Source organism: Netta rufina (genome assembly GCF_964035555.1).
Source record: "Netta rufina genome assembly, chromosome: 16".
Lineage (NCBI taxonomy): Eukaryota > Metazoa > Chordata > Aves > Anseriformes > Anatidae > Netta > Netta rufina.
This window is the reverse complement of record NC_140140.1, coordinates 2,303,594-2,367,309: the sequence shown is the minus strand read 5'-3', so window position 1 is coordinate 2,367,309 and position 63,716 is coordinate 2,303,594. Positions and strand designations below refer to the sequence as shown.

The 63,716-nt window shown below is 49.7% G+C and overlaps 4 protein-coding genes across 4 annotated transcripts in view; all 4 read right to left on the bottom strand.

The window, feature by feature from the left end:
* Window positions 1-7,595: 7,595 nt before the first annotated feature.
* LOC311215403 (thyrotropin-releasing hormone receptor-like) lies at window positions 7,596-15,432 on the bottom strand (the record flags this gene model as incomplete). The annotated part of the gene is made up of 2 exons (XM_084296531.1): window positions 7,596-7,973; window positions 14,647-15,432. The coding sequence occupies 2 exons, from the start codon at window positions 15,430-15,432 to the stop codon at window positions 7,596-7,598; spliced, it is 1,164 nt and encodes a 387-aa protein (XP_084152657.1).
* An 8,651-nt stretch (window positions 15,433-24,083) lies between these two features.
* On the bottom strand, window positions 24,084-27,223 carry OCSTAMP (osteoclast stimulatory transmembrane protein; the record flags this gene model as incomplete). Its single annotated transcript, XM_084296900.1, has 3 exons — window positions 24,084-24,425; window positions 25,246-26,290; window positions 27,180-27,223. The coding sequence occupies 3 exons, from the start codon at window positions 27,221-27,223 to the stop codon at window positions 24,084-24,086; spliced, it is 1,431 nt and encodes a 476-aa protein (XP_084153026.1).
* A 4,563-nt stretch (window positions 27,224-31,786) lies between these two features.
* On the bottom strand, window positions 31,787-57,031 carry SLC13A3 (solute carrier family 13 member 3; the record flags this gene model as incomplete). The annotated part of the gene is made up of 13 exons (XM_084296428.1): window positions 31,787-31,972; window positions 32,521-32,658; window positions 32,972-33,133; window positions 33,459-33,571; window positions 34,453-34,550; window positions 35,604-35,708; window positions 37,551-37,646; window positions 40,945-41,070; window positions 41,940-42,125; window positions 42,818-42,884; window positions 46,580-46,743; window positions 46,916-47,181; window positions 56,921-57,031. The coding sequence occupies 13 exons, from the start codon at window positions 57,029-57,031 to the stop codon at window positions 31,787-31,789; spliced, it is 1,818 nt and encodes a 605-aa protein (XP_084152554.1).
* A 6,553-nt stretch (window positions 57,032-63,584) lies between these two features.
* Window positions 63,585-63,716, bottom strand: part of TP53RK (TP53 regulating kinase) — a gene marked incomplete at its 5' end in the record, with an annotated part of 1,123 nt that continues 991 nt past the window's right edge. Inside the window, one exon of the mRNA XM_084296898.1 lies at window positions 63,585-63,716. This exon is cut by the window's right edge and continues 479 nt beyond it.

Genomic DNA, 63,716 nt, shown 5'->3' with positions numbered 1-63,716 from the left:
CTTGATGGGAGGAGGCACGGGGCCGGAGGAAACGCGCCTCGCTGGCCCAAAGCCTGGCGGGGCGATGTGGGCAGCCGGTGACAGGTCCCTTCGCTGCCTGCCTCTGCCCAGGGCGGCTGCCAAGTTCCTTCCCAGCCACGTATTGCAGCCTGCTCCCCTGGCGCCACGGTTCTGTGTTTGGAGAGGAACAATTCTCACTTTCTTTCTAGCCCACTGGCTTCAGTTCTCTTGTGTTGATTTAAAGACCCACAGATGTGATCGGGATGCCCTGTTGGTGCAAAATCTCACGTGCTCTTAGGCAGCATTGAAGTCACAGCAGACCCATGAGCTCACGGCCACCTCCAGCCCCTGAATATTTTAGTGAACAGCCGAAGTGATAGGAAAGCCAGGATGGGGAAATGGTAGTGGGGAGAAGAGCAGTTTAGGGGAAGGATGGGAGAACAGAGCCCAGCACCAGGCGGGGGCACAGGGGCCCAAGGAATGCAGGATAGCCAAAACCTTCTATTCCTTTTCTATTTCTGGAGCTTCTCACATGAGTGAAGCCAGGCTGTGCAGAGGGGCTGGCAAGACGCAGGCTCAGCCTCCACAGGCAGCAGGGGCTCCCCAAATCCTCTGCAGGGTGCAGGAGGCCTTGTGGTGGAAGATTTCTGTGCCCTGATAAGGAACTAAGGAGACAAATTTGGTGAGACGATGGCTTTGCTCTCCTCTGGGCTTGTTTTGCTGCTGGTGTTGGAGGAGCCAGCAGCATCTCATTCAGCCAGTCACGGGGGGGAGGCGAGGGGCAGCAGGGTAACCGGAGCCCTTCGCTCCTCATAAATCTCCGGCTGGTGAATGGAGCAGATCCTTGGCCCATGCGGAGGCAGCAGGCAGGGAGGCGGGTCTCTTGCTGAAGCCATGATGTAGTGCTTCAAAAATCTGAAAAATACCAAAAAGAGGAGCACACCCCTTCCCTGGGGTGGGGGCACCAGCGCTGAGACTCTACCTCAGGAGCCGCTGCTTTTGGGGTGATGTCCCCAGCACCGTCCCCGGGTGCAGGGAGAGGAGTCGGACATGTGAGAGCCAGGAGAGAGGCCCTGGCCTGATCCGGTGACAGAAGGGCACACGTTGGGTAGCTTGCACCAGTGGGAGGGAAGGTGCAACCCGAGCCCCGGTGTCCTTTGAGAGTGACTTGCCCAGCCCGGGGACAGGATGGTGGCACTGCCCTGCCTGCAGAGAGCAGGAGCATCCCCCACTCCTGGCCCTGGTCTCAGGGCTAAGGTGGTCCTGGCTGCGAGCTGGTCCTGGGGAGCACAGAGGGGTGACCCTGCTCCTCTGCACAGGGCAGGGGAACTAGTAGCTTTCCCAAAAGCAGCCTGGGACAAGTTGCTTTCATTGCTTATTTCCTCCAAGCAGCCACCCAGGTCGTGCTGGCTGGGGCAGCCAGGCTCGCTTTCACCTGTGGCCATGCTGCCCACAAGCCGACTGCCAAGCAGCCAGGAGGACACCAGCCCTTTGCTGACCCTCTGAAAATCCCATCAGCGCGGGGACCACCCTAGGACCTTCTCCCCAAGAGGGAAAAGCTGCTGCCCCCAGTCCCAACCTCTGGCACCAGGTGTTCCCACTCAGAGCAGCACCGAGCAGCCCCCAGCGCACTCACAGCATCCTCGGTCTCTATAGAAACAGCACGCAGAGCACCAGTCACCGGGCTGAAACTAAAGAATTCAGCAACTAGAAAACATCCTTAATACTTCTGCCCCATCACCATACTTTGCAGTTCTGTTTCCACCCCCATGTAGCAGCTGGGAAAGTGCCCCTGGTTTGGGGTCTGCAGATAAGCCAGGGCAGGGCTGCCCGCAGGGGTAAGAGCCCCCGCTGCGGGGGGTGCTTGCACCACGTAGTGCTCATCCTATAGGGCTGGTGCTTGCAAAAATTGGCAAACTGGGGATATTTGAGTAAATAGAATCAACTAGAATCACTCCTGGGGGACTGGCAGGCTTTGATCAGCAGTGAATCACAGCACGCTCCCCGAAATGGGTGCTTTGCTTTAAGGAGCGCGGAACAGCATCCTGTGAGCGAGCGGAGAGGAGACAGCTCCGAGAGCTAAAGAGCCCTCCAGAGGCCTTGTGAAATACACATTGCAAAACAAGCAAATAACTTCGAAGTGATTACACCAATATTGCTGTAGGACTATCCCCCCAAGCCTTATTAGCAGCTCCTTAATTGGAGCTTGCTTGAACTAATTAGTTCAAAGAAGCAGCCAGGGGCCAGAACAGATTGAAAAGGGGCCGCCTTTAATTCATTCCCTGATGTGTGGTCCACCCTCACTTGTGCCTCTAAAAAATGTAAGCAGTTGCTCAGCATGTTCTGTGGTGAGCTGTCACTGGTTTAAAGGTACTGCTATTTTGGTTTTACTCATGTGCTCTTTACTCCTTCCTTGCAGGCTTGTACCAAAAAGCAGAGCCGGGCTCTTGTAACCAGCTCTGGTTGCAGCGTGGTGCTGGGTCCTCTTCTGCTCCTTTTTTCCTCCCTTTTTGTAGGGAGCCACTGGTGCTCTGTGGGCTGCTCCCCAGCACGGCCTGGGGCTGGCTCCCGAGGTGCTGGCAGAAACCAGGAGGCAGAGGCTGTCCCAAAGAGCCCCCAGCAAGGCCACTTCTGATACCAGCTGCTGTGGATGCCCAATTACCTTCCTGAAAGCACCCCTCCCACCAGGCAAACCTAGAGATGATGTAAGAAGGCAACCTGGCTGGTGCTTATTTCAGCAACTCATTTAAGTTCTGGTGTTTTGCAGCAAAGAGTCCTTGCTGCAGACCCTGCTGCTAACCCTCTGGAGGTGGCTGCTCTGCCCACAAGCACTGCGCTGGGGTCAACCAGAGCCAGGTAAGCATGCTGGATGTGGTGTCTCTGATGAAAGCCTTGAGCTTCAGCCACCATGGGGTTTTCTAGCCCATAAACCTCCCACCAGTGCTTCCCCTGAGCCACTTCACTCCTGTGCCCCCCTTGGCACACACACACCCACGCTCCCACCCAGTGGCTCTGCAGCACCTGTGAGCGTGGCAGAGCTGAGCACCCCTCTCCTGCCACCAGACCCCTCTGCTGCATAACCAAAGCAAGCTGCTGGCATTTTACCAGGTCAGTAAGCACTGCAAGGGCAGGATTTAGAAAAAGCAAGCTTTAATTAAGAAGCTAACAGGTTAGATCAAATTGAGGAGCAGCTTCAATGTGGTAAATTATTTAGGAGTGATTTTTAGGATCTGTTTGGGGACATTTGTAGGCTTACAGCCTGCTCTCATGCTAGTGGCAGTGACTAAGTGCTGAGGGCAGCATGCAGCTTTGGGCTTTGCGAGCAGGCTTGAGGGATTCAGGGTGCAAGGTATGCTCAAGTTTGAAAGGGGCTGGTGGATTTCTTATAAGGAATTGAAGCTTTGCTCAGACCACGGATACCCAGAGGAGGAAAGTCAGAGTGACTGGGAGCCTGTGGAGAATATTGGGCCCCTGAAGTGTCAGTGCATCCTTCTCTCTGCTGCCCCAGAGCTTGCTGTGCTGTGCTCCCAGCTGCTCCTCGTGCAGTTCCAGCCAAGCTCTGTGCAGCTGCACAGACCCAGCACCACCAAAAGTGGCACCATGGCCACAGTTCCTGGAGACAACTGGCTTGTCTGCTGAGACCTTGCCCTGAGAAATGGCACGCACTGAGGAACGGAGAGCTCTTCAGGGAACCGCGAGCTGCTGCTGGAATGCGAGCTCCCAAAGGTCCCTGCAGGGCTGGCACTGATGAAGAAATAACATCTATTTCTCTCTTCTCACCACCGTGCCCAGGAGGAGCTCCCTGCCCTGTTGCACACCAAGGGTTGCTTTCCACGGGCACTCCCAGCAGCTTTGCCCCCTGGTCTGGCCCAGGGGGTTGCTGTGGTCTCCGTGGGGTGGGTCTGCTCAGCCCCACTCTGCCAGAGGGGACAGAACACCATGGGGATGCCCAGGCTGGGGCTCTGGCAGTGATTGTGGAAAGGCTGAGCTTCAGAACCTTTGTGATCTCTTTGTTTCACCTAAACTAGGATTTTTTTTTTAGAGAGAAAGCATTGAAGTCTGTCCTCCTCCAACCAGATAAAGGCCAGGTCAGATTTCCACCCTCCTGTTTTCACTTTGCTTATTAGATACTACTTGCACAAAGGAAAAAATGCTTGTGAGTCCTCACCCTGCTGTGACTGGGATTTGGCTCCTGTCTCACTTCAGAGCTGGCTGCAGGGCTGTTCTGGGTGAGCAGCAGGCAGGTGGCAGAGGGAGCAGAAGGAGCAAGTAGGCAGAGGCATAAAGGTGACTGAGTGCCTTTTGGAGAAAGGAGAAGGACAGGGAGGTTGGCTCTTTCCAAATCAGAGCCCATCTCTAGGGTTTCCAAGTTCAGGGTACTACGCAATGATAGCCAGAGGAGCAGGCTGTCCCGGTGACTTTGGCTGCCTGTGGGAACAACCCAGTCCAACCATCAACAGAACCTCGGTCCCAGCAGGAGCTGCCCCAGCTCCCTCAGCTCTGAACCACCTCTGCAGGTCTGTGGCTTTGCTGCTGGTGGTACAAAACTACTTCAGCTGCCTGCTCCAAGCTCCCTCCAGCCTAATCCCTCTGGGAGCCATCAGCCGAAGCCTCTAGCAGCAGTTACTCCTTGTAATTCCTTTCTGCTGGCAACTCCTTTCCTAACAGCATGCATCTGCCTGTCTTCTCAAGCAGCATCTCCTTAGCAAGTTGAGTGCTGACCTTCTTCCTTCACCTAAAGCCCTCCCAACGTTTCAGCATAAGTGCAGGGAAAAGGAGCAGGAGCTCATTCCTCCTCTACTGAGTTTAATGCTCCAGTGCCTTTACTGGAGATCTCGTGGTGCTGAGAGAATTTATCTGCCAATTACTCCTCAAGAAATAACAAAGGATCATGCACTACTTGGCAGATAAGGGCAGAAAGGGGAGAAGAGGACAGGTCTTTTTTTTTAATTGAATCTCAAGTATGTTGAACAAAAACTTCAGAACCATCAATTAGCTGTTGGCCTGGGGCTAAAATTTAATTAGGAGAATAGTGCTTTTAAACTGTCACTGTCTGGGAAGGAAGAAAAAAAAAAGCATTAAAGGGAACAGCAAAAAAATGGAAATGTGATGGGGAAGACAGAAAAGAGTTTGTTGGGATGCTTTAGTATTGAGCTGTTCCCTGTACTGGCAGAGATCCAGACTGCCAAAGTGCATGTCCATCACCTCAGAAGTGCCCTAATCCTAATTTTAATCCTAAATCTCCATCCTGTGTGGCTGGGGGGCAGGAATCAGGCAGAGGGGGCTGCTCTCTGAAACCAAAGGTGCTGGCGTGCTCAGGGCCCCGTGCCCCTGCTGCTGCAAGCTATGTTTGGCTGCAAAGATGAAGAAAATTAATTCCTGTGCAGGCTAGGTAGGGCACAGGTTTAAGCAGAAGAAGCTATTAGGTTTTGAGGAGGTAATTCTGGAGCAAGGACTCACTAGAGCAAGAGACCAGCGTAGCTCTGGTCTGTGCGATGCGTGGTTCCCACCTTGGGGCTGGGTAAGAGCTGACACATCCAGAGCTCACTCCTGGGTTTCACCATGCCCAGGGGACCAGGAGTTGTTACCTGGGTGTTGCATCGAGGTGCTCTTGTGCTTACTGATCTGTTTCTTTGTCTGCAGATGTTTTTTTTTTTGTTGTTTTTTTTTTGGTTTTTGTTTTTGTTTTTTTCCTCTGAGCTGCTATGGAAGAACTCTTTCTAATGGGGAAAAAAATCCATCTACCAGAGAAAAGATTTTACAGCAAATTCTTTCACTTCTTAGTTTCTTTTGCTAAATAGAATGCTTCTCTTGTGCTGTAGGAAAAGTATGTCTTTTTTTGAAGAAGCAGCTCCCAGATTTCTTTGCAGAATTTTCTTAGGAATAACAAAGAGGAACTTTGCTCTTGAATTCCCAATATATGCAAAAGAGCACAAAACAATGACATGAATCCACAAATTCCAAACATTTCATAATATTTCATAAATATCTGCCAAATCAGTGTTCCCTCTCCTTATCCTTTAGGTATTCTGGAGCAAAGCAGGCAGTTTAATAATCCACAACATAACAACCATACATGCAAAGCCACCCTACACCAAAATGAAATAGATCCTGAATGCTTCCGTGCACATTGGTGGGAAGTGAGGTCTTGTTCTGGCTCGCCCAGGGAAGTTATTTTCCATAGACACAGAACAACTACCTGAAGTCTTGTGCTCTTAAAAATATCTCACGGATCTTTTCCCAAGTAAGATGTAAGCCTCTGATTTAACGCTCTGGGTTGCTGTAAAGCAGTGTTGGGTGCTGAGGCTGAATTGGCTGCTCAGAGAAGAACTGTTTACAGTCACTTCAGGGTTACTGGTGGCTGACTCTTATTTTATTTGGCAAGAGCCTTGGTATTTGGCTCATCTGTAATCTCTTATGTTTTACTCCCAGTCCAGATAGTCTCTTGTGAGTCTGGGGCAAACGTTCTTAGACTGGTTTCTTGAATGTGTCAGGTTATGAATATCCACTTTGCTTACTAGATGACAGCAGCAGTGAGCATTGTTAATGCCTTATAGGCAGTGCCACTTATCACAAAACACTTTACGGACTTTTATGAATTATTCTTAGGAAATAAGAGAACTGTTTCACCTGCCATTGAAACGCAGCTGTAGCTGGGACAACGTGCTGCTTGATGGTATGCAGCTGCACCATGCCAGGGCTTACAGGACAGGGCTACCAAAGGCTATCCAGCCAAAGCAGCTGCAGGAATGTAGACCAAAAAAAAGGCAAGATTATTCAAAAGAAATTCAGGCCACAGTGTTGGAAGTATTATTATTATCTTAAGGAACACAGATTATTAATTTGATCATTTTTTTTCTGTAACAAATCCAAGTGGTCTGGACCTTGGGTTTGCACGCTACCAGCACAGCAATATCTCCGGGAGCACAGGGTATGGTTCCTGATGCCCAGCTTCAGCCATGCATAATGCACAAATCTCCATCTGAGAGAGTCAGACTGGTCTCTTCAGGGTCATGGACAGAAAGGGTCACACCTAGGGAGACATTCGTCTCCTCTCCTTCCTCAGACTGCTACTCTGAGATGAGAGGAGCTGCTTCTTGTGCCCAGCTGTCCCCATTACCTCTGACAGTGCTCCAGAGGAGCAGCTCACATGGGTGCCTACATTATAGGCACCTGCCTTTGGGAAGGGGATCCTCACCCCCTAAGAAACCTGGTCCAGTGTGTTTTTTTTTTTTTTTTTTTTTTTTTCCCCTCCCTTGACTGCCCTTCTCTTCCTGGATTTTCTTCCAGTTCTCTGGCCCAACTCAACAAACAGCAGCACTTGCACGTAACACAGAATGGCATTGCGCTGCTATATTTAACTACAGATTCTTTAAAGATGCTAAGCATTGACCTGCGCCTAACACGTCAACAAACAAGAATAAATTAGCATTAAGGAAAAGCAAATTAATTCGCGTCTAAGAATCTGTTTTGTTAAATGCCCTGGAGAGGTATTAACTCAAGCTTGCCGCAATGCCAAAGCAATTTCTGTTGGCGTTTTCCCAGCACGGTGCATGCAGCCACATAGCTCCTGCATTGTTTCAGGGTCCTGGTATTTATTTGGCAGGCCTGCTTTTCCTTGCAGGTGCCGGGAGGCTGTTCAGCTCTTCTTGTTCGGTGAGGAGATCCGAGCTGCCGTGAGAGCAGTCCTTTGTGATGCTGTAGTACACCGGGGCGCTGTGCAGCGTGGGGTTCTCGGTGCTCTTCTGCTCGCACTCCCAGAGCTTCCTGAAGGCAGCCCTGAATTTCTGGGACATGAGGTTGTAGATGATGGGGTTGATGGCGCTGTTCAGGTAGATGCACGTCCGGCAGAAGAGCAGGAACCAGATGTTCAGGTACGGCGGGTCCATGAAGGAGTTTACCACCACCAGCGTGCGGTAAGGCATCCACAGGAGGGCGAAGAGCACCACCACCACTGCCAGCATTTTGGTCACCTTGTTAGAGGGGATAGGCAAAAAGAGAAATAGGCAGATGGTGCTGAAGCTCCAGCAGAGCCTTCCCACCTCTAACTGTGCAGGTAATTTATAGCATCGCACATATCTCTCTTCAAGGATTTAAAATAGGGTCACAAACCATGGGACTGTCTATTCCTCACTGAATCCATTTTTGTTCATGAAATAATATTGCATAAATACAACCTTTAAATGACAGATTTTCACCTACCACTCGATAGACTTTGAAATGTCAGCACAAGCATCCATCAGCCTGGAAATGAGTTGGAAATAACCATGGGAATTCCTGTACCAGAAAACAGGTATGAAAATTGCTCATAATGTTAAATCAGTGAGGAAATTAACTTGTGTCAAAGTGGGATCCTAAGTTTTTTAGGTGCCAGGGGTGAATCTCAACTCCCTGTCTGGGATCTCCTGTTTTGCTATGCCTGCTGTGCTCCCAGGGACAGGCTCCTGGTACAGAGCAGCACTGGGAGCAGACGAGACTGCCTGGAGTCCTACACAAATTCCTGACTTGCCCTGATAGGGGAGCTGCTCAGCTAATCAGTATGGGTTATTTTAATTTGCAGCACACTAGGGAAGAACTACATTAATGTATTAGGAACAAGAAGATATTGAGAATGCAGGAGCGAGCAGTAATTGCCCTCAGCTCAACTCAGGCTTGCTTAAGAAAATGTGTTTTTGTACTGAAACTCCAACGATCCTAATAATTTTGACAGCTACATGTATTTTGGGTAGGTGACAATCATCCTTCTGCAAGTGCTTACAGAATACATGCGTCCCCAAGGAGGAAAGTATGAGTAAACACCGATGCTGCCCACATATTAAGGTGGCCGTGTTTCAAATGTCAAAAAGGGGGTTGTGCACTGACTCCTCTTCTCTATAAGGAAGCAAGCACTTGGATCACACTTGGTCTTTCAGCTTTTCTTGGATTTTTTTTTTTCTTTTTTAACTTAGTTACAAGCAGTGATTCCTTCCTGTAATGCTTTGTGTAGAAAGAAGGGGTGGTTGGCTGTGGCAACAAAACTTTTCCTACAAGAAAGGATCCATTGTCAAGCCGAGGCCAAAATAGAAGTGTTTTGCTGTGTGTGGTTTAACGGGAATGTGAGGACACTGCCCAGAATCAGATCTCGCCGTGATGCCGTGAGTGCCTGGGCTGTTGCTAAGACTGCAGCATGTTTGCTGTTGCCTTGGGGGAAGACAGAAGGGATTCTGAAGAGAAAAGCTTCAGAGCTTTCTAGTGCCTTTCACAAGGGTGGCTGGATCCATCCCACAGGCTTTTGGTTTCATGCTGCTAGGATGAGGCTGCTGGGTGACGATGTGCTTGGTAGCAATGGTCCTGAACACAGAGTCACTGTCTGCCCTGAGCCTGGCAGGGCAATAAAGGCTTGACCTTTCCTCACCAGGGGAAGGAGCATCCTCCTATGGGCTGTGAGACTGCATTGCTGTGGGACAGAGCTCCAGGTACCACGGGAGCCCAGGAAGGAAGGATTTCTGCCTGAGGAGCCATGCATGTGAATGGGACCCGTGCTCGGTACCTCTCTTTCCAAATATCTTTACAGCAAGATAGACACAGCCACAATGGAGCGATCAGCTGCTCTGCTGCCTCCCTTGCACCACTTCTCAGGTTTGCAGAGAGAAAGGCTTTGGGTATATTTTTGATTCATCTGAGGTTAATATCCTGAGAACATGAATGAACTTGATTTGAACAAAAATGTGATAAAAGCTGAACCCTACAGCAAAATGCAAACAGCTCAACTCAAGTGATCCTAAGTACAGTTTCATTCAGGATTTAATTCTCCCCTACTGAGCAGTTTATTCAGGCTGCTCCTCCTGGGAGATGTGCTTCACCATCCCATCCCAAATGTGTCCAGGTCCTGCCTGGAAGGGGCCTTGCTAAAGGGGTGTCCCTGGGACAAGGCTGGAGGGAGCCTTTCCATCAGCTTCAGTAGTCCTACTGCAGTGGGATTTCTGCAAAATGCGTCCTGGAAAACTTAAATAGCACACCAGTGTAGGAGGAGGGCACCGAAGCGCACACACTCCTCACTCAGCACAGGGATTGTCTCCATTTCCGAGGTGCCGAAGTGTCTGCTGTAGAGAATAAACCTCCAAACTTGTGTCCGCTTAGCTCTGTTCTCTGCCAGGTGCCACTTCTGGCCGAGAGCTTTCTGCACAGTGAAACATCTCCCTTAAAAGCTAATCGATTAGACCTGGTCACATGCTTGTTTGTGAGGCTGAAGCATCTCTGACCTCTTCACTGATGTAACTGTTTGCTCAGGACACCACGATGTTTGTAAAGAGGGAGCTGGACTCTGCCTCACCGTGACAAAGCCAGAGGGATTGCATCCTAGGCTGACAAGTAAGTTGGCTGCAGTCCTTTCCAAGACCAAACAAAGTTTGTTATGGGAAAGAATTAGTGATTCATCTGCTTTTAGCCGGAGCTGCCCCTGCTTTTCGGCTGGCTGTTACGGAAGCGTTGCAGTGCCTGACAACACCTCTACCCAGACAGCAAGAGGCAACACAAGTGCTGTCACAAAAAGACCTGTGCTTCCTGCTCCACGTCCTGCAGCCCTGCAGAAAAGTTGTCATCCTGAGAGGGGATACCTGCTGAGGAACTAGCACCACAGGGATTTATTGCCTACTCCTACTAAATGCCCTCGGTGCTCACCAAGGATGCTGCATCCAGGCTGCAAGGGGAGAGGGCAGCCCTGCCCCGAGCTTGCTGCGAGATGAAATTGGCCTCATAAGCCAACTGTTCTCCTGGGGCTGAAGTTGTATATGGTGCAGGATGGCTCTTCTGCTTAAATCCCCATGGTCTATCCCAAAGTCACATCTCTGTCACAGGGAAAGCAATCTCCGACATCATCTCCATGCACAGCTGAAACCCCTCTCCCTGCCTTTCCTCACTCTGCCTTTCCTGGGAGAGTAACAGCAGCATGCGTTAGGTGCTCTGAACTTTCTTCTGGTGCCTGATGGAGAGTTTGGGAGAACGTGAGTTCACTTATCCCTATCTGGAGCAGTCTTCAGGCATGGCCCAATAAAGCAGCTGCACCCCCTAAAAAAGACAGATCCTTATTGTTGCTTCAAAGCATTCTTCAGGGAAGCACCAGCCAGGGAGAAAACTTCTCCATGAAGTCTCACAACCCCTGTGCATGCTGTGTGCACGCAGAAGCCACAAAGGGGCTGTGGCTGGAAGGAGGATGAAGCTTTCAGCCCGTGTTCCCCAGGCCACTCCCAGCCAGTGCCAGGTCTCCCTCTCCCAGCACCGCTGTCCTGAGCTGCTGCATCCTTTTTTAGGAATCCCGCTCCCTCTAGTGGTCCCTAGCGGGTGAAATCCGTGCTCGGAGGTGCACCCTCACTTTAATCTTCCCTGCTGGCAGCTCACGTACTGCTTTCACAGCCTCCTCATCGCCCTTCCAGCTTGGAGACCCGCCAGCATCTCTTGCTGGAGCACTTTCTGGTGCTGTGTCCTCACGGCTGATGCTCAGGATGAGACCCATCACCAAGGCACCCCCCTGGAAATTCCTGGTGACATTTTCAAGGGCTGTCAGCACTTCTCTGGAGAGTGTGAGAGCTGGGTGTCGTAACCCAGGCCTTTCCACCCTGGCCACGGGTAGTTCATGAGCAAAGAAACCCACTTGTGGGCTGCTCACCAGCCACAGCTATTGCAAAACAGGGTCTGGTGGGATGATTTGAGATGCTGCTGAATTTCTTCCTCCCAGAATTTCTCTCTAATTTTGAGGCAGTGTTGCAATTGCTTTCGGAAAGCCAGAGAGGACATCTTTCTTCCCGTGAAGATGACCCAGGGCACCAGTGTCCAAGTTGTACCAGCCCGTTGCATCAGGGTTTTTTTTGCTTCTGACTTCCTCAGGAGCAGGTTGTGGAGGTGAACCTTGCCCAGAGAAGGCCATTCTGGTCCCTTCTGTGCCTCTCAGCAGAAGACATTTCCCATCTTTCCTACAGTCACAAGGGCTGGCACCCACCTCTGCTAAAGCTGACCTGGGGGGCTCCCCTGGTTCCAGGCTGGGGGTGTTGTGGGGCCATAGCACCCCCAGGAATGCCCTCTTCTCTGCTCACTGCTTCTCCCATCCCGTATCTCCATCTGCCAGCTCTGCTCCAAATGCATCCAGCTGCCTCCAGCCTCACACTAGTCCCCTCTCGGTGATGTGCCGGCTCTCGCCCTGCACACTGCAGCAGCTCCTGCAAATGTCACTCGTGGTCCCTGCTGTCCCCACGCAGGACAGCTCCAAGGCAGAGTTCTGTGCTGACCCTGCGGGGCTCCCAGGAGACCTCCTTCCTCCCTGCCCGGTTGCTCAGTTGCTTTTTTCCTTGTAACTAGATGCAGAGCCGTGACTCACTGCAGCCATTGCATCAGGATGCAGTACTCCAGCTGGGCTTCAGGCAGCACTGGGGGAGATGCTCTGGGAGGAAGCGGGTTTGTTACGCTCAGAGAACTCTTCATGCTGCCCAAAGCTCTTATAAAAATGTTGGTGTGGTTTCACTTGCTTATGGTGCACAGTCATACTGGACAGTAGTATAAATTTCCTGTGCATGTATATAACATGAAGTGACCGTGTATCACAGCCACCTCTGGGGTGCAGCATGGCATCCATCCACGTGGCCAACTATCCGACAGGCAAGCGGTGGCCCAGCTGGGGTTTCTTTCTCCTTTGCTGTCTCAGCACAGGCTGCCTCGAAGTGCTGCTGGTGTGAAGTCAGAAGGAAGCTGGGAACGTGGCTGGAAGCCTCACGAAACAAAACTGCTCAGAAACAGAAGTTTGAAGTCACCTTGCCTGCCAGTATTTTAGCTGCTATTTGTGCTTCACGAATAGCTTATGAGCAGCTTGGATCCAGGATTCTTCCTTATTTCACGCTGCCATGAATGTTAGAAATATGCTCTGAACTGGGAGCATGGTCAATACCTCCCTGAAACCTCCAAAGTCCAGTGAGGGGGAAGTAAATTCCCCCAAATATGATGATAGTTACAGTCAAATGCACTGATATCCCTTATCTCTCTGCAAGGCAGGAGGTGAGGATCAAACAAATTTACAAAGTGGCTTTTGCTGTTTTCCACTACAAATAGCAGCGCTACTGCTTTCTCTCCTGGGTGAGCAGGAGATTCACAGCAGGTTCTCAGAGGCTTCAGCTGAGCTTCTGTTAAAGAGAAAAGCTGGGTGATTGCTTTCTAATTCCACAAATCATCACAGAGCTCCCTATAGAGTGAGAATATTGCCGATGATGATCACAGCACTAAACACACACCTGTATAGGGAGGTAGGTGTTGGTTGTGAGTAGCGATAGAGAGACTCCCCCTTTCAAAACAAGTTCTGACAATTTAAAACCTCGGTGACATCTTCATTCCTGATGAGCCCAGCTCTGAGATGTAAAGCTAGCCAGGGGCAGTTTTTGCTAAGATATTTCAGGAGCTAATGAACAGCTCAAGAAAACTACCGGTGTAACAGAGGAAAGAGCACAGGATGTTTCCAGGGGCTGGAGTTCCTTCATCCAGCCCCTTGGGACTGACAGCCTCGGGCACTCATCCTAATGAGGCTGGAGCATGCTGTGTGCAGTGCCCACCCCACGGCACAGCCTGTGCAGATGTGGCAGGAGAGGTTTCTGCTCCTTGCCCATGCAGCTGTGGGTGCTGCCCTGTAGTGACTGGGGAACTTGCTGCGGAAAAACCCTGCACCAGCAATTGGGAGAGCAGTCTGGTGCTGTTACAGATGTTGGTGCTTGCTTTAAACCTTTCTGGGATGGAGCAAAAGGGAGAAAAAGCTGAACTAGAAAGACTTAAAAGCTTATAAAGAAATAATACTTATTCTCTGAGCTGCTTGCTTCCCTCTGTGACTGTGAATCGTCTCTCCCGGGCAGTGGAAGTTCCTGTGCAAGTCAGGCAGCGAGTTGGATAAATGATGAAACTAATTTCAGCCTGGCTGGAAATCAGGTCCTGCTTGCTCAAACTCAGCAGGAGAGGCTTAAGCCAGACCCCAAGCTTCAGCCCTTATCTTAAAGCAGACCACGTGTTGAAGTTTGAGGCTTGAGCAGGATGCTTTCCTGCAGGAGTCCCATGCTCAGATACTGCCCCATCCCAGGAGGTGGGTGAGAGACAGTAACTGCTTGTGGACAGAGAGAGGAGGAACAAGGCGAGGAGATGGAGACAAAGCAAGCAGCTGGATGACAGAGGAGTCACCAAGAGGAACACCGTACCGCTGGGACACTGAGGTGCCTTCCCCAGCCACAGGGAGCTGGGGGCTGCAGCCAGGGCTGGCTCAGAGGATGGGTCCTGTGTTCTGCTGGCTTTCCCTTCCCTTTGCTTTCCAGATCTGAAGTCACCTGCCTGGGACCCGAGTCCATAATGTGTCCTGGCACCCCCCTCCCTGGGGAGGCAATCAGGAATTAATTATCTAGCCAAACCCCTGCACTCTTGCCTCTCCCAAGTGATGTTGGAGGCCAGCCAAAGCAGGGGGGAATCCATCTGTGCTGCCAGACCCCAGCTTGCCTTTGGGATACCCCCTATGCAGCAAGGCGACCCTCCCAGCTCCCCACACAAAAGGAAGCAAAATATTGGGGCACCCCTTTCCCTGCCAGAATCCCCCCCCCCCAAAACCCCTCAAAGCACTGAGCCCCAGCAGCCCACCCAGCAGGGGGACCCTACCTGCCTGCGGGAGCTCAGGGCCCCCCTGTTGCCCCGGCAGGAGAGCTTGAGGGAGCCTCCCTGGTGCGTGGAGCCCAGGCAGGGGTGCTGCGGGGTGGCGGGCAGGGGGCTCATGAAGAGGATGCGGGCGATGAGGCCGTAGAGGACAGTTGCCAGTCCCAAGGGGATGACGTAGAAGACAGCGAAATCCAAGAAGTAAATGGGCATGTAAAGGCTTCTGGAGACCCGGTAGCCACAGGTGACCTGCGCCCCATCCAAGAAGGTGACCTGGGTGGTGTCCACCAGGAAGAACCACATGAGGCAATAGAGGGAGGTGAAGAGCCAGAGCGAGGAGACAATGCGCTTGGCGCGGCTCACGGTGCAGAGGAGCTGCGCTTTGATGGCGTGGCAGATGGCAATGTAGCGCTCCACCGTGAAGGCGGTGATGGACCAGGCGGAGATGTTGATGCCCAGGTACTGCAGGTAGGTGATGCAGAGGCAGCCGGCGTAGCCGTACACCCAGGAAGCCACCACGTCCGAGATGTTGGGCAGCCCGGCCGCCAGCAGCACGATGAGGTCGGCCACCGCCAGGCTCACCAGGTAGCAGTTGGTGGGGGTCACCATGTGCTTGGTGCGCAGCACCACCAGCACCACCATCACGTTGCCGGCGATGCCCACGCCGCAGATGAGCAGCACCAGCAGGATGGTGACCACCTGCAGCTCCAGGGGCTGCCGGGGCATCCTGCCCAGGGTTTGGTTGCCGCTGCCGGCCGGGCTGGCTCCCGGGCTGGCCGAGCCGTTCTCCATGGGCGCTGCGCGGCTCCTGCGCGGCTCCTGCGCGCCCCGAGCGCCTTCCCCGGCGCAGCCCTGCCGCGAGTAGGGGATGGTGAGCGCCCCCCGGCCCCCCTGTCCTCCACCCCTCCTCCCCGCCCACCTCTTCTTTCCTCCTCTTTTTCTCCGGAATTCACCCCAAATCTTGCTGTCTCCCGCTCACCCACACCCCCCTCCCCGGGTCTCTGCTGGGGAGCAGCCAGGAAGCCCCCAGCCCTCGGGAACCCCCCAGCTCCCGAGACACCCCAACCCCCGGGACCTCCCAACCCCCGGGAACCCCCAATACCCGGGATCCCCCCCGAGCCCTCGGGATCCCCCCCCTGCTCCCGGGGTACCCCAGGATCCCCCAGAGCCCCCGCCCCCCGTGCACCTGATCCTGCCGGGTCCTAGCTCACCGCTGAGCCGAGGAGGAGGAGGAGGAGGAAGGAGCCCAGGTGGGGGGGGCGGTGGCAGGCTGGAGACCCCTGGGGCAGAGGCCCGGCACCTCCTGGCAGGAGGCTGCAGGACCCAGGAGTGTGGGTGCCTGGACTCGGAGCCCAGCCACAGGCACTGCCACGTCTGAGGAAGGAGAGGGGAGGATGAGGAGCCCTTCCTTCCTCCCTCATCCTCAGGAGGATGGGACCAGGGCGATGCCTTGCCTGTTTCCCTTGGGCTGGGGCAGAGGATGCCTTCCCCCTTCCCTGGGGGTCATTCAACCCAGGTAGCAACCTCCTCGAATTATTTCTCCCGCAGCCACCCCATCCCAAAGAAGCACGTCGGTTTCACTTCAGGAAAGGCTTACCCACCCCTGGGCTGGGGGATCCGGGCTCTTCCTGGCAGTTGGACTGGGATATCTGCTTTCTAGCTGGTCAGCCGGGTGGATGCAGCATTTCCCCGACAGGCAGCTAACACAGCAGCAGCCACTACTTGCTGTCAGCTCCCTGCTTGCTTCTGATGTCTCCACAGTCCCTCAGAAATACATTTTCACACTGAAAGACCAACTGTGATTAGAAAGATAAAGTGCTAACAATACCCTAACCCGTGGAGCGCAGGGAAGGGCAAGGGGAAAAGCTCGCTTTTCAATTAGATTGCATTTCGGGTAGCAGCACAGCCACCCCGTTAATTCAGACACCAAAGCACATCACCAAAACGTGAGGGATCTTTCTGATGCTGGGTGATTCAGGTCTGGGACTTCACGGGCACATTTCTAAGTCTGTGTGCTGCAGTCCTGGTGTGGATAAAACGCCACATAATGGCTTGGCCCCACACTCCTCTCCCTGCCAGCAGCAGTCTGTCCCCAAGCTCTGCCTTGCTGGGACAAGCAGTATTTTCCCCTTTCCTCTAGGAAACCTTATGCCTCCAGTTGGCTCCACGAAGTGCTATCCCTGTAGTTTTTTTTTTTCTCTTTCTCACACACACACCGACATTTCATTCAAGTTCGTCTCAGCTAGGAAGGACAAATTCTCTCTCCTTCCCTTTCTATTTCTTCCTTAGGGGTCCTGCTCCAGGACCTCACCTCTGCGCATCAGCCCCAGGCTGGGGAGGCAGCAGCAGGTCCCTGCCCTCAGAGATCTTCTCAGGATGCATTTGCTTCTACTTTTCCCCACTTGTTTGTTAACAGATGCACTGCAATTACAGCTGTTTCATGGTATTTTCTGCAGCCAGCAGTGTGTAATGCTGCGATGCCTCACTGGGAGGCAGCTCCAGCACCCCTGGGTGCTACTGACCCACTGGAGCCAGGCCGACGGCACCCAGCACCCACCACTTGGCAACTCTGTCAGGCACAAGGCACCACCACAATTATAAATCCTAATCAAAATTACCAGCAGCAGCACTGTTCTCTGGCAGGAGCGCAGCTTGGTTATTCTGGTTGCAGCATCCTGGTTGCTTTACCCCGGGTTATGTGCAGTGCCACAATACATTATCGCTTGCTCAAGTTGCCCCCTTCAGTCCCACTGTTGCTCCCATCTGCCCTGACCCTTCTCCAGTGTGAATAAATCCTCCTACCTGTGGAGCAGCATGTGTCAGGAGGTAAACGAGGAAAGGTGAGATTTAATCCTATCACATGTGTTTTTGGGAAGGAGGAGGAGTGAGGGCATGTGTGTGTGCTCACACAATCAGGGGTTTGCACACCTCAGTACTCAGGACCAGCTCTAGCACAGATGTGACAGCCTCATACAAAGTCCCTGGTGCCTGCTTTTCCTGAAGCTGCTGTTGGGCTCTGAGCTGTTATGGTGATTTTCCTGTTCCTGAAAATGATAGCTATTGCACACGGAGGGGAGGGGAAGGGTGCTGAACAGGGTGCTCCTCTTCCAAGTGTAATTTCACCACGATGAAAGCTTCTGCAGCGTTTTGGAAAGAGACACTGAAAGCGGCACAGAGAAATCCTCCCAGCATCTGTAGTCTACTCTGCATTTCCCTGCAAAACTTAAATTCACCTCTGAGGGGATGGGGACTTGCATGGTAGCCACGTCTTTGACTCTCTCTGCTTTTCTTTGGGATTTGAGTCCTTTCAAACAAGTCAGACTTCTCAGCTGACCAGCAGCAGCACTGAAAATGAAACCCAGCCTGCAACCCAGCCCTTTGTTGAAGCCCCTGGACCCTTCTCTCCCTTCCTTCCCCTTTGTCTGCAGTGTAGGGCAGAGGATGTGGTGTTCAGCAGCAGCACACAGCCTGCAGCCAGCCCAGCCCAGCCTGGCCCTTCCCCTAACCCACACAACCTTTTTTCCTGGTGCTTTATTGTCCAAACACTCGTGACAGATTTCTGACTGATGCAAGAGGAAGCATTCAGCCTTTGAACTTGGTCATTTCAGTTTCTCAGCCTGCTTCAAAGGACAAATTGCCATCAAAGCCCTGGATCTCCCCCTGTCCAAGACAATTTCTGGCTGGGCCGTGGTGGGCACACAGGGGAAGGAGGGGGCAGCGCAGCCCCTTCCTGCCCACTGCTTACTGCTTAAAGCCCTTCTCTGGCCCAGGATCTCTCACCACATTTCAAGTGTGACTTTTTGCTGGTTTAGGTGACTTTTTATTTATAATCTCTGTGGAAAATGAATTTGCAGAATTGGTTTCTCTCCCTTCTCAGACATAAAAGTGTATTTCACCAGCTATTTCAAGTGGGGTGAGGAATTGCAGGCTGGGACAGCGTATAAATAAGAAACAGTTAGTTGAAAACATTTCTGCCAGTGATTTAATTTCCTCTGTTGCTCATCTGCAAAGAAACCCAAAAGCACTTCCCTGGAAGCACTGCGAGGTACTGGGGTGCCCAAGCACAGAGGATTGCCCCGACTTAATTTCACCCCCATTTAGTCCATGAGCCACAGCACTTCGTGTTCCCTCTGAACTGAGGGGTTGTGGTACAAGAGGAACTGCTGGAATCAGCTTCTCTGAGTGCCTGAGAAGGGAGCTGGTTGTCAAACCTCCCAGCATCTTTGGAAATTGGTGATGTGTAGGGTTTGGGAAATCCAGGGGCTTTGGAAGGTGCCTGGATGATGAGCTTCTGTCCAGACACAGTGGCAGTCAGCCACCTGGGAAAACCAGCACTGCTGCTGCTGCTTCTCCTTCGGTTCTTGTGGGCTGAGGGCTTGTTACGAACCACTGATGTGGCAATGTGCAGTTGCAAAATATGAAGCATCGAGTTCAGAATGAAACTGTGACCCGATCTGCATTCAAGAGAACAATGGTGAGGAAAATGTTTCCTGTGCATTGCAAATCACTCCTGGTCTCTCTGCAGCTGTCTCACATCTCCAACTCGCTTCAACACAGTTTGGTTCCTCCTTGGAAAAAACAATTAGCCTCTAAAATAATTTGCTCAAAAGAACGAGGTTCTAAAAGCCCTCAATTTGCTTCACATCTGGCAGATACTCCCAGATAATTACCTGGTATCTTTTTAGGGGTGATGGGATGCTCTGCCTCGTGTTCAGCTATGGGTGCAGACGGTCATGCACCACATCTGCCACCCTGCACAGATGCCAGGCACCCCAGGGCATCCAGATGGCACTGGGTGTCTCTGCTGAGGCAGGTTAGTCCATGTCCATGCCCCCTGCCAGGCTAGCATATGCAGTAGGGAAGCAGCAGGGAGCACCTGCAGTTCTTCTGGGGGGGGGGGGTTATGAATTTAAGCTTTCAGCCCCAAGGCAGGAAACAGTCACTTTTTAACAGTACTGGGCATCGGTTCAGGACAGCACAGTGCTGACATCTCTTCTGCTTCAAATCAGCCTCTGGCAACCTTTGCACTTAGGTAGCGGTTTGTTTATCACCTCTTACCTCTAAAGATAACACCTCATCGCTTTTCCATCCCTCTTGTTTTGGCAGCAGCACCTTGCAGCCCAGCCAAGGCCCCAGGGCAGGCCGTTCCTTGCAGGAACGGCACAAAAACCCTGTCTGAAAGGGGCTCTCCCCATCCCCAGCTGTCTGTAGGGTTTGGAGGAATATCCTCAACACCAGCAGTGTTACTGGGATGAGTGGTACTGGTGGCACTGGGAGCAGTTCTGTCCTCCCATCACAGTGTGGCATGGTGAGCTGGGCAGAGTACGCACCATGCTGTGAAATAGCTTTTATTAGCTTTTGTGTTTATTTATATTGCCTTCTCTAAGAGCTGGTGTACGTAACCATTGCTTCTTCATTGAAGTTATGGCTATAAATAGGATAAACACACTACAAATGGACTTTGATCAAAACTCAGGACATATTTCTAGAGAGAGGTGGTTGGCTGGTTTGTTTGCTGCTCTGGTGGTTGTAGGCTTGTGGCTCTGAATGAAATCTTTCCCAGAGCATTACCTTAGCTGGACAGTTCACATTTGCTGCTATATATTAAGGCCATTCATTTCCCCAGCCAGCCAGACAGAAGCAGGAACTTAGCATATATGTTATCTACACTTGCACTTGTTTAAGGTGAAAACCCACAAAAATACACCACAAAACCCCAAGGATAACAGGGGCTTCAGGGCAGATCCTGTCCCATACCTGAGGATCTTTCCATCCCCTGGGCTGACCACACCGGTGGAGGAAAGAGCAATCCGTGGGCCTTTCTCTCATGTAATTAACGCCTTTAATTAGTTTGGTAAGAAACTGCAAACCCCTACAAGTGTAAAGGAGAAAACAGGCGAACATGCCCACATCTGGAATCAGCAAAGATCTGGGCTGGTGTTGGCATTAATGAGCAACAGGGGTGTTAAAAAGGGGATTTGGCCCCACCGCCAGCTGCCCACTGGCCCCTGCAGAGCCCCGCAGCCCTGCCTCTGTCCTCAGCACCCGCCAGTGCCTGGCCCTGAACTTTCAACTTCTCAGCTCCCCAGCTGCCAGAAGTGGTGAAATCTGGCCCTGCAGAGCCCGCGGGGGCAGTGAGGAAGCTGCAGAGTGGGTGCAGTGTTTTTTTTCTGTATTCCCTTTCCCAAAGCAGTGGCAAATCCATTTTCAATGAGGAGTAAAGCAAGCCTCAGATATGGCTCAAGCCTCAAATATAGCTGATCCTCTCCAAAAAAAAAAAAAAAGCCTGACTGAGCTTCCTAAATATTTCCTAAACATTTGCTTCCTAAATTCGAGCCTGAAGGTTCCCCATAGGACATGGCCAGCACAGGATCCAGCCCCCACCAGCTCCTGGGATGTCCCCATGGTGCTGGCACCACTCTGGGGTGATGCTGGGCAATGGGTAAGGCACAGGGAAGTCACAGCTTCTGATTTAGTTTCTCATCAGCAAAGCAAGTGGGGTAAGTGGCACAGTGATGCAGAGACAGCTTTCAACATCCCCTTTCTCCTCCAAACAGCTCCATCGGTCAGCTCCGTGTAATGTGGTTGGGTGGTGCCACCGACCCCAACAATGGCAGCCTCGGGTGCATTTGTTTTGCTATGGTGTTCAATTCCATCAGTCTTCAGCGCACACATATTTAACACCAATATGATTTCTTCTCTAAAATAACCATAAGTTATTAAAGTGACTTTTCTTCCTACATCAGAAAAAAAAAAAATAAAAAAAAATACACACTTCTGACACCAACGCGATGACAATTCACGACACTGATGGTGTAACACATCACATTTATTGCCCTCCTTTCCAGTGAACAAACTCCAGCATTGCCATGAGAAAAGCCCATTGATAGCCTCCGATGCTCCTTCCAAGCCCAAATTCTCCCCTTGCTGGTTTCTACGTCTGCTGAAGCTGAAACCTATGGGCGAAGCCACAGCTGCCTCCTGTGGCAAAGGCACAAAACAGGGCAGGAGAACTGGCCCGTGGGTGCTGCCAGGCAAGGTGGGCTCTGCTATACACAGTTCCCATCACTGAAACCAGCAAAAATGGTGTGATGTGCACCAAAAAATAAAATAAAATAAATAAAATAAAATAAAATAAAATAAAATAAAATAAAATAAAATAAAATAAAACAAAACAAAACAAAACAAAACAAATTCTCCTTAGTCCCTGCAGACACACCTGTAGAACAGAGAAGACAGCACGTCTCTGCCTCTGGATGATGTATGACGGCTGTGACTCCAGGAGCACGGGCAGAGCAGCAGTGCCTCGCTGATTATTATCCTTTCAAGCTGATGTAATTACCCTAATCAAGGCTTCTCTGATGCTGAACTTTACTGTCTGGAAGCATAAAGTTTCCAGAATTAGCCTTTAGTGGTTAAAATTTAGGGGGAAGCTGAAGGAAGCTCTGCACAGGAGAAGGGAGAACTGAGCCGAACCAGGGTCAGTTTTTCCTAGCGAAGAGGAATTTTCAGGCTGAAAATGGATGTTTCAGGAGCCCTTCACACTAGTGCAAGGCAGCACCAGTGCAAAGGATGCAGTGGAACACTCTGAGTGGCTTGTAGTCCTCAGAGTCCAGCTCTGGGGTCTTCTCTGCTCCAAACCCCCACCTGAACCTGGAGACCCATCTCTGGACCTGGACATTGCTCAGGGAGGTTTTCCAAATGCTACTGGCTGAAAAATAACGATTTCTTAAAAGGTAATGTATGTCTCTGTATGTATACATGTATGTATGTATGTATGTATACTGTATGTCTCTTGCCAAAAAGATGAGTCTTCTCAAGGAAAACTGCTTTAAAAGATGTGCTCGTTGGAAGGCCACGTGCTGCTGGCTTGCCAAATGAAGGGTTCCCCCAGTCTCCTTGCAGCTCTTTAACCCTTGGCTCCAGGTAATTTTGGCTACTCAATGGGCACGTGGAAATCTTTCTCCTTCCCTAAACAGAACATCACAGAGTGTTTGCTAGAGAAACCTCATAACAAAGCACTCTGGCAGCTGCAGAGGCAGAAAGGTGCTTAGATTAATCATTATAACAGCAGGGAATTAAGAAACCTGGGGAGATAAATACACCAGGGTTTTGTTAGATAGATGCTTAAAAAATAATCCAGACCTACTTTGTTTCAAGCATCTCAGAAGCTGAGAGAATTTTTTGTATCTGCAGCTGCCACTTCACTTCTGTAATTTAATCTCATTGAAGTGCATTATGTCAAATAATTACCCTAATGAAAACTCTAATGGGAGACGAGAGGAAAATAATAGAGATGCTTTGAAGAAATGAAGCCGCGAAGTTACTTTGTTTTTAACCCAGCACCGGTTTAGCTTCCTCTCCTGGCTGTTGCCCTTACACAGCTTCTGATCTGCCTCTCTTTCCGAAGAGATGTCTCAGATGTGGCTCCAGTGATGAATTTTGGCATATTAGATACAGCATCATCCTTCCAGAGTTTGAAGCAACCCAACATATAAAACTAGCTACTGCTTTAGGCAAGTCCAGCCTTCCACGTCCTGCCCCTTTCTGTTCCCCGCTGAGCATGGGCTCGGCTGTCAGGTTTCAGCCTCACACTTGTAAAGTTCCCCTGTACATCGGCCTGAACTGACCTTTTGTTGGCTGGTCTTGTCCTCTTCTGCTATTCTGCTTCTTCAACTATTTTATCTGTGTTATTTTGGAGAGGCCTGGTGAAGTGATTTCAGCAAGTCCTCACACACTGATTTCCACCCCCACCCATGCCCAGGAGGTGGGTCCATGCCCATCTTGTGGTCGTGTGGGTCTTCAATGCATGTCAGCAGGCTAAAAAACATTTTGTGTGACTGTGTGTGTGCGAATAAACCATCTTCTAAAGGCTAATAATTATCCCACCTACACAGATCTCTATGCATGAAACTGAAAGAAAAACTCCTCAACAATTAAATTAATCATCTCAAATGGGTTTTCCTTCTTGCTGCCTGTGGGATAATGTCAGAGAAAAAGGAAGTGTGCACTTCCTCCAGCAGGGCCGGGGGGAGGTAAAGGAGCTCTTCCCCCACCCTGACTCCCACATATTTCCCAGTTAGCCTTGCCTAATACTGCCAACATCTTCCCAGTCATCCCAGTCATATGAGCTATATCAGGTCTTTTTTCCACTGGTCCTGGAAGAGCTGACTCCAGAAAAAAAAAAAAAAAAAAAAAAAAAAAAGAAAAAAGAAAAAGATTAGTAAGTTTAGCCATTTTTTTCTTAAATTAATATTAAATATTAACATTTGGCTTTTCTCTCTCTCCCTCTCTCTCTCTCTCTTTTTTTTTTTCCCCCAAATATTTTTCCTGGATTCCAACCACTTCTCTGACTCTAAAAAAAATGAATTTGGTGATCCCTTTGCAGAAGCCTGCACCCATCCACTGCCACAAGGTGTTTCCTCGTGTTTCCCAAAAAGGCCTCAGTTTTTCGGGCAGCTTTGCTCCTCCGCATACTTCCTGGACAGCTTGCTGTAGAGGTAAAGTGCTCGCTCTTCCTCCCGGCTCTCGAAGAAGGAGGCCGCGATTTTCCTGCACAGGCGGTGAGCGTAGGTTTCCAGAAACACGGTGGCATAGATGATGCAGAAGAGCAGCACCATGACAAACAGCACAGAGGGGTTGGGGGGCAGCGGGGGGCTGATGCTGCAGCGGGCAGAGCTGAAGGTCAGGTAGTGATGGTAATTCTTCTCGAAGTCCCGCAGGGTCAATCCTTTGTCAGGGAGCCGAAACAGACTCACGAAAAAGGGCAGGGGCTGTATTTTAGCCTGGAATAAAAAGAGTAAGAGGTTAAATGGGGTATGAATGGAACAAACCCAACTGGTTACCACAGAAATATCAATCTGGAGGTGTGCAGTCACCCTTACAGCTTGTTTGGGTGCAGTGAGACAGGGGATTGAAATGTGCCTCAGGCTGAGCAGGAATAACTGCAACTGGAGTGGGCACCAAGTACATGGCACGGTGAGATCCAGTCCCATCATCTTCACCTGCTGCCACAGTGACTGTGATGGGGTGCTCCATGTGAGATTCACAGTGAAATATAGTCTAGAGGGTACCAGGAGCTGCATATTTGAATATTAGGGTGTGTTTCTCAGCCCTGATTGTTTTACTATAAGCAGGAATCTGAGCTAAAAAGCTGGGACTGGGAGCTGCTGTTTAGGTATGTGCTGCACTGGAAGGAGAAATTGAGGCTGTGCGTGGTTTTGCACCTCCCCACATACCCAAGCCTTGTGTTGCTTGTCCAGCTGGCTGCTGGGGAGGGAAGAAGGCAGCATGTAAAGCCCCACAGGTAGCTGTCTCCACCGGCACCTCCCGTGATGTGGTACAACACAGCAGGTACCCCACAGAGGGAAGCCAAGAGATGTGCCTTCCCCCGACGCACAGACATGGTGCAGGAGACATTTTGCCCACTGTGGCTGACACTGTGGCTGTGACTTTTCCTTTTCAGTAGCAGCTGTCTCGAGCCCCCTCCTCCCTCCATCCCTCCTGAACACTGAGCAGAAATGCAGCCCCAAGCAGGGCTTGGTTAGAGGGACAGAGAAGCCGATACAGAAGCATGTCCTGAGCAGAAGGGGACCTGGCACTCACGCTGTATTTGATGCTGAGCGTGATGGGCACCACGGAGAGATGAGCAACCTTCCTCACGGCTGTGTCCGCCACGCTGAAGGTGACGTGGTCCATTGCCACCACCACCAGCATCAGCATCAGGGCCACAGCGAGGCGCAGGGCCTGCACCAGGCACAGCAGCACTTCTTCCCGGGACAACTTCAGGCCCGTAGGCCGAATGAGGTTTTTGGACCAGCCCCCCAGCAGGTGAGGAGTTTTTCTGTCCACAGCTAAATGCTCCAGCTTCTTGGTGATGTAAAAATTGTCAAAGCGGAGGTTGGTGAGGTAATTTTTCAGATACCACGCAGACTCAAAGCAGAGGTAGATCATGGAAAAGCCAGCGACCAGTTTGTTGCCCACTCGTACGGAGTCTTTGACCAGTTCTTCAACAGCCAAAAAGTCCCTCCTGACCTTCTCACCAGCCAGGTGCATCTGCTGGTTAATCAGGGAGCTGTTGTGAAGCAGTGAAAACCTAAAATGCCCGTTCATAGGCCTCCAAATATTAATGGAGTTACTGGCTGCTTGGATCTCCTCCCCAAACTCCCAGGAAGCCGTCCCCAGCAGAGCAGTTGAGTTCAGCAAGCTCTCGGAGGAATTCTTGCAGATGCACTTGATGACCTGCAGAATGGTTTTAATGTTGCTCACGATGTTTGGGGTCACATTAACCGCCACGATCATAATGCAGCTCGACAAGAGGAGCTTCCGACCTTGCTTGGTGCCCAACGTGGGCATGATCATGCTGAAGACACAGCGGGCAGGGTGCACCAGGAACAGGGTCAGGAGGAGGAGCAGGCTGAAGGAGACAGCCATGGCCACAGCAAGGTGCCAGGAGTACTCCAGGGAGGCAAAGAGCCAGTTGTAGAAGAGGCCTCCGACCACAGCGGCGAGGCAGGAGCACTGCAGGAACAAGGCCCGCAGCTCTCTGCCATCTGCAGGGACCGGCTTGGAGTAAATGCACCATAGATCTGCCGCCATCCTGCTCACCCTTGGGAACAGAAAGTCTTCACAGTAGGCACAGACACTCAACCTGTGCAAAGAACAAGTGGCGGGGTGTTAGCAGAGGAAATACGGAGGCACTAATTAGGGGGCTTTGTGACCTCCCTCTCTGAGTGCCTCTGGTCTCGCTCTGCCTCTCTGCCAAGCCGAGCTGTTGACACCGAGGTCTTTCCTGCAGCCACGTGGGCCAGGAGAGTTCAAGGCATTTCTTGAATTGAAGTGCCAATTACAACGCTACAGCTCCTCCTTTAACATCAGCAGAGGAAAGCATTATATTCTATAAAAACCGTAATAAAGCCACTTGGAGGGCTGAGCTCTAGCCATGGCTAGGAGCAGCTCTGGTGGTTAGGTAGAGGATGCTGGGGGAAGAAAAGCAAAGAGGAGGTGCCTGGCTGCTGTGGAAATCATTAGTTAGCCTTGTAATTAAAAGGAGTTCAATGGATTGGAGGAGGTGGAGTAGTCTCTGCTCTCCCTGCTTCTTAATAGGAAAGCAGACAAAAGGCAGCAAGTTTAAGGGTGACAAATACTGAGCCGATCAGAGAAAACAGTTTCACACTAATGTTCAGTGCCAGAGGAAATCTCCAAGGATAAGAATTTGGCCTTTGCAGACAGGATGAAATGTCCCATAGAGCTATTTAAATGTCTAATGAAAACAAAAGTTTGGGAAGAAATACCATTTCTCAGGCCTCAGAGGAGGAATGACTCTCCAGAGACCAGAAAACCTGGTGGGGAGAAGGATTCTCCCACCACAATTTGCAACCCCCTCCCCAGGATCAGACCCCACCAGGCTGATTCCATCTCCCCTGTCCTGGCAGGAGAGATGGAGGAAGAATTTTGCCTGGCAAGCCCAGCTAATCCTTTTACTGAAGGTTTTTCAGCAGAAGAAGGGAAGCAGAGGGAGCGAGGCAAACACTACATACCAAGCAGCAGAGATGTGCCCCAGCCCTGCCGGTAAGCTCTCCATGCTCCGGTGCCTCATCACTCTCAGAAAGGATGTTGGAGGCAGCCGCTGGGTGACCCACGGTAGGAAACCAAGGCACCTTGCACCAGGGAGCAAGGACTCAAAGCCAAAACGAAGGTCAGCAAATGCTGGCAATTCCTGATGTGAGAGGGCAAAGCTGGTACAGACAGTCCAAGAGTAACCCCACTCCAGTGCTGCCCAGGCTTTGCACCTCCTTGGCTCTTACTGTTAGTGGAGAAATCCTGGTGTATTGTGCAGAAATCTTGGTGTAATGACACATGGCCAAGAAAAATGAGTCAGTACGGAGTGACCAGGATGGAAGAAGCATCACATGGGGACTGGGGTGTCACTGTCCTCTAGTGGGAAACAACTTGCCTCATCCTAGCCAGCAGTAGGGTGAGGATTGCACTGAGAGAAGATTCCACTCATACAGCAAAGGGGAGTTGAAGGCTGCAGGGAGGCTATGTTTGTCCAGCGGCTCTGGGCAGCAAAAAGTGTTTGTATCCCTCAGCAAACCCGGCCAAAAAGCTTCCACTTGGCTCCAAATCGTTCCCTGTGGGCTGGGGTCTGAGGGAGGGCTAAGATGTTATATACACCAAACCAGTAGCCAGCAAATGAGCTGGAACAATAATTGCCTAACTTTTCCCAGGGCACAATGAACAAGCTTGCTCTGCTTTATAAATAAATAAATACATACATAAACAAAATTTAAGTATAAAAAATATATATTTTTTTAAAAAGGTGTGTGGGGGGTAATAAGGGAAAAAAAGGGGGAAAAAAAGAAAAAACAAAAAAAAAAAAAAAAAAAAAAAAAAAAAAAAACGAATGCTGTGAGCACGTGTGTAGACCTCCATACAGATGTGCATGGGCTGGGGTGCAGGACATGGCCAGGACTGTGCCAGCTCCATGAAGCAACTGTGACATCTTGTGGCCAGGCTCTGCTAGAGTACTTCAAGGTCTGCGTTCATCTGAGCTCATAAACTACAGCTGTCAGTGACTGGAGACTTCTAAGGAAAACTGAGGAAGTGAAGGAGAAAATTGGGGCTGACGAGCCGGTGAGCGGGATGTGTGCGCTCTGTGTCCCTGGGGTGCTTCAAGGGGCCTCCCCTGGCCAGTCACCAGGAGTTCATGGCCCAGCACACCATGGGATGGCTGGGCTTGGCAGGCTCCAGTCTCCACAGAGCTCAGGATCTATAATTTTCTTGCTCTGATATCCCTAGTGTAGACTTCCTAGCACTTTAGCAGACGCAGAGCATCTTGCTAGGACACCTGTGAGTCCGACCTGTGGTGACAGGGCAGCCACCACGTGGTGACGGTGCTGCACGGGGCTGCAAAGGACAGCAGCAGCAGTCTGGGGTGCCCCCTGCTACGAATTTTAAGACAATGTCTGGATGATAACAGAGTTGCAGAACTGCTATGATTTAAGGCTGAAGGTACTTTCACAAATCAAGAAATTGAGGGTGTGGGAGGGACCAGCCCAACAGCAGTGACACTTTCTTTGTTAAAAACCACGTGCAAATGAAAAACTTACAGTGATACAGTCAGCTCATGTCGGTGGTTTCTACTATAGAAATATAGAAAAATACCAGCAAAACTTTGTGACTGATCTGGGATGAATATGACAAGGGAGCCAATGTTACCAGACCTGCAACAGCTTAATTTTGCCCATCATGCCCTGATTTCTGTGTCAGGACTCTCACTTTCTGTCCTGAACTCCACGCATCGCTGCTGGGTACAGCCAGGCTATGCACAGCCCTGGAGCTGCTCAGTGCTTCAAAGCCCCACAGTGCTGGTTGTCTGTGCAAACAGTTTGTAAAGACACCCAAACACTTCTGGAATAAAAGAACCTACAAAATGCTTTCCTACTGTAAATAAACCAGAACGATTTTCCTCCAAGCGTCTCAGGAGAACATGTGGACGTTCATCCCAGATTGGATGGGAAACATCAAAGGAGTAAAGCAGAGATATTCTGGATGTTGAATTTCAATGCATGAGTGGCATTTCCTGTTTAATTAAAATTCACAAGCAGGCTGCTAATGTGAGTGGCTTTTGTGGCAGTTGTTGGATTCCTGCATTCCTAGAGAACTGGTACATAGGCAGGCAAAGTTCCTCTGAAATAACAGGGTTTAAGTAATGGAAGGTTAATGCAGCATTAAAAATGCCCTTTCCAGGGATTTTTCATATCTCTAGCCACTTCACAATACCTTCAAGAATAATAGAGTTGACTTACCGTAAAAAGCTTCTTTCAGTGATTTTTAGCACTAGCAGCAGCAAGCAGAACTGTAGCTTATTTATGTAGGTTCAACCTTGAGTCCCAGAAATACTAAATCTTTAAATCTGCTTAAATAAAATAAAATAAAATAAAATAAAATAAAATAAAATAAAATAAAATAAAATAAAATAAAATAAAATAAAATAATAAAAGCCAGAACAGTCCTGCTCTCATAGATGCCTAGATACAGAAAAGCAGAATTAGTTGATAGTGCCATCCATACCCCTTAACCAGATCCTCTGGAGGCCCTGGGAAATGCACACAGCCTCCTGCTTATGAAGAGGTTAAAGCAGGCAGAAGCCAGGTCTTTGACTAAAGCAGGGGCTTAGCATCCTGGTGCTCCTTGCACCTTTCCCAGGTCTGCCAAGGCCACACTGTGGGACCACGGGGAGGTCCCCAACCCCCTCCCTGCCTCAGTTTCCCACCCCTGGTGCAGGGATGGGGACACAGCAGATGCTCCAGCAGCCGGCGGTGGCTCCCTGCAGGAGCAGCAGCCCTAGCTGGGGAACAGGATCAGGGACAGCGGGGTTCCTTCCTGCCCCCTGGCCCTGGGACAGCAGCACCACGCTGTTCGCATCCAGACAGCTGGGAAAGGGACCTGCAGGGAGCAACTTGCCCTACTTGCCCTTCCCAGTCCAGCCTGGGCTCACCACAGCATGACAAAGCCCATCGATGCAGAGAGCCCGAGCCCTGGGAGGCTGGCAGGAAGATCTCCTGTTCCTCCCAGGGAACAATGCCAAAATCACAGGGGGAAAGCTAGGGGAGGGGGTGGCTCAGGCTTTGCTTTTCTTCCCTCTGTCTACAGAGCAAACAGGACAAAGCGACGTGCTAACAAATGTGCTTTATTGTACATTTTCCATGATCATTACGGATTTTGTTAAGCTGAAGGATTTTGTTGAACATTAAGGATTGTTTTTTTCTGAACTTGATTGATCAAAGTTCCATGTTCGGCTAGTTTTGGAGGTTTCGGTTCAACCTCAAGTCCCTGCCTAAGTGTGACCTTAAGGTAATACCCAGCAGCAGCAGCAGCAAGCACTGGCCCCAAGGGCTGCATCACCCTGCCAGCTCCAGCCTGGCCCTGGGCTTTGTCAGCAGCATGGGGGCAGGAGGGATGGGCTGGATCCTCACCCCATGCCACCAGCTGTGCCACCAGCTGTGTCACCAGCCCACACCATCAGAGAAAAGACCCAGTGGAGCCCAATCCAGAGTCCAGTCACCAACCCTCCTTAAACCAAGAATCAGATTCTTTACCTTCCCTTCTATCTATTTCAATGACTGATCCTTAAAATTAAATATTTTAGATTCTTACAGAAATTTAAAAAAAAAAAAAAGGATAAAACGGTGATTAAAATCACAGTCAATTTGCAATGCTTTCATTGAAAGTACCCAAGCAATCAGAAATAAAAAGATGTTAAGAATCAAAGCCTACTTTTCAGAAATGTCAATAATATTCCAGCGCAGCTTGCCCACTGACCTGTGACTCAGCAGGTCGCTCACAAGTATCAGTCTCACAAACCTAAGACTGGCCACGTTCCCAAAGCTGAAACACCACTGATGTCCACACAATTATGTCAGAAAAAAAATTGGCCCCAAACCTCCATCTGCATTCAGTGCAAAGAGCCAGGCAGCGACTGAAATCCAGGTTTTCAAAACATTGCACAGGTTTGGAAACAAACTGGTCCTTTCCTGTTCCCAAAGCATGGGGCAATGCACTGAGTCCTACCGACACATCTCCTGAATCATCCTTTCATGCACAAGCCTGAAGAAATAGTCTGCGTCCTTACATGAGAGAATTACTCATGAGATCATACCGAGCCCCCGTCTCCACGGTCCTGCCAGGAGCACCCAGCCCATGCTGCCTCCTACCCAGCCAGGTTCTGATACACTCACTCACGTTGGGTTGCATGGAAATAATCCACTTGCCTCCACCCAGGGCTGCTCTCCAAAATGAGGAAGGGTATCAGAAGCTGGAGCAGCACGGCTCAGTAGCTTTCACGGGGGGAGAGACATCTACCCACAGATGCTCGACACTTACAGGGCTGTGCAGGTAACAACCACCTGTGAGGGACAGCTGAAATTCTCTGGGAGAATCTGTGTAAGGGGCGGGGGGGGAAGGATCTTCAGAGAAAATCAAAATCGGATGTTGTGGCACCGACTGGTATTGCTAAAAATAAAATTTAATCCGAGGGTCCCATGCAGTGTGGGCAGCCATGGGGTCTTCTTCCTGTGCACGCGCTGACGATTCCAGTGCCCAAGTCCTAAGTGAGTGAGTCCTTCCCCTGGGGTGGCTTTGTTCATATTTTATTCAGTGCACTAAAAGTGACATTTTCTACAGCTGGCAAGAGCGATGTGGCATTTTCTGCATGGATGTTAGCCCATGCAGGGAAGGTCCCCAGCTGGAAGATGCTCTTGGCCCACGTGTTCATAGCTAAGCTAAGAAGCAGAACTCCCATAAGATTCATGAGCAACCCCGTTCTTGCCTACAAAAGAAACACAAAAGCAACTGGTGAGTTTAGCCTGGACATTTACAGCATGTGAAGAATGAAGTTATTTGAATATAAATGTTATAAAAATGTAAGGTTTAATTGCCATTACTATTAACAACATTTTAAGTGGGCTTTCTTAAACCACTCTGCAAATGCTTATCAAGCTTCGATCCATCAAAAATATTAGCATCCATTTAGCCACAGGAATATGAGGTGGAACTAGGACTGAGCTTATAAACTTTATTTCACTGAGTTGCGAAACTTCTGCACCCAGAAACCTCTGAAGTTGAGCTGCTGACAGTGGCAGGAGCAGGAGCACGGGCTGAGAGGTGCTGAGGACAATTAAAATCAGTTTTGCCGTCACTTGGAGCCATGGCTCCAAATCTCACAGGCTCCTTTTATATCCCTGTGCCTTCCAACACTGCAGTATGAGATTTCTGTCTTTTCACATGTTGTACTGGTAACATGCCTGAAAGTTACTTTCTTCAACATTTCACTCAGATTGATTGTTTTCAGCATCTTGTATATCTAGAGCAACTTACCATATCCTTGACCATCAAGTGTCCAGAAGAAAATGCAATTGAGTTAGGAGGTGTTGAGACTGGCAGCATGAATGCGTAGGAGCATCCTATAGTCCCTGGTATCATTAAATAGAGGGGATTTACTTTCAGACGAATGGCCTTGAAAAACAGAAAGGAACAGAAATTGTATCTCGGGGATTAGGAGCGTAAGGCGGATATAATTAAAGGATGCAAGTAGTTAGTGCACTGTACAGAGCCATATCCCCCACTCTGTGACAGATAATAATGTATCTCACCAACAACATCTGAAGGATTATTATCCAGCAGTGTTCCCATTATGCCACAGGCCCTTGCTTTGTTGCTGCAAGGATTTCGAAGTGCCTAAAGCCCCCTCCAGGAGCAGGAGACCCGTACGGTGCCTGTCCCAGCCCAGCCACCATAAACCTGCCCTCTGAGCACTGGGCTGTCTTACCAGTTCAGCCAAGACAGGCAGGAAGATGATAATGGTGGCCGTGTTACTGGCAAACTCTGTGAATAAGGCGATGACAATCGTGATGAGGATGACTGCCACGGGCGGGGGTACGCCCTCCAAGGGGTGCAGGCGGCCTCCTATCCACACAGACAGGCCGGACTCCTGCAGAAGGGAGAGCACACAAGCTGCAGCGTGGGGCTCCTTTCCTCAGATCCTTTCATAGATCTGAAAATTGTGTACGACCTTCACCACCCACGCAACTGCAGTGTCTTCAGGGGATCTAACAGCAAACAGTCTGAAAGGAGTTGCAAGATTTGTTAACTGTTCCTTACTTATCTGCTGCGCGTTGTTGTAAGGGGGAGCTGAGAAACATGCCTCCAGCTGAGAAACACCTTTTTGGCATTGTGACACTGCAGGAGCAAAATTTCCCAGAGCCAAATGAGAGCCCCAAATGGCACCGTGACAAAATGCAGCTCTGCTGCCTCACCTCACAGCCCTTCGCCATGGCAAAGCCTCCTCCGAGCAGCAGGATAATGTTCCAGGGCACGGTCTCCTGGGCCTTCCTCCACGTCAGCAAGGGCTGCATCTCCGTGTTCGGTGCTAGACGAAGAGAAAACCCCACATCAAGCACCCACCCAAAGAGGAGCACGTCTGTCACCATCTGACATCGACATCATCAGCCTGGCATCAGCACCAAAGCTCACTAACCATGAGTTGTTGTTGATTAAAACATGCATAAAAACATTCTCTTAAGCTAGACACTTAAAAGATCATTTACCGTAATATCAGAAAACAAGATCTTAACAAAAAGGAAGAGAAAGGAAATTCTAGCATTTGAGGTTTTATTTGAGGCTTCCTTGGAGAACTTCTAACATCGGGTTAATTTCCTTTCTGTAACAGGCACAAACATTGTCCTCAACAGACGGGAGTCCATGGAAGGAGGAAATTTTCTACCATTTGAATCATGAAGATGTTCCTAATTTTCCGTTCGCCATTCAACTACCCTGGAGTTTTACAGCAAAGAACTCCCATCTCCCCTGCAGCCCATCTCTTAGTACATGATGAAGTGTGCTCTGCCATGTGGAAGGATGCACTAATGGGGCTGTAATTTTCTGTTGAACAAGGGCACAGCTATTTTACCCAGAGGAGGCCTGATTAAACATCTTCCTGCAGTCTGGACAACACAACAAATATCAGTGAGTGCCACAAGCCCGTCTGCTAGGGCAGGTCAACACTGATTTTTAACACACACAAACACACAGAGTATCATCTCTGACAGCAGCACGAGCAAGCGAGTCATTCCTGCAACAAGCAGAAGGGCAGTGACTGCTGAACCTCTGCTGGCACGTCAGACAACAGCCTCCATGTGTCCTAGCTGTGTCCCCAAGCCAGCGTGGCCCTGCAGGTGGCACAGTCCCAGGGTGGGACGTTACTGACCCCAGGCAAGGGCAGGGATCCTGCCCTGGGGGTCTCCTACTCACCTTTAAAGTCAAACCACCACCTGAAGGAAGGCTTTTGGGAAGGGAAGAAGAAGAGAATGATCACGATGGTGATTCCTGTAACTGCATCTGAGATAAACCTGTCCAAAAGCAGCAGAAACACTGGTAAGAAGCACAAGCCTGCAGAATTGCAAAGTTTAAGGGAACGGAGATTTACGAAGGAAGTTTACAAGTTTCCATCAGGTTTGAACAACACTTGTTCACAATTCTTTTCTTTTTAATTCCCTGTAGAGCTATATTTCTAAGATGGGCTGTGAAGAACCCCATGCAAAAACTGCCCCAAAGCCCTGCAAATATATATATATAAAAAAAAAGACTAAATTCCCCCCCCCCAACAGCAATGCTCCAGCAGTTCTGCCCACAGAGCCGTGATCAGTCCATGAGGGGTTGTGAGGACAAATATCCCAGCTCCTCACAGGGAGCAGGAGGTGCAGAGCCCGGACCACCTAATTTATAAGAGCTCTTTGCAAAATGCTCAGACTGTAAGCTGAAAGCCAGGCTCCACCCAACAAAGAGCTTAAGCATGTGTTTGTTTGTAAGGAGCTATTAACTGATGAGGAAAAGTCCATAACTACTTCGTTCTATTAAGGAATCATTTGTTAAGCTGGGGCATTATATACAGAAACGAACAAACAAACAAAAAACTATGAAGGTCTCTTCTGCTTAGAAATAACAACACCCTCCCTGAGATTTAGCAATCCCCAACTTCTCTATCCCTTTGTCTTCCCAAGGTATGGATGTCACAGGGGAGATGAATGTGTAAAACAGATACGATAGCACATACAGTCAGCTCCTCACTCTCCAGACCTCCAGTGAAATCAGTGGATTGCATAAAGAATTCCACATAAATATGCAAATATATGTATAGACAGCGTGTATTCCCCACACTCAAACCCCAGGGATGGCCTCAAACACACATATGGAAGAATTTGCAGTGCCAGCTTCCCAGTGGGCTTCGTATACCTCCTCCACAAGACAGAAACAATTAAGCTCACTCTGGAACTTGGGGCTCAATTTAATTTATTCCAGGAAACCTGAGTAACAGTGTTCAGCAATGCAACCAGAAACCCAAGAATCTCAGACTTGGAAATGCTGTTGAAAAATGTGGCAGTGGAATGAAAATAAGATCTTACCCTGGTGCAAACAAGCTCGCCCAGCCTGGAATGAATTTGGGGTCCCTTGAGAAAAGCATGATTGCAAACATGCAGAAGAAGAAGAAAATTGCCTGTTCTGCAAACCTAAAACGAAAGGAAATGTAGTTAAAATGTTGTGCTAATGGGGTGAGGCCAAGATAGGGCAAGTATCAAGTTCAGGCTGCAGCGGTTGGGTGACAAACTAGGCGGCTTCTCTAAAAATAACTACAGAATACTGGAATAGGTTACAAATCTATTTACAGATGTTGGTATTTGCCAGCAGTGATCTCTTACTGGAAGATATCAAGGACAGGAAATATGGGCATCAGGAATGCCCAGAGCAGATGTCACAACATGCCTGCAAAATTGACCCTGTGGATGGGGCAGAGGGGAAGGGCCAAGCAGCTTCCCAAGGTCATTCCTCTCATCACTGCCCTCTGGGATGCTCCTAAGGCACGGATTGGGCTGATACTGATCAGCTAGGGGTGGTTTTACTCCAGTTCAAGCCATGTAAAAGGACAGCTAAGATTCAAATCATATATGAGACAGCAGGAACAACATTCCCCAAGGTCAAAACCTAAACAGTATCCCTTAGACACGTTGACTAATAGCAGGGGGATCTTTAAATGGCAGTATCATACTCTAAGCTAAGGTTTGATTCTAGTGTGGTTGAGATTTATCCAAGACAATGCCTTAAAACTCTGTATAAAACCTCTCAGAGCACAAGGAAGGGCATGTAAACTTGGGAAGAAGCCACTTGCACTGATTCGAAGTTACGGGGTTGCTAATCAAATTGGTCGAGCATGGCTTAATGGGCTTTCTCGCTCCTAGACCTCAAAGTGGGACTTTGATTCTTCAGAGACATTTTGCAGGCTGCTCGATAATGTACTGAATGGAACAACTAAACCAATTTCTTTCATTTACAGCACAGGCCCAACCAATTGTCTTTGAAGAACCACTCCATTTTCCACACAGCAGCAACAATTACAATGTCGATAGCACGACACAAACATCTCTGAATTCTCCCAGCATCACCGTGAGCATAAGAATATTATTTTACAGACGGAGAACCACAGACCTTTTGAGGTTAAGACCTACAGTTTCAAAAACCTTCACCAGCCCTGGTTGCCCAGAATATCAGTGGCTGGTTGGATATACCTATGCTTTGATTCTTGGAGATACCTAGCCTTTCCTTTTTCCCCCTTTTTGGGCATTTCTCCTAAGTCTAAAACTCTTATGCTTCTTTCTGGTGGCTTCCATCTATGACCCTAATCATTGCAACTTCAATGTTTCTTCCAGAAGACAAGACTTCTGATAAACTACAAGAAGAAGCTAAGTGTCATATTCTTTCTTCACATGACTCATAACGTTGAATGAGTTATTCAGAAAAAATGACCTACTGCATAAAACGGATTTAAATTGTTTCCATAGGCTTTCTTTGAGCAGCTCTTAAGATTTCTTAAAGTATATCCACAATCTATATGATTTATATTTATTATATCATTCATCAGCCTCCTCAGCAAATACTTCCTGCCTTGCAGAACAGCTACAAACAGGAATGCACAAATCTCCAAAATTCAGCTTGTATTGGTTAGTTACATAAAGCAAACAGGATTGCTTTGGTTCCTGGAGCAGAAAAACTACAAACAGTAATTAAACAGCCCAGCATGAATCCACTCAATAATATGAACTTTGTTCTTGATAAGATTTGAGTACAAGCTGCTATTTGCTGTTATTCCTGTTAGTGAAAATGAAGAGGAGGGAGCATGCACAAAAGTAAACTTCACTGCATCATGAATTGAGTAGAAATGTGTATTTCATTTTCTGCTTAAAAAAAAAAAAAAAAAAAAAAAAAAAAAGACTTTCCCTCAGTTCACTCCCCTTCAGACAGGACATTTCCAACCCACTTGATTTCTTTTTCATTTTGGTCCCAGCTTGATGACTCACTTTGTTGGGCCCAGTTTCTGATAGTCCTCCTTTATCACTTCTCTGGCACGGGCTTCTGCGTCCACTCTTATATTTGACTTTTTTGTTCTCCAGCCCCTGCCAAGAGACACAGTTACATCGTCAAATGTGCCCAACATCACTGGCACCATCGTGAAGGCTGCGTTTACTACTGCAGCATGTGCACGCTCGGTGAACCCCTTCAGTGCCTGCTCTGCAAGCTTCAAAAAGAAACTTCTTCCCAGAGGAACTCCCCGCGGCTGCACGTCTCTCCAGCTCTGTTTGGATTATCTTCAGCTCACCGAGAGTGGGAACAACCTGGCAAACAGAGCCCCACGCCTCACAGGGTGCAGCTGGATGTGGATATTTCCTCCCAGTCATGACAAGACACAAGCATGCTGGTGGCCACGTCCATGTGCACAGATAGGGGAATTTGTACAGCCAGCAGCCCCAATGACACTGATAGTGAGCTTGGCTCATATTTTGAGGGCATGCTTTCTGATATATTAGGAGCCCAGCTCTGAATAGCAGTGGAAAAGCCCTGGTGTCACCTACGGAGCCTGTCCCCTGGCACCAGGAGCACACAGCTCAGCAGCACGCAGAAAAGTCTGCAGCAAGCTGGGCAGACAGCGGCTGGATGGGACACGGGGATGAAAATGCAGCAAAGCAAAGCACCTTAAGTACACTGACTGTTCAGCAGGACTGAGGAAGAAAGTCTGCTTTCATACAAAAGAAACCCCACAGAGGGTAGGAAGTTTTGTCTCATTTATATTCTACACTGTTTCCCCCAGCACAGGCTGTAATTGCCAAAAGAAAATCCCGGCAGTGCAGGATTTCATCATCTCTAGCAGATAACTACCCGGGCAGAACACTAGGCAGCGGGTGACACAGAAAATGAACCTGTCCCTTCACTCCTCATGCCACTTGCAATTTCCTGGGCAATCTCACGATGCTGCAGAGGCTCAACAAAAATGTGGGGAATTTCTCCATGGCCGGGAATGTTAATGTGCTCCTGGCTAAGCCTCTTAGCCTGGTATGCTGACCGCACACGCCGTTTGATCCTTTGGAGCATGTGCATACAAATGATATATTCATGTCTCACACTTCACCTCCCATCGTGTCCCATGCCTGAACTAGCCCTGCCTGTGACCTTGGTGAAACTACAAAACCCAATGTCCACACCAGCTGCATCCAACAGGCCCTGCAGTGCCTGAGCATGCTTCATTCCATCACCATTTCAATGGGAAATCATGGCCAGGTCTTCTGTACAAAAGAATTGTTGATCATCAGGAATTTCTGAACCTCAAATAGATGTACCTGTTTTTTTGAGTCTAGGAGGGTGCTACGAACAGCAGCTTCATCTTCACTCAATCAACCAACACCTCAGCCTTTTAATGTCTTTTGGATTTAAGCAAAGCCAGCCTGCTAGTGTAGCGGCGTCCCTCTGTCTGTACGTTTCTGCTCATACAGAAAGGCCAGCCACTCTTTCCAAGCTGTTGCAATCCCAGCAGCCGAGCGCCAGCAGACAGGCAGCTGTACTTGTGCAGCCTCACAGTGTCCCTCCCGAGGCACTTTGCCACTGGGGAATTCTGCTCTGTGCTGGCCACAGCTATCCCAATAAAGCCGGGCTCCATGCAGACAGAGAGGAGCCAAACAAAACAAAAAGCATCACGTTCTCCAAGCAGAAGAGACATTTCACATTTTGCCAGGGGATTCGGCCAGCAGAATTACCTTCTCTCCCCTCACCTGCTCAGTTGTGCCATGGCTGTGCCCCAGCCCTTAGCACAGGATGCATGAATCCAGGCTCATGCAAGCCCTGGGCACACAGACGCAGAGCGGCTGGGAGCCAGCGGAGCATCCCCCGGCTGTGCATGAAGCCCCCCCAGCAATTTAAGGAGCGGCGTTTTTCATTTTCTAGCTTGCAACTTTCCCATTGATTTTTTTTCCTGCCTCTGAGACAATGTAAATATTTGGACACCTGTTCTCTTTTTTTTTTTTTTTTCCCCTTGCTATTTGTGTTTGTAACTCAGAATAACAATTAAAGACTTTTCTATCTATTAGAAGTTCTGTATGGTCCCTGGAGGAAGCAGGACTAGGAGTTTGTTACTATCATGTATGAGAGTGTACAGAGGGAAAAAGGGCTCCAAAATAATCTGTGCAGCACCACTGCAAGTGTTTTAAGCTCTGTACACTCAGGGTTGCATGCGTGCAGCAAAGGTTTACCAGTAAAACACGTTACTCTCAGTTATAGATTAACGCGTTGTTGTAAAATGAAGCCCTGTTATGAAGTAATCCGTTCCAAACCCAAGTTCCAGCCCTAGGAACAAATCCTAGCTCTTACGTTCCAGGAGACTTCTGTTACTAATTCCAGGGCAACCGAGATTTCACGCTGGTCTTCAAAGTCCGATCCTGCTTTCCCTCCTGCCAAAGCAGTTCTGCCACTGACTTACCCCAGCCCAGGTAAGGCAGTGAAACAACCTCAAATAATTGTGTTTCACTGAATGCACGTGTAACACACATTCTCTACATGTATTTCAGCCAGGTATGAGATTTCTGTAACCCTGTTCCATCTCAGCAAATGTCTACTGCATGCATCGAAATGCTTGAAACTGCCTGCAACCTGAGATGGTAGAGTGGGGACTTTTTAAGAAGCATTCAGCCCTAACCCTGATGCTTCCACGGGAGCCTATTTTAACAGCCAGCATCTACCTGAATGCCAGATCTCTAGGGGCTGATCCTGAGCAGGATGACTTTGTATCACACAGCTATTTCAGTGTTATGTGGCAATGCCCATCTGCAGGGAATCTGCCTGGTCTGACTCTGGTGGGTTTATTCCAGTCTTCACCCATGTCTGCAGCCCAAAACTTTGCATGCAGTCACATTTGCAAACGGGTTTTGGTGAGAGGCGTGAAAACACTACTGTTTCATTTGGTGTTCAGAGATTTTTGCTTCTTCAGTGTTTGCTGAGCAGTTGCACAGCCGTTTCCTCCTTTAACCCCTTCCCAAATTACCCCAGCCCCTTTCTGGACAGACCACAGCCACCATCGGGGCTGCATTCAACCCTTCCCCTAGCAGTCAGCTAGCGGCAATAAGCAGGCTGGGAGCAGAAAGCAGATGCTCTGAGTAGGAAAGATAAAAGACTCTCTTGTGACAGCAGTGCTCAGAAAATGCTTACAGAACTGGGAGCATTTTGCTGAAGACAACACACACACAGCTTCTTAAAAACAGAGGATTTGTTACACCACAAGCACCCTGAAGTTAGCGATGAAACCCTCCACTGTCAAGCAGATGATTGTGGGTGATATTGTTAGACTTAGTATGAGAATCATGACGAATATGTATTTCACAATGCTGGTGTAACCAGAGCAGTGTGTATGCGCAGGGAATATAAACATACCTCAGGTTGATTCCTCCATACAGGATGGAGATCCATAGCCATCCCACGAGAAGAAAAATCAGCATTAAAGGAAATGCAAACATAAACCAAGAACCAAAGTTCACCACATCACATTCTGGAAAATAACTAAGCAAATGGGGAAAAAATCAAGTTAATGCAAGAAGGGAAAACCACCCTTCAATTTAAGGGCAAACATCTGAAACCAACAGCAAAATACCCCACAAATTCACCGGTTTAAGAACATTCCCTTGTGTGCACAGCACCCATCTGGGCTCTAGCTGATTTGGGGAGCACAGGGGCAACCCCTGGGCTACCCAGCCAGGCACAGCTCACCTAGCCCAGCTGTGCAGGGAGAGACTTGAAAACCTTTCTCTGGATGGCTGATACTCTTCTACAACAATATTCTTCAACAGTCAGGATTAAGTAGTGCAATAGCTGCTGGAGGGTCTGAACATGAACTTCACCGGGATGTTGCACAAGCCTGGGAGAGCCTTAACATACTGCTTGTGGAGACCAGAATTAAGAAGCATCTGGAGGCTCTTAGGATGGCCCAACTCTATGCTCCTAGGAACACAGGAGGCATTTTTTATGCCTAGGAAAATAGGCCAGAAGCAGTGGGTTCCTTATTTTTCCTTTCTACCACACAGCAGCAGATATAATTGCTCACAGAACACTACTCAGCCCTTTTTATGACAACCCTTACGAGCCTAATTTTAAGCAGGTGGTCAAGTCCCATTAAACGCGGTGGGGTTAAGAGCAGCAGTGAGGTGATCCACACAGGCACTGAGAACCTGTTCAGCACTGCTCAGGCTGGTGCAACCACTCTATGCCTTCATCCACTCACAAAGTTTCCTAAAACATTCTGGAAGGGCATGAATTTTCCAAGCTAGCTCTCGGCACAGAAGGGAATTTCCCACAGGGACAGAGATTACATCTCATCTGTGCAGGATTTACACTGGCAGACAGGCACGTCTCTCCAGGACAGCCTCCCATACCTCTTCAGCTGTCCCAAAAGGATGAGGTTTGGTGCGGTTCCTGTCAGCGTCGCCGTTCCCCCAATGCTGGCTGCGTAGGGGATTGAGATGAGGAAGCCCTTCCATATATTTGTTTTGTACTCTTCCTCCTTCTTTAAGTCTGAGAGCGCATCGCTGGCGACCTCCTTCTCCTCCGTCAGATCTTTGCTTTAAAACAGTCCAAAAGAGAATCCGGTGAAAGCCCTGGTTTAAACACAGCACGGCCGATACAGAGCCTGACAAGAAGGCAAACTCCCAGTTTTTAGAAAGCCAAGCTCACGCTGCCCTCTGGGACACCTGGGCAGCTCCGCATGGCAGGAGGGGGCTCGGAGAAGCACCAGGCGGGACCTGCAGGCATGCAGAGCACCCTCAGTGCCTGAACGCTGCGTGTGCCTTGGCAAGCCCCTAAGCCACTTGAAAAACTTGGCATAAAGTGCTCAAAGGAACACAAAAGGAAAATTTTGATAGCACCGAGAGGAAAGAAACTCCTATTCCTGAAGAGCTGTTTCTTTCCCATCGTTGTTATCAAAGCAGGACTGTCAGCACTGTGTAAATCCTAGTGGTTTTACACCACTGGCTTCACACTTTTGATGCTCCTGGGAAAGCCAAGGAACTGTTTTCCAGCAGAAGACACCTCTGGTACTGCTCCAGGATAACTGGAAAATCCCTGCAGTGATGCGGATGTGTGGAAGGATGCTGGACACAGAGAGGAGGGGTTCTGTGGCCAGTCTATAGCGACTGGGAGCTGTGGTGCAATCAAAACATTTCAGTGATTGAATTTCAAATTCCTACATCTGGGTCTAGCTCAGGGGATAATGCTCTGTCTCAACTCTCTAATACAAACTTAATAGTTAACTTACTCCTCAGTACTTGCCAGAAACTGCATCTCAGTTGGTACAGTGTAAAGTTTATTCTGCTGTAAAGATGCTGAAAAAGAAAGATTAGGACTTTAAAACAGTTCAAAGCATCTAGAAAATCCTCCTCGACCCAAACAGCGGAAGGCAGCAAACTGCCCTTTACCGAGGAGGGAGCACACAAACGAAGGGGGAGCTCATGCCATGGTGACGGGGTCAGGAGCACCCGGAGGGGACAAACCAGCCTGGCTGCTGCTGCCACCGCTCCGGGCCTGCTGCAGCACCCCGCTTCTCCTCCAGCACCCAGAGGTGCTCCCTCCTGATGCTACTTCTGCCGCTGCTCAGACCCTGGGGTATTCCAGTGTGGGCAGGGGCGCCGGGGTGCCACATATCCACGTATGGGCTTGGGTTAGTTTTTTTGGGGGGGAGTTAACCATAGCTTGTTAGTAGGAAGAAGAGCTGGGCCTGGTGTATCCCCAGGGCACATTTCCCGAGGCTGAGCAGGAGCGTTCAGTGCCTCGGAGTTCCTCCTTCCCCCTGGGAAGCTTGCGAAGTCACCATGCAGCTGTTTTTCCCTCTTTAATGGACAGTGTGGGACATATTTGGGAATTAGGCTTTGTACCGGGTCCCCCGACACCCAGCTCAAGAGCAGAGAACCCTTCCCAAGCCCACGACCCCCTCCACAACTGGCCAGGCAGCTCCTCCCAAACCCCAACCTCAACACAAGTTTGGAGCTGCCACGGGGGGACTTGATGGTGCACACAGTCCTCAGGGACCCTCCTGCATATCTCATGGGCTTTGCCCCAGTATCCTTGTCACCAGCCACAGGGAAGGCAGCCAGGACTCAGCATCACTTGGGGAAAGGGTAAATCTTGACCAGAAGGACCCACATGCTCTTCAGCAGTAAATTGGGAGGTGTACATCACACTGCCACACACATATGGGTGTGTGCTCCAGAGAGAACTCAGAAAGAGAAACCATAAGATAAACCAGAAATGCAATACAATCACTTTTTTCTTTTTTTTTTTTTTTTTTTAACCTTATCTCATCTTAAACCTCGTAGCAGTTGTAGCTCTGGCTCATGGCATGACCACCTGAGGTTGGGAGCAGGGATATGCTACTAAACCCTATTTTCCATATCCTCTGTAGAACAGGAATGTTCAGGAGTTTCATCCACTGTTAGTCCAGGTCACTATGGGCTCTGTACCTGTCCTCAGGCTTTGCCTGTTTTTGGTGCATCCCTGCACCTCCCTGGGCCAGCCAACCACTGTCACCCACCACAGCCACCCTATCAGTTCCCAAACTTCCCTGCGCCCCTCCTCAGGCCAAAACCCAACCATCTGTGCCTGTCTGTGCCCCTGACACGGAAAGCAGTGCGCGGAGAGCAGCCACTGGTCAAAGTCTCCAGACTCGCACACGTGAGTGCCGAGGACAGCCCCCTCATTGTGGCTCAGTGAGCCAGGCCATTTTGCACTGTCATGTTTTACACATGGCTAATTTACCGAATCAGAGTTAATTGGCTTGGACGCACACATGCTGAGCTTTCATTCCAAGGGTGCTGCGTTAGAGGGTTGTAATTAGAAGAACATTAACCTGTGGCTGACTGTTGATCCCCCATCAGATTTAGCCCAAGGCCTCTCATCGCTGATGTCCCATTTAAGCCATAGACACATACATGTATTTCATTCCACTTTTTAACATTTTTCCAGTTTTCCCCTGTTAAGCCCAAACTCCTATCCCATCTGGTCAGGATCACCTGTGAGTTACCTCTCAAGGAAGGTCTACGAAAGGCAACCATGAGAAGGAAAGGCAGACTTTCTGCAGAACAATCATTTCCTATGAAACTCGTAAAAAGGGGCTGAAAATTTGTACAGGTCCATAAGTCAGAAGAGGAAAAAACAAACAAACAAAAAAAGAACACTGAGCTGGGACCTGGCCTTGCATGGAGCAGCATGAGACAGATTCAGTGGCCATTTCACTCAAATACTTTGTATATCTTAGAGGCAGAAAGATTTATCCTAGAGCAGTTTGGCTTTAATTATATTTCTATTGCTCCTAAAAAAAATAAAAGACCCCCTCAAAATATTTCCACCCACTGGAGTAAAAAAAAAAAAAAAAAAAGCCTGCTTGCTGGTGATCAGTTCGTAATCCCACCTTCACCTTGAATAACCAGAACCAGCTGAAATTTCAAATGCCAAAGCTCATCTGAATTCTTGTATCAGTAGCTAGTAATGTAAAAACGAGGAACAGATCTACTCCAAAGCTTAGCTGTCATGAACTCAAGCATGCAGATCTACTCATCTACAAAAATTTGTCCACATGATTGAACGTGAGCATGGCTGATTGCAACCTGGAGGATCTCACCAGCAGAGAAATATTTGATCAGAGACATCACTGTATGTGTGCATGTGTATGGTTCCTCTGTATTTATTACAAGTCTCTACCTCAAAAGAAAAATACATCATCACACAATCACATCATAGTTGCAAAGCATCATTTTATTCATTCTTCTACTTGCATCCCTCTCCCTTTGCTGGCTTCTCTCAGCACCCTAAGCATTTTGAGCCAGGGACATTAACTCTGTGCTTGCCAGTGTCTAGGAAAATGGGGGTCTTGTTTTTATATGTTCCTAGACTGCCCTCACAACTACACACTCAAATCAGGTCAGAGAATGGGGTCAAGAAGGTTAAAAGCAGGCTCACAGAACACAGTGCTTCCTCACAATAAGAAAACATAGCAAGAAGGTCAGTGGGGTTGATTTTACTACACGTGCATGGTCAAAAATTCATAAAGCAAATGTGATAAAGCAGCCTAGAATGCAAACACCTCATGATTGCTAGACATTAATGATGAATTATTAGATCTTTAGCATTAGAGTATGCATATTTCAGTCCTCTTCTGAGGACTCATTTTCCTGCGTTAGGTCTCAGTGGAAACTCAAAAGCCATTGTTTTTAAATTGCAGAGACAGAAGAACATCTAATTAGTGTGAAAAAGAGAAGCCATGACTACTGATCGTACTATCAGCAATAACTGCAAAGGGGACTTCACTGCTTCGTTTCCTTTTTTCTGTTTTTCGTCCCTGTCTGCCAGAATCCCAAACTCCTGAGAGGTGGTTGGAGGAAGGCTTGCTCTGACCGCATAGCCCTGACCAAGCCTGTCCAGCACCTGCTCACTCTCAACACCAAGTGACACCGAGCTGGATCAGGGGACATCATGGAGCACTTTATAAATATGTGTTCAGCCTGCTAGCCCTGCCTTTCATCCTCCCCTTCTCTCCCAGCTCAAGCTCCAGTTTCACAAGGGAGGAAATAGGAAAACAGAAGAAATGACCTGTGCAGAAGCACGGGAAAGCCGTGTGTGCTGCCACGGAGGGGCTGCAACCTTTGCCCATCCCTGCAGCACGGCAGCATTACACAGTACACAGCTGTAGGGGTAACTACAGCACCCCTCAGCCCTGGCCACCCTACAGCAAGGCACCTTACAAACCCCATCATCACCACATCCCAGTGGGCACGCAGAGCTGAACTTCAACTTGTGCCAGTCACAGGTCTGGGGACCACCATTTCTCATTTTTCCAGACATTTCCAACTCATAAGCATTGCCTCTGGCATGGCATACGGAAGGAGCAGGATAAGAGCGAGCTTTATGTCAATACCCTTCCACCACAGTAATTAAATAAATATTAAAATGGGACCAGCACTGGGGCATATTTGATGGCAGCAGGGCAGACCTCAGCTGGCTTATACTACTGCCCTGTCTCAATTACCTTGGATTTCTTCATGTTCCCTGTTCATATTCTTAGAGGTGTCCTTCTCCCCAAAGAGGCTTTTCAAAATTGCATTTGCAATCGGAAGCATCATAGCTGTGGAGGCAGTGTTACTTAACCACATGGACAGGAAGGACGTTGTCAACATCATCCCTAAAATTAACCTGGAAGAGAGAATAAAGAAAAAGCTGAATGTCTTGAGTTTGGCAAGTGTTAACACATTCTAGCTACAGGAAGAAAAGCTCATGTGTGGGGATATCATAAAATTAATAGGAAAAAGCAGTGTGTGATCAGGGCTGTGTCCCCCCATGGACACCCCCTGGTCCCCACAGTCACCTGGCTGGCTGCACTCCCACCAGCATCAGGACCCGGAGGGCGATCCTGCGGTGCAAATTCCACTCCTCAATGGCTGAAGCCATGATTAAACCACTGAGAAAGAGGAAATTGGTGTCTAAAAAATACTGCGGGCAGACTTTGTTAGACGGGAGGATGCCCAGGAAGGGGAAGAGGACAATGGGCAGCAGGGCTGTCACAGCCAGGGGCAGCGCCTCTGTGCACCAGTACAGGGCCATCAGTAGGATCACGTAGAGGCATCGTCCTTCCTGCAAGAGAAACAGAGAGGAAAAGCAAGATGTGGTGTTAGAGAAATCTTCTCAGTTGGAGACACTGAGACAAGCAATACGCACCAGTCATTCCTTCAGGGATACTGTATTTCCCCCACATTGTTCCTATTAGGGGAACATGTTCCTCCCTAGATTGTGTAAGGGGTTACACATTCTCTGAAAGCACAGCAAAACCCAAACCCTCCTCAATTTCCTGAGCTTCCTATGTGCTGCAGTGTGGATGCAAGGAAGCTCTGGAGAGAAGGAGCTGCTCCTTCACATTGACTTGGGGTGCTAAAGCTCAGCATGCACTGCTGCTAGGGCAAGAGCTGCTAATATCTTTAGGTGTCCCCATACCTGACAGCTGCTATTCTCAATGTTTGTGCTTTCCCTCCAACTTCCACAGATCAGGCTTTGCATGGCTATGAGAAAACAGCTTTCAGAAACAGATGCATTGAGTCCCCCTGTTTGTAACAGGAGGCACACAGAAAAGCTTCTTTGACTGGATCAGGGTCTCCAGAGAGATCCGTTAGAAACCCTTCCAAGGCAACCCATCCCAATCCCTCAGGAAATCAATAAATCAAGCTCTCTGGTGCCATGCCACATCCTGAGCGTGGAGAGCTTGCCCCAGCCTGGTACCTCCCATGCCAAGGCTGGCGGACACCCAGCGCTCCCGATTCATTCATACACCCGGAGGCACAACCGGAGCAGAGCCACTTCTCCTGACATCCACAGCTTAAACCAGGAGCTATGGAAAGGAGTCAAGACAAGGAAAGGAGTCAGGACAACGGCCCCAACCTGAGGAGCAGAGCCCGGGGCAGCACCTGGGGGGTGGATGGAGCCTGATGCAAGGCGAGAAGCCGGAGCCATTGGCCGCAGTGGGGCTGAAGGGGCTTATTGTCAGTTGTGAGGCAGGGTGCCCACAGCGCTATAAATAACTGCCCAGAGCCGTTTGGAAGCCACAGAGCTATTTATTTCCCCGCTCTCTTCCAGCTTGTCGAACAGGTTGAATTGTTTCTCAAAGGCACCTCTGTGCCTCCTCCGCCCGGACCTTCCTCCCCTGCCCAAAGGGCTGAGGCTCTGCCGGGGGAGTCCAGCGCTGCTCCCAGGCTCTGTGTGAAGACTTTTGGGGAGAGCAGGGCCCAGATGAAGCTGCTGAGAGCACAGCAAGGTGTGAGCAGGTAGGGCTGAGCCAAAAGGCATCAGGCCACCTGCAAAATGCTCCCTTCAGCCCACTGGCACATACTGAGACACAACTGGGATTTGTCATCAAACACGTCTGAAAACTGGCAAGTGACAGAAGTTGTCGTTCGCCTCTAGCCTTCCAACTTCGTGTCTGACAAGTAATTTAGCTTGTAAAATTCAGGTGCCTCCATGCGTGTGGAAAAGACAATACCAAAGAGCCAAGAACAATTTGCTTCAATTACTGAATAGCTATCAAATACGTTAATCACAGGAGAGCTACCACATCACATCAGGTTCCTAAGCCCTGTATTCAAAGACCACTTATAGTCCCAATTTTAGATCATGGTGCGCTGAAGTACTACACATAGTGAAGTAAAACCTCTCTGTTCCCAGAGCTCGGATCTGGCAGCCGGTGGCTCCCGTGAGCTCCTGACAGCTTTACTTCCCCAGAACTTTGCTGTGCAACCCAAAAAAAGCCAATACCACTAATTTCTGCAGAAGCAAAAATTCACACTTCAAATGTTTGCACACTAGATGAGTGATTTCATTCCCATGGCAACTAATAATTCCTCTTTGCTCTGGCTCTTTCTGTATACCAAAGAAATAGTTTTGCTCTCATTGAGTCATTTTCCATTCAGTCTCTAAAGGCCATAAAAATTATTTTTTTTCTCCCAATGGCAAAATGTTCTTCAGTTTTCTGCAAGGAAAATTGCACCAGCAAACTTCAGAACAAACAGTTTGCCTCTTACAGTGGTAGAGCGACTGCAAGTATTTAACAACACCTTGGTATAAGAGCAGATCAGTGAAGATTTCAATTGACTTCATCAAGCAGATGAAGTATGAATTAGAAAGGTAATTATGAACTAAGGGATATTTATTTTCTAGTGTATGGAAAATGTTCTGGGAAACATTGCAATGAAATACAGCATGAATCTAAAAACTAATCTTCATTGTAAGATGAAAAGCCAAGGGGTAAAACCGAAACTGGGCAGAGAACTGCTGTATGGAGAGCTTTACTGAAATTATGAAACCCATCAACATGACTAACCTATCATCAGCAAACCTCTTTAAACATAAAGCTGCAGTAATGTTTGTCAATCCTATTCTACCCCAAAAGAAGACAAACCGCACCTACGTTAAATAACTTTTCATTTAAAATAGGACAATCATTGAAAAAGAAAGGAACAAGACCACTTCAGAATAACTCAGCTTTGGAGTAAGTGTTCCAAAGATTGAAAACGTAAAGTCATTCTTAAAATTGAACCAAACCCTGTTTGTTTGTTTGTTTTTCCCCAAAATATCTTACAAATGTTAATTACTGCCCCAGTACCCTGCAAGTTGCATTAGTATACCGCCAGCAAATGCTAACTGATGTCGGAAGAATGGTCTTTCATGGGGATGGTCACAGCTGCCCCCAGGAGCGATCCCACCATCATCTCCTATCCCTCATCCTTCGACCACTCTGCTGTGTCACTCCTTTCTACTCCTCTCACCTCCAGGCAACTTTGTTTTGTGCTTTGTTTGTTTGTTTATTTGTTCGCTTCAAAATAAATCTATCAAAGGTCAGGGGGAAAAATGGTAGCAAATACAAACTTTTAAATGGGTCTTGTGATCGGGTTAATTTTATAACCATTTAATGATTTCCAAGAAAGTGCTCCGTGGCTCTGGACTAGAGCAGCTCTCCTTGCTGTTGCACAAGACCCTCAGGAGTGACCTCTGCCCCTCCAGACACAGATGCTGTCTTCGCTGCACTGAAGGCACCGGGGATTTTCCACGCTGGGAACCTGCTGAGCTCCAGCAGGGGCAATCTCCCACGGGCAGGCGGGCTCCTGGAGGGGAGACGGGGAGGTGAGGTGCCCTGGGGAAGAGAGGTTCTGGCAGGGTATGTGGGTCAGATGAGGAGAACCAGCTTGCCCAGGCATGGCACCAAGGCATAGGCATGCATGAGCCATCAGTCCCCACTACCAAGCTGAAGGGGACACGAGGAGCTTCTGCCAGACCTCGCTCTCTAGCAGGCCCAGTAAGATCCCAGACAGTCCAGTGCTCACAGAACCCTGCCAGATGGGCCCGGTGCTTGAAGAAGCCCTACCCTAAGGGTCAGACAAGCTTTGGGTTTGCTCCACCAACCTCTGCATGTGCATCCTCACAGCCTTATTGCCTCTTGTGGGCTCTCCCCAGCACCCGTCCTATGACCAGACAAATGAGGGGCCTACAGGTCCCTCCAGAACCCAATACCAACAGATATTTTGGCCAAAATCAGAGCTTTTCAAGCCCTATTATCCCACTATCCTCACAAAGAAATATCCTATCAACGATACTCAGAAGTACGCAGTGCAAAAAAGTACTGGTGGCTTTTAGCATCTTGCTGACAAACTGCCCTCAGTTTGCAACCCTGACAGCGTTACTGGCCATCTTGGCCACAGACTGTTCTCCAAGGGGATGGGTATTTGAATCTGATTTCTACTAATACAGCTCCTGCAAACATTATGTAATCTGGACATAAAACAAGCCCTGTTTACCAGCATTCCTGCCAGTGGAGCTGTTTGGCTCTGGGTATTTGCAGAGTGGCTAGAAAGGGGCCATTAGCACAGGGGCATAAGGTCTTACAGCTAAAGTGAATGCTTGTGAAGATATTTTGCTCTGGAGTTACACCAAAAAGACAAAGCTTATAAAGCACTTAAACTTTTTGAAGTGTTTTGTAATTCTCATCTTTTTCTCTGCTTCACAAACAAGACAGCTGGAGCTCAAAGTGGGCAAATTGACCATGACCATGGGAATTCATGGCACAGGCATCTTCCAGAGAATCTTCCTTGCCTTAGAGGTCTGAGCCTCACACTTCCTCTTGGAGGCAGCAATAGGTCCTACAACTTCAAACACTGATGGACGTCAAAGCTAAAACAGCACCATATGAAGTAATCTCCATTTCAGCCTAATTTTAAAGATAGATCCAACACGTTTTCATAGAAAAAAAAAAAAAAAGAAGAAGAAACATTTTCTGTGATGGTGAAACCACCGCAAGTTTAGTGAGCTGTTCCTACAGTTAATTAACCTCACTGTTAAAATTCTGTTGTGGTAACCTGAACATCATTCTCTGCATCTGGTTTTATGCTTTACCTTTATCCCTCAACCTAGACCTCCCTTCCCCAAACTCTGCTCACCGTGGATGTGCTCTCATACCTGTGGGTTGTTTTTGTTTTGTTTGGTTTGGTTTGGTTTGTTTTTTTTTTTTTTGAAAGAACTTGGCCAAGCTGCTGAGGTCTTTCACCATGTGGTGTGTTCTCCTGTCCTTTGCTCATGCTGATGCTTCTCCAGTTTGTCAAAGTTGCTTTGGAACTGTGGAAGCAGACTGGGAGGGCATTCTGGCAAAAGCCACGAGCTCAGCAAATAGCAGCCTGGTAGATTCTCACTGCACTTGCTTAACTTTCATGTCTCTGTGTACAAACACCGCATTAATCCTCTCCTCCAAGCTGTGGGTACCCAGTCGTGTTCAACTAATTACGTGGTGTCATCTCAAGCAAATATTTTCATTTCCCTTTAGTCACTGTCATGATAGAAATATTTAATATGCTATGGTATTGTATTACAAGTCCAGAACAGAAATACTGTACTGAATACAGCTTTTTTCTGCATTATCCATCTGGCAACAGAGTATCCTGATTCAGATTTCTTTTGTGTCACACACTTGAAATACTGCTCATCATCTGCAACACCCTGCCCAGGGATTTCTTTGTCAATTCTTTCACATCCCTTTTCATGTCCTCTATGGTTCTTAGCTTCCAGTTAATATTAATTCCTGTCATCTGTCCTTTTCCCACCACGAGCATTGCTGCTTTCAGTTCCTCTGTGCCAGCTTGCTCTGAGCCAGGCTCGCCTTATCTCCATGCTGGTAAATGGTAGTCACCCAGCTGCCAGTTATCCCTCTTCTTCCCTCATTGAAGGTCTTCCTCTTACCTCTTTTAACTGATCATTACATTCATGAAATTGGCCTTTCTAAATCACCAAGTGTATACATAAAACAAAGACTGACTTTGTGCATGAAACATAAGCAGGCTGCAGTCACTATTTCACCTACCAGGCTGATCTCCTCAGCGCTGCCCCTGCCTACCTGTGCTCCTGCAGCACGGCACGCAGTGGGCATCGCTCCAGCCCGGAGTCCAGCTCCCTCTACCTCCCCACACACCATGCCCCACCACATCGCCTCCTTTAGCATCATCCATTCCTCCCCAGTGCCTTCCTTTGGAGATGGCTTTGTTCCTTGCTTTTGAGCGCAAGCAAAGCCATTTTTCTTCTGGAAGTTCCTAAAGTCTCCTTGTTCTCATCAGGAAGACTCATTACATCCAAGTCAATGTTAAATGGCTCTATGTCCACTGAGGAAGTCAAGCCTGTTTTCTGAAGGCACTGGGACCCATTCGCCTGCTCAGAGCTCCTTTTAGCAGATTTGGCTGCCTCAGCTGTTACCAAGCCAAGAGGCTGTAGACATTGAGTTCATTAGGAGCTGTTGGAACAAGCTCTTTGCACAGCTCATTAAAAGTGCCCCCCATGCCCCTTCCAGCAGAACAGTTCCTCCAGCCCCTCCTGCCCTGCCGAGCTTTTTGCAATCATTCACAGCTCCGCGAGCCGGGGGGTCGCCGGCACTTCCGCTCACAGGACAAAAATTTCAGCCATTTCAGCAGCCACCAGAGTGGGAGGTGACACGGACCCTTGTGCGGAGAGCTGGGTGCTGGGAAGCCACCCAGAGCCTTTCCCTGTGCTGTGCTATGTGACGGGCACAACCCATTTCCCACTGCTCCAGCCACGCTTTGGGGAGCACACCCAGAGGGCTAGGCAAACCTGCTGGCAAAGCAGAAATTTCATTTCTCTATTCAGAAGAAAGGAGACTGCTTACAAAAGCACTGAGACAAGTTTCCTTCTACAAGACTGCAGCCTACAAAGGGCATCAAATACCAACAAGGGGTATTAATATCATGTCAGCACCAGCCCTGACGTTCCACCTCCAAAAGGACACGTGGGGCAATTTGGAGATCAACTGCTGTTGGGTGACAGCTGTTGAGGGCTTTAGGAGTAGCATGCAGGTGTGGATGCTGGAGTTCAGCAGCCGGAAGTAAGGCCAGACCTGATGTATGATTTTTCCTCTAAGGATTTTGCTTCCAAGGAGAGGTCACCAAGGAGCAGGCTTCACTGGAAAGCCCACTGACCACAGGCCATGGGGTTTCACCAGAAAGACATCTGAGAAACCACATCCTACTTGTGGTTCTCCGTTATGCAAACTGTAGGTCGTGATTTCTTGGCCTCCAGAGACAAGTGAGATGCTGCCCTTGAAGCCAAACCTCAGGTGGCTTTTTAAGGCTCTGATCCCTCAAGTTCCCATAATTGCTGAGCATCTCAGTGGGAAGAAGGCAAATTCTGGCTTGATGTGAGATGTTAGCACCCGCAGAGCAGGAAAGTACTGCAGAGATGCCCCTAAGACACCTTCTCTCATGAGGGAAGCCTTCTCCTGAGACTTGCAGGGGCTGAGCCTCACTGCTTCTCATCTCTGGGGTTTCTCTGACACCCTGCTGCACAGTGACTGTCCCAGCAGGACATGGGGCTCTCCAGCCCATCCAACCCTCCCATGATCCAGCTGTGCCAGGACTCAGCCTAAAGCTTGGTACAACAGCTCTGCCTCCCCCAGGGGCTCCTCCTGCCCCAGCCTCCTCTCTGTGGGTGCCCTGTCTTGGACAGTCTCCCAGTACCACCAGCAGCAGACCTTAACTTGAATGCCTTCTGGGATGGAGCTTGCTGAGTGCCCAAGGCAGCTCCGGTGACGTGGCTGCCCAGGACAGCTGAGGCTGGACTCCAGTCCCATGTCGGGACAAACCATGACCTGTGCGGTGCAGCTGGGGGCACACATCTCCCATCACACAGCAGGATAGCTTCCAAACCCCAGCAACACCCAACTCCCCACTTGCTGAGCCCTCACCTGCTCCTGCTCCCTGCCCCCCGTGCTGCCACGCTGCTGTTAGAAGTGTAAACCCTTCCCTTTGCTTCCCACTGCCCCTGCAGCTTGGCTGGAGCACAGCTCTGGATGGCTGAGCCTAATCCCATGTTGGTGCAACAGCAAACTTCCTCTCTTGCTGAACAAACGAGGGGCAATTTTGTGTTGAAACAGCAGGTGAGTCACTGCCCCCTGAACGCGACCCGGTGCAGCGGTCTGGTTACTCACAGCTGCAGGCTGAACGCAGGGACAACTTGGGGAGGGCGCAGCAGGGCTGGCCCTAAGCATCCCACTGCTTGAGCAGCCACGCTAGCAGCAGTGTCAGCGCTTTGACAGCAGTGATGCAGGGACTGGACAGACTCACGGCTAACTGTGGCACACGCGGCGCTCACGGGCACCCGAGCACAGATCGCTATCATCAGTGGGCATTCAGTAAGGCCATGCCCTCTCCTTCCCTGCCCTGCTGCTCCTTCAGCTTTGTAGCTGGAAGCAGCTGCACTTTTCCATCTCCAGTCTGCCCTTAATGCAGCCGATCAGCCTGGGCTGTGCGAGCACTTCTTTCTCCGCAGGGCACAGGGAGGAGCGCGCCCCCAGCGCTGCACGGCTGGAGTTGGGGCAGGCAGTCCTGTTACACCAGCAGAGGGGTTTTTTTCCTTTCTTTCCCAAACATCCTAATCCCTACAGTCGCTCCATCAGTATACTTTTCCACAACTGAAATGGGCATCAGAGGCAGGGCTTTACCTCAGCACAGTGCCAGGTTCATCTGTGATGAATTACTCCCGTGATTAACCACTGCCTGGCTCAGACGTGAACCTGTGCAGGGTGCACAGCACATCTCCTCGCCCTATAACCACAGCTCCAGAGTTTACAAGTGCCAGAGTCAAACAGGGAAACATTAAATATCATTGAAGTCACTTGTTCAGCTGCAGTAAATGAATGTACAAACAAGTATGAGCTACTTATGACTCTGAAAGGGGATGAAGTACCTGTTATGCAATGTGCTTTTTGCTCTGAGGCAAACATTCAATATATTCCTATCAACAACTCATCCAAATAATGCAAATTAGAAAGAAAAAAAATGAGATTACATCCAAAGAAGGGTTTTCTCTTTTAATATATTGTGTTATTAATAAAGCAATGGTCATAGTATTATTATTATTTTTTTTAATTCAGGTGACTTATTTTGCTATCTTGAGTATGAAGGTTTCACTGACAAGCACTACGCCAGCAGAAGTAAATGTCACCTCCGTGTCCTTACAGCATCTGAATCACTCTGTAATCACTACGTGCTGAACATCGCTTATTTTCTGATATAAACAATGTCACTCTCAAATGGATCTGAGTCAGAATACATGGGTGAAATCCTGAGCCTACTGAAGTCAGCGGCACAAAATTTCCCAGTGACTTCAGAGCGCCATGGACGTCCACCCAAGGATGCTCCTGGTGCAGGACAGCTGTGTTGTACGGGACAGCTGCAAAACCTTCCCTCTCCAGCTTTGCCATAGACGCTACTTGACGTGCAGCCCATCTCACACACCAAAGCCCAAACCGATTTACTCCACATCTATGGAACAGCACAATCACCACACTCGCAAAGCTTTTTCAGACACAGCCTCTCCCCAGGAGCCTCCCAGAGCAGTGTGAAGCACCTGCAGCCCCACTGCCTTCCCAGCGCCCCAGCACAACCCCGCTGCCCACCGCTCTCACCCGGTCCCGCTGGCAGTGCAGGGGATGGGGTGGCAGGGCCAAGTGGCACCACTGTCCCTGCACACAGGGGCTCGCCCCCAGCCCAGCTCTGCATGCAGCTCGCTGCAGGACACTGGCTGCAACCCAGCTTCGTGCCTCAGTTTCCCCAGCGCTTCTTTCAGAGCCACTGATAGAAACCAGAACAAGGCAGCCGGGCATTGGCAAGAAGTTGCAGTTAGCGCCACTCGGTTTGAGAACCATGGGCTGCTTGCACCTTCCCAGCGCCTACACAAGCAACAAAAACACAGTTCACTTGATCTACCCCCTCTTTCCACTAAAAGATTACCACAACCCCAAGATGCCTCCTCCGCTTGCACCCTAAGGAGCTGTGGTGGTTTTTAGGCTTCGGGGTCCCTTTCCTCCATGGGCAAACCCTACAGGGGTCCCTGGCGAGGGTCAGGGGCTGCGGCAGGAGGGCAGCGAGCTGCGAGCTGGGCCCCTGCGTGTCCCCAGCCCCAAGCTTCACACTTCGTGTCCCCAGTGCTGAGCTCCACACTGCGTGTCCCCAGCCCCTATCTCCATACACCACTCTGCACCCCATGTCAGCGCACCCCATTTGTGCTCCCGGTCCGCGGTTTTGGTGGCCCCCAAACTGCAGCCCCCTCCTCGCAGCCCCCCACGGCACGTTCCTCTGCTCGGTGCCCCCGAGGGGCCATGCCCTGCTCGGTGCCCTCACCCCACATCCCCAAACGCGCACCCCCGAGGCGGTGGCACCCCCCGGCAGGCGAGCTCCATCCCCACCCCGTGCCCACCCCCTGCGCCCCAAAACCGGTGCCCCCACCCCCTGCCCTCCCCCGGGCGGTCCTTCGGGCACCCCCCGGCTGTGCCGGGTACCTTGGGGGGCAGGCTGAGCAGCACGGGCACCAGGGCCAGGGGGGCGCACAGCAGCACCAGCACCCTCCGCACGCTCCACACCTTCTTCACCAGCGCCCCCAGCGCCGCCATCCCGCGCCCCGCGCCCCGCGCCCCGCTCCGCCGCTTTATCCCGGCCCGGAGGGGAGGGAGGAGGAGGAGGAGGAGAGGGGGGGGATGAAGGCGGCCGCCCCGCCCGCCGGGAGGGGCACCCAGCGCCCTGCCCGCCCCGCTACAGCACCCTGCTGCAGCGCCCCGCTATGCTATAGCGCCCTGCCCGCCCCACTGCGCTGCCCCCTATAACACCCAGCCCACCTGTAACACTACAGCACCCTGCCCACCGCACCATACTGCCCTGCTATAGTGCCCACCCTGCCACAGCACCCCACTATAGTGCCCTGACCACCCCACTGCAGCACCCCGCTATAGTGCCCACCCTGCCGCAGTGCCCCAATATAGAGCCCCGCAACACTACGGCACCCTGACCACCCCACCATACTGCCCTGCTGTAGTGCCCTGCCCGTCCTGCAACACTCTAGCACCCTGGCCACCCTACCTCACTGCCCCACTATAGTGTCCACCCTGCCACAGTACCCCACCCTGCCATATAGTGCCCTGCTCAACCCTGCAACACCACAGCGCCCTGACCACCCCATTGCACAGCCCCATTATAGCACCCTGACCACCCCACCGCAGCACCCCACTATAGCACCCGCCCTGCAAAACTCCAGCACCCTGACCACACCACTGCAGTGCCCCTTTATAGCGCCCACCCCCTCCCAGACACCTATGGCCACATCACGCCCTCCCAGTCCCCCTTCCCAGCCAAAGCCTCCTGCACCTTTTGCACAGCCCCGTTCCCACGTGCAGCAGCTCCGGATGGGTCACGGCAGTGGACGTGTCACATATGGGACCAGAGCCCCTGACACCTACAAAAAGGCACCCAGACCTGGAGGTTTGGCTACCTGTTCTCTGACATTTCTCCCCCCCCCCCCCCCCCCCATGGTCAGAAATTATACACAAATTCACGTCACTAAAAAAGTCAAAAGCATCAGAAAAACAGGGAGCTGGGACTGCTTTTGACAATTCAGTTTGAATAGGGACTCAGATGTTGGATGTGTTGTTTGCAAGGCCATGTGAAACACTTTTTTTTTTTTGTTAAAAATGAGTGAACAGAAGCCAACAAAAGGCCAGTGGTGCAGAACAGGACAGGACCATAGGAAATACTGGAAAAGCAGGAGGCAAAGTCTTGACGCACGCCAAGTGTGAGCCTCAGAAATCAAGTGAGAGGCATATGACTAAGCCCTTAAAGTAATTGGGCCAAAGTCACACAGCAAGGATGCTTCAATTGTCAGCCAAAGAGAAAATATGGGAGCTGCCCAGGTATAACCAAGCACAGGTTTTCCTCCCAGATCTGCCTTCGATGTGGGACATCATAAAGAAAAAGGGGGCGTGCGTGGGGCAGGATCCCCCCGTGGCCAAGGGAAGGCTCAGTGAGCAGTGCGGTGGCTGCCGGTCTCTGTGTGCCTGCAGGGAGCCTGAGCGAGGGGCACAGACGGCAGCAGGCAGATCTGAGGCACTATCAGATTGAGCAGATCAAAGCCAAGGGAGCTGGGTTTTCTCTCTGCTTTTTGCATTGCGATTGGAGGCTAAATGAAGCTGAGCAGCGAGGAGAAAAAAAGGGAAAGCAAAGTAACCTGATTTAGTACTTCACCAGCTTCCCAGTCCTTTAAACATATTCAAAACCTGGGTGAGTTGGGCCCATGACATGAAAGATGCCTAAAAATCCTGCTCAGCAGAGAAACCTTTCCCTTGTCATAACTAATCAGCTCTCTGGAGAGCTACTACCTCCTGGCCGGTCACTCCTAGAGCATCAAAGAAGTTAGAAACAAATGAATTGGACAAAAAAAAGCAGAGAGCCCACTGAGAAAAGCTCTCTCAAGCTTCTAAAAACCATGAATCACTGGCACAGAGGGAACAAGAAGTTAGAGAGGAAGAGTGTGGGGACACAGGCAGCACGGAGCCAGGACTCTTCCCCCAGCTGAACGGACTCTGCTCCGGCTCCGGCCTCCACCTCCTCCATGGCACATCAATAATTTTGCACAAACAGTAACAAATCAGTTAATCCCCACACCCAGCCCAGGCAGGGGGCTGAAGGGGATGTCACAGCGTCACCGCGGCTCCTTTCAAGCAGCCGAAGGGACACAAAAGCTTTTACCGGGCGCTGCCGGGGGCCTCTGGCACAGCGAGGATCCGGCATCCGTCTGGCTGCCGGCCCCGCGGCTGCCCCAGCCCCCTGGCAAATGCTCCTGTTTCTTCTCGGGTGCCCGAAAGAAAGCACAGAGCTGACCAAGAGAGAGCAATGGGTTTTTTGTGGTGGTGGCAGTGGTGTTTTTTTGGCGATTTTTTTTTTTTAAGTCTTGCCTTTTTAAACTGCTGGACATGATGAGTAAAAAAGTTATGTGGATAGAGAAATGAGTGGGAGGTTCCTGTGCCACCTCAATGCCATCACATCAGGCAATGGCAGCATACGTCGTCACTTGAGCAGTGGTGAAATGCTGAAGAAAGTGGCTGAGGACCTGAAAGCAAGATTCAGGCCACCAAAGCAGTGCCATGGCTTAAAACACACACAGCTCACCCCATAGAGCCAGCAGCCAGACTGGGAGCACATGTATGAGCCTGTGCCATGTGGGGGACCAAAAGAGCTCCTTAAGTCTTTTTCTCTCAAAATCAACCTTGTGAATGAAAAAAAAAAAAAAAGCTTCAAAAGAACAATAAGCCATCAGTGCCACGGTCTGTTCTTTCTCTTACGAAGACGCAGCTTTCTGCCAGTGCAGAGGGACAGGGGAAGGGGAGCACATCTCTGTCTTCCCCTTCCAGACATGGGTCACATCCCTACCTGGCAGCCCCTGCCACCATCCCACCCAGCCCCTTGGGGCACAGGCTTCAGCCTCCAGCCTGTCCCAGTTATGAGCTCTATGCAGGGACCTTCAAGGATTTCAGGTTAAATTCATTTTTTTCCTTGTAAACTGTGTCTCCATCAACCACATTTCCAGCACCAGCACCAGCTGCCCTTGCTGTACCCCTCCCTGGGCTCGCTATTCACCGCTGGGATCAGACCTCACTTGTTCCTGGGCCATCACTCTCCGCTACTGACAGAGGACATTGAGCTTAGCGCAGAAGAAAGAGGTTCTGTGTGGCACCCAAAGGGACAGCAGTGGGACACAGGCTCTGCTTAGGCCAGAGAGAGGCTTTATCTCTCTGTAGTGACCCTCACACACTGAACTCTGGGTTACAAATGAGCTTTTATGCTTTTATTGCACTAGCTTGGTTTCCTATCAGCGCTGGTGGGAGAGGAGGGTTGCAAAAGGTTATCAATGTTTTGCATCTTGCAAAACTGGAAAATATCAATTTCCTGCAGACATCAAGGCCTAGACTAAAAAACCTACACTGTATAACTTGTATGCACAGTTTTTACATATACACACAGTGACTGCCCGCACAGAAGAGGCACTGTTCAAAAGTCATGGTAACAGCACACCCCGATTATGCAACTGCATCTTCAGTCCTATTTCTTGCCATAATAGTTTGTGGTTTCTTCCCCATTTGTTTTTCTTCAAAGTGGTCCTATAGGTCCACAGCTCAAATCTGTCTCCAAAAAATCACATTCTATTTGTTGCATATTTATTGGATCTCTGGGCAAAACAGAATTTATCATTATTACTGTAAAGTATTGCCAGGCTGGTAAAACCACTTCCACAAAAGAAATCACTGACAATGGTCAGACACTAAAATAAGGAAAAAAAAACAAAAAAAAAAAACAAAAAAAAAAAACAGCACAGTTCCATCAATAACCGGCAATTCCCTTCAAAATCCTAACACTGCAAATTCTTCCAATGAAACCCCTCCACTTGCCGTTCATTTGTCATTCCCTCTTTCCATTTATTCTTCTTTCCACAGCTCATTTGCACACCCCTCGTGTTCATTGTGCTTTGGGAGAAGCCCAGGTGTGAGGCAAGCAGGGGCACGTGCTGGGAAGCCACTGGAAATTAACAGTTTGTGGCAGGCCTGACATTGGTCTCTTGAGACAGAACTTCATTTTTAAAAGCAGGAATATTTATGCAGCAGAAAGCAGCAGCGTGACCAGCTGCCTGTCCAGCATCAGCTACAAAGATTTTCTGTTGAAAGACCATTTTTCCCAAATGCAGACTTATTTTCAGTGCTGGTGATGATGGCAGGGAGACACCCAGTGGCTGCGTGCAATACAAGCCGTCAACTTTCACATGGCAAGCCCTTTCAGTGCCCTCCGGGAGCAGGCAGGACTTTTTGGGGCTGTGTTAAGGCCAGCACACCCCTAGGGCTGCTGCAAACAGCCTGCCTGGGGCAGAGCAAGCCTCTCTGCCTCTCCCAGCATCACATGGATTCGTGATCCAAGCTGCAGCTCCCAAGGGCACAACCAGGGACAGAGCTGAGGCTGCAGGAGGTGCGGGGTGGATACGCCTCATGTCCAGTCTCCTCTTTGTGGCTATGCGCTGGCTGTGATTTTCCTACTGATTTTCCCTACAGCAATGTAGTGATGTGCATAAACCAACCCTTAAATAATGAGGAGTTTTATCGTGCGATGAAAAAGCAAAATATTTTGCTTTTCGTTACCTGCAATGCTCTGCCTTGTTGTGATGTACCACCACGCAGCAGATTGCAGGAGGCCAGATCAGGGTCCCTGCCAGAAGCCCGGCGCTTCGTGCAAGCAGCTGACCCCAGCTCCGCCGCAGGGCTCCTTCCCGGCCATAAAAACTTGCAGTCCATCAGCTTTGTTTCCACTCCACGGTCCTGCAGAGAGAGCTGCATTTTAATAAACATCACGATAGTTAGGAACGGGCCGCTTCAAAGGGCTCTGCAAACATAACTCAATCCTGGCACCACCAGGAGACAGTCCCAGCATGTTTGTACAGATGGGGGCGGTGGGCAGGGAGGCCAGGCGTGCTGGGGGGCCGCAAGTCAGGGCTCACATCAGGCCTCGTTAGGGGACTTGTTAGCTCGCATCCACCTGCTCCCACCACGCCATGAGGCCCTGCTCCACCCCAGGGTGCCCGGGGAGTGCAAAGCGACTGAGCGCTGCTGGCACTGCTGCAGTCACTCGGCAGGCAGCAGCCGTGCTGGGTACGAGCTCTCCAAGGAGGTTCTCTGCACAAAAACCCAGGTCCTTCTCCTTGCCCCCAGCCCAGGCATGTTCTGCACTGGGTGAGCACAGTGGGTACACCAAGCAGTTAAAACAAAACCCCGGGGTGCTGGTTTCCATCACCAGCTGTGGGAATAGCCCGGTGAAGGCTGCGGGGTTCCTTTTGCATACCAAAGGTAAAAAGCTATAAGGTGAGGCGTTAACGGGGACTTCGGGCAAAGCTGTGGCTGGGTCGGTGGAACCCGGGCCCCACCTGGGGCCGAGCACTCGCCCAGGCGGCTCCTCTGGCAAGGAAGTGAATGCGCGCCGGGCACGGGCAGCCCGCAGCGCTAGGACACTTGCGGGACGCGAACCCCCAACCTTTGGGGTGCAAAGCGGCGGGCGGCGGCGTTACCGCAGCGCCACCGCGCAAAGCGCAACGCGGGTCGGCGAGCGCCTTCTAGTGCCTGGTGCCACGGGCCGGGGTTGTCTGCAAGGGACGATGCCGAGGTCTGCAAATGGAGGTGATGCACAGCGCCTGCAGCTTCACTGCCTCCTCTCAGCCTGGCCTGCACTCGGAGCCGTGCCCAAGTGCTTTCCAGCAGCCACAGTGTAAGGGAACAGCATGCCCTCCCCTTGGGGGGCAGAGATCTTCCTCGACGTGCAGCATAGAGGCACCCTGCACAACACATCACACAGGGAGAGCTGCATTCTGCCTTTTAAATCATTATATGAAGGAAACAGGAAAGCTCACGCACACAGCATGCAGCTAACATCCCATTCTGCTAATAGCGCAGAAGACTGGTTATTGTGGGGTTTGTAAACTTTTCCTCTGGGCCATCCTACATTGGCACTATCAGACGGATTAACCCAGAAAACTAATTAGAATAGGGAAAGTTACCAAAAAAACAGCCATACCCCTGCCTGCGTAGGCAGGCAATCACAATTTGAGTAGTCCAACTTAGAAAGCTGCAAACCCAAAAGTTTACAGCAGACTTCTTGCTTAAATGAGAAGTTTCCCAGCACAAACTCATTCTTCACATTCTTTTGTCTTTACTTAAGGAAAAAATATCAACTGAAAAGAGCCAAAATTACTATTGAAAACATAAATTAAACTTTCTTATGTGTAGCACTCTATTTCAGCTATTGCCCATGCCCTGAAATTCATAGTCCTAAAAATTTCAGGATGTGTACTGGACTTTGTAATGTATTTAAGCCCTTTGTAGCAAGTCTTCTGAGAAAAATATTTGTCTTAATTACCTTTGGTAGGTGTTCTGGTACCCTCAGGCCCCTCCTGCCTCCCAGAAATCTACAGTCCATGGGCTGAGGAAGATCACTTGGTGTGATTCTAATTACACAAAGAAGGCCCGTGGAATGACACTGAAAGCTCAATTTTAAAAGAAATATTCAACATTTAGGAAAGAAATAACCTTTAGTTGTCTTTCATGTGTGCTCGCATCTCACAATTACTTTACGACACTGTTACAAATTCATTCAGATTTATTTAATATAAGACACAGTTATCAAAATAGTAACCTGTGAAATAAAACCAAATGGAAGTATAAATAACCATACTCGCTGAACCTAGGTAGCACTATTTCTCCATCCCTACACTTGCTT